The sequence below is a fragment of the Microcebus murinus genome, chromosome 5 (assembly GCF_040939455.1).
Source record: "Microcebus murinus isolate Inina chromosome 5, M.murinus_Inina_mat1.0, whole genome shotgun sequence".
Lineage (NCBI taxonomy): Eukaryota > Metazoa > Chordata > Mammalia > Primates > Cheirogaleidae > Microcebus > Microcebus murinus.
Window position 1 is genome coordinate 112,354,800 of NC_134108.1, and position 60,948 is coordinate 112,415,747.

Consider the following 60,948-nt stretch of genomic DNA (forward strand, 5'->3'; position numbering starts at 1 on the left):
GTCGGGCCCCCATCTCAGCATCGACAGGACTGTGTGCTGGAGTCACCTTCACTGCCCCTGCGAGAGACAACCATGGTGACCACTGAACCTGACCTTGGATTTTGCCTTTCCAGATGTAGCATTACTGCCCACACCTCCCCGTCCCACTGTCCCCTCTGTGCCTCCCTCTGCTCCCCACTGTCTGCTCGGACTACCCTGTATGAGCACTTGCCTCCCCTCCCCCAGGACCCCCACTTCCTCTCCCTCCCTGACCCCCTCACCTGTGCCCACATGTGGCTCAACAGCGGAGTCTGTGATAAGGGGCAGAAGCTGCCCTGTCAAGGGGTGACGAAGCTGCCGCCCATGCAGATGCTGAAGGAAGGAGAGGGTCAGGGAGAGACATGTGTGGGCCGGAAAAGTCAGGGCTGGCCCGTGAGAGCCCGCAACCAGAGGGCGGAAACCAAGAGGCAAACGGCTGCTGGAAGGCAGCAAGCTTTCTCTGAAGGGGCCAGAGTGTAAGCATGTTAGGGTTTTGGGCATAGAGGCAAAGTCCGTCTGCACACGAGTGCTCCACTCTGCCACCAGCACATCAACAGCAGCCACAGGCAGTACGGAAGTGAATGTGCGTGGCTCATACCCAAGTAAGCAACAGGCTAGATTTAGTCCCTGGGCCAGTATATCAACCTCTCAGCTGAGAAAAATGTGTAGCATCAAGAAAAGGGAGTAAAATCAGAGCCACAGCAGAGCTGGGGTGAGAAAAGTAGCCTCAGGAAAAGGAAGAAGCAGGAGAGAAAGAGCTATCATCTTAAAAGGCAGGGAAGAGAAGGCCGTCGGGCGGGAGGGCCAGGATGCGGGGTGCGCTGCCCATTACTGTGTAGCGGGAGTCGTCCGGATGAACAGCCACAGCCACGTCTCCAGGTAGCGTCTCTGGCCTCGTGGTTCCCACCACGACCTCTGCATCTAAAGACGAACAGGCAAGCACTTCTATTAATAGGGCTCGTCACAGCCCTCACCACTTACTCCTACAGCTAAAGGCTGTAGAACTGGAAAGCGGGAGGGGCAGGGGGCAGCCAAGGTGGAACAGTCCCCCCGAAGTAACTTGAGAAGATCAGAAGCATTTATAGGAGCCCAGGGTTTCCCACAAGCTGGTGACCAGAGGTGTGAGAGGCTGTTTGGTGCTAAGTAATTCCTTGATAGCATGCATGGGGAAGCATTAATAAAACAACTGGAGTCCTTGCTGGGTATGCAGAGGACACTGGGGAGTCTCATAGTCCTAGTCACAAATGCTGTGCATTCCTCAGGGCTAGCACCAGCCTCTCCTACAAGAAGCTTCCTCTTCCATTTCATCTATCTTCCCCTTCTCTGAATTCTTTGGAACGCTTATTGAACAAAGCACACTTTAGAACTGATCTTTTGTCTCTTTCCTGGGTTAGAACAGACTTCTGCAGAAGTACACCAGGCTCCTGAAGGCAGTGACCACATCCCCGGAATAGCCAGGTAACTACCACAACCATGCAAACACTACCAGGTTCACAGGGGACACAGACTGATGGCTTCCTAGAAGCCCAATGTGGGCTTGAGAAAACAGGGGAAACAGAGGTAAGCAGGCAGCCCTTCAGAGGACTACTCTCACCAGGCTCTCCATCCACGGGGAAGGCAACAGAAACCAGGAGGCCGAAACACACAGAGATGGGGCAGCCGGGCAGTCGAAGCTCCGTGCGGCCAGGCAGGGGCCTACTCTCCACCTGGTGAGGTGCGGAGGAGGCTGGGTCAGAGAGTAACCCTTCTGCAAAGCTCACACCCAAGCTTTCTGCAGCCACTCACCCTCCAGCCCACCCTCCCTACAATCCATCTGAAAGCCATTTGGAGGGTTCAGAAGCCACCTCCGCCCCCTCACCCAATGTTTGTGCAGTCACAGCACTAGTAAGTATCACCGAGCACTCCAGACTGGGCCAGGCATTGTGCTGAGCACCTACATGAATTCTCCTTTAATTTTTACAACACCCCCATGACGCAGGCGTTCCATCACCTCTAATTTACAGATTGAGGGGCTGAGGCTTAAAGGGGCTAAACTGCCTGATAAAAGTCACCCAGCTTTCAGAGGCGAGTCTCAGATTTAAATCCAGACACTCTGGCCCCAGAGTCTGAGCTCTTACCACTTAACCACCCTCCCTCAGAGCTCTCCCAAACCTGCTTCTCCTTGTGTACCTCACCTCAATGTCCGAGATGGCTGATCTTAAAGCACATGACCAGTTGACAAGCTGACGGTTCCGGTACAACAACCCCGCCTCGTAGAGTCGCACAAAAGCTTCGGTGACGGCCGCTGAGGAGCCCTAGAATGACCCGAGTGTCCACATCTAACAGCTGCTTCTCAGCCTCTCAGGGACCCAAACATCCCACCTCACTGCCTCAACGTGCCAAACAACCCCTGCCTGGCACAGATCTCCGAACACAGCCCCCAACACCCACAGGGACCAAGGCACAGAATGCTCACAGCATCCATGGTGAAACACTCTCGGTCCCAGTCCAGGGAGGCACCCAGAGCTCGCAGCTGCTCACAGATCTCTCCACCTTTCCTGTGTCCACAGAGACAGAGATCGTTTTCAGCAAACACATCCCAAGCACCTCCCATGTACCAGGCCCAGTAACGCCCCAGCAATGCCAGGTGCCGGAGGAAAATGAAAAGTGAGTATGCCATCCATTTAGCCTCTAGAAGCTAATGGAGACAGATCACAAACTCAGTAAGGGGCTTTCTATGGCATTAAAAGAGGCAAAAAGTTCTATAGGAACAGAGGAAGAGCAGCTGAATTGTGGGAAATCCTAAGAAGTTTCACAGAAAAGATGGCATGTGATAACAGACCTGGAAGAATGAGGGTAATTTCATGGGAATTAGAAGTTGGGACTGGGCAAGTGGAAGAGAGGTGATAAATTCTAGGCAAGTAAAAACAAGGTAGAGAGAAAAAATACACATATATGTAATATATATACACACAAATGTATACATTTAAACGTACCTATAGTGTACACACACACACACACACACACACACACACAGCCTAGAAACTCCACCAAACTCTAAGGGGCAAAAGAGTTTTCATCTCTGAGAAACTGGGGTCATGCTGGGAAGAGCCAAAGATCACAAGTTAGGAGACAAAAGTGATGGGAAGCAAAGACCCAAACCCGCCATCTGGGCCCCTCCAGCCATGCCAATCACACTCACGCCTCCTTCCACTGCCACACCTCCCTAAGGAAGTCTTCCCGGCTCAGCTCATGTCTCCTCACTCCCCGCTCCTTCCATAGCTGTTTCTCCACCACAGCCTGCAGTTGGAATGGGGGCAAATGAGCAGAGAGTCAGGATGCTTTGGGAGAAGTCACTTTTATCCAAGGAAAGGAAAACATAACAGAAGACATACTTGTGTAGCAATCCCTGCATGATCTGAGCCAGGGACCCACAGCACTCGGTCCCCACGCATCCGGTGCCTACAACAGAAATGCCCTCATGAGAGCCCACGGCTTACATGTTTATCCTCACTCATTCCCGCCCTTTCTACTGGCCCTCCAAGAACTCAAACAAGCGCTGTTCCTCTCTCACCAGCGCACAAGGGCATCCTGTATAGCCACTGTGAGTGCATGGCCAATGTGCAGGGAGCCAGTGACATTGGGAGGTGGGATACACATGGAAAACGTCTCCCCTGTGGCCTGCGGCAGCTGGGCCTAGAAAGGAGAAAAGTGAAAGGGCAAGAATGGACTGGATGTTACCTAAGGGAAGAGCACCCTCTGGTGTCTCCAAGATGAAAGAACTGCAGAGATCTGTCCCGCAAATAACAGGAAAGCAGAGGAAGAAAAGGAATCTGCCAGGGGAACCTGGCGAGAGAGACTTTCGGAGACATGAAGTCCAGAAAGAAAACAAGTCTGTAACGCAAGCTTGACTCAGAGGCATTGGTTGTGTTCAAGGACCACTCAGGGCCGGGCGCGGTGGTTCACATCTGTAATCCTAGCACTCTGGGAGGCCAAGGCGGGCAGACTGCTCGAGGTCAGGAGTTCAAAACCAGCCTGAGCAAGAGTGAAACCCCGTCTCTACTATAAATAGAAAAAAATCAATTGGCCAACTAATATATAGAAAAAATTAGCCGGGCTTGGTGGCGCCTGCCTGTAGTCTCAGCTACTCGGGAAGCTGAGGCAGGAGGATTGCTTGAGCCCAGGAGTTTGAGGTTGCTGTGAGCTAGGCTGATGCCACGGCACTCACTCTAGCTTGGGCAACAAAGCAAGACTTTGTCTCAAAAAAAAAAAAACAAAAACAAAGGACCACTCAGTCCTGAGGATCATTCGGCACCCCTTCCTGCCAGGTACTAACCTGATATTCTGGTTTGAAGAAGCCCTCTTGCACCCACCACTGGTACCAGGCAGCCTCAACATATCGGGGGCTGTAGGCAGGAGGCAGGCACCCAGAGACATCTGTGCAAGCAGAGGAGAGCTCCACTAACTACCAAGCTTTGTTCCCAGGCTGCGTTTCTGCAGACCAAATGGGCAACAAAAAAATGAGAGAAAAGGCCTTTAAGTGCCCTAGTTACCTTTCTTTTCACCGGGTTTCGTGGGGATTTCATACAATACTACCTCCTTAGGACTCCAAGCCTTATTGAACTCTGTGGGTGACTGGAAAGAGGAAGCAAAGGAAGTGGTATGTAATTCCCAGGATACCCCAGCCGCCTGGATCCCAGCCCAAGTCTCCTCCACCCCCCTTCCAAGTCTCAGGGACCCAAGAACAAGTTGTCTGACCCCCAACCTTGCTCTTCCCAGCTATCCCAGCCTGCAGCGCCGCCTGCTTCTCCCGCAGGCGCTTCTTTTTGGCTTCACGATTCCTCCGAGAGATGGGAAATCCATGTGGCTCTGACTGTGTAGAAAGGGGATGGGACCTGGGGAGGCCCCGTGAGGGCCTCAGCCCCCAAAGTGGCGGTCGAAAAGACGCTAGAGGCAAATGAGGCATCAGGAGTGGTTGGAAAGGGACCAAGATCTGCTTGGGATAGACAGAGAGCACATTAGGCAGACCGGGGCGGAGGGTCACACTTCCCAAAGCCACTCCCCTTATTCCTTACTTCCTGTCTCCGACTAGCACTGGTCTATATATCTATGGCCTCCCACACCACCCTCCTCCTAAAGGACTAGAATACAAGGTGTCGACAGGGCCAACATCAGCTGAAACAGGGTCGGAGTTCTGGGCCCGAAATCTATGCATCTACGACTTGAGGGGGGACCGCTGACGCAGGGAGAGGAAGAGGACCCGGAGATTCAGGGAGATGATGGAATCAGCACGCCTAATAGCCGGCAAGGTGTCCCTTCAGGGTCACGATCATCTCTGCCGGCCCACGAGGCGCCCGCAGAGCCCACAGCCCCGCGCAGCCCGACCTTTCCACCCATCCCACCGCATGGACAAAGGACCGCAGCGCCTCCCACCTCCAGGCCTCCCCGGCGCGCGCTCACCCTGCGACCCGCCGCTATCCCAGGGCGCCCCGCGGTGGCAGGGGCTGGGGTCACCAGCGCACCGGAACTTGGAACGCGGCCCGCCCCTCTCGCGGTGCATGGGGCGGAGCCCCGCCCTGCGCATGCGCGGCGGTTGGCCTCGGCCCCGCCCCGCCGGCCCAATGGTCGCCGACGCGGAGAGGGAGCCGGGCCGCGAGCGTCGGGGACGCGTAGCTCACTTCTCAAAGCTTTATTAGACAAGCAAAGTCCCGACGTGTAAATAAAATACACCTGAGTTCTGCGGCCGGCTCAGCCAGCCCGCCCCACCCGGGCCCGCCCGCCCAGGTCGGGGTCTGGGTCCTGCACTCTCAGAGGCTGTGTTTTTGCCGCTTCCAGAAACGCTTGACGTCGCTGTGCCCGGCCGGGGTCACCACCATGAGCCGCTTGGCCGAGTTCTCGAACACTAGCACGCCCAGCTCCCGCGCGTGCGCCAGCAGCAGCTCAAAGTCCACTTGGGACAGGAACTGGTTGTACAGGACGCCTAGGGTAGGCAACGCGGGGAGAGATGGTGAGAATGTGAGGCTCCGAGTGACCCAGAGTCCCAGGCTCTACGTGGCGGCAGCAGGAGGTGATCTGGGCTTGCCCCCACCGCAGTGTTTAAAACTAATTCTCTACGCTTGTCTGCCGAGGGGCTCATCTTAACAAGAGTGTGATCCAGCCATATTCAGAAAGGCAATGTAATACAGTAAGAAAATCCATTAATGTTCACCAAAACCAGAGAAATTACTGTGAATTATTCTCTCTCCTAGCTAAATCCAAATTGCACTGATTTGGGACATTTGCTACTGATTCATCCCAAAATAAAGTGTCCTGCCAGCTTTTCTCTCCCAGTCCATGCAGTAAGCAAAAGATAAAATGCATGAAAAGCTTTCTCAGCCCAGTCAAGAGTGAATTGTCTGCTCTCTCCTCCCCCTTCCTCTCCCTTTCTCCTTCCCCATATTAAAGAAAAAAAAAAAAGACTGAATTGTCTACCAATTGTCTACCAAGACTCAGCCACCAGAACCCACTCACCCTCGGTGAACCGAAGTCTGTCCCTTTCCAGCTCCCACAGCCGAATCTGGTCTGTGATGGTGGGAGGCAGGACAGGTGTCTGCAGGGCAAGGGCTGGCTTCAGGGACTCAGGTATAACGCCGTAGACAACCGGCCCTCCACTCATTCCCAATTTGGATGTCCCCTTTTTTTCCCCCATCATCTCAAAACTAGGTGTCAGGGGCTGCCAGCCTCTGACATCTTGTTACCTGTCTGTACCTGTTTGAGCATCACTGGGTGGGCCCTTGTCCTTAGGAAATGGATTATCTAGGAAAACACAAGAATAGCATGAGGGGTTGAGAAAGAATGCAGAAAAGTCATCTGAGCTGTCACCTGCTGTCACTGGAACATCAACTTACATTGTTTAAAAACTCACAGCCCTGGCCAGGCGCGGTGGCTCACGCCTGTAATCCTAGCACTCTGGGAGGCCAAGGCGGGCGGATTGCTCGAGGTCAGGAGTTCAAAACCAGCCTGAGCAAGAGCAAGACCCCATCTCTACTATAAATAGAAATTAATTGGCCAACTAATATATATAGAAAAAATTAGCCGGGCATGGTGGCGCATGCCTGCAGTCCCAGCCACTTGGGGAGGCTGAAGCAGGAGGATTGCTTGAGCCCACGAGTTTGAGGTTGCTGTGATACCACGACACTCACTCTAGTCTGGGCAACAAAGTGAGACTCTGTCTCCAAAAAAAAAACTCACAGCCCCTGTCATCAATTCAACCCATCCCTGTTCAGCTGTTACCCCAAGTTGCTGTTCCCACTGGGCATGTCTGCTATTCCTTCTCTGGCACATTTGCCCTTTCCAGTCTTGTTTTGTTTTTCTTTCTTTAAAATAGCAGCAGCTACTATTTTTTGAGCACTTACTGCATGGCAGGCTCTGAGCTAAATGCTTTACCTCTAGTCTCCCATTGAATTTTCCCAATAACCCTGTGAAGTTACCAGCTAAGGAAACTGAGGCTCACAGAGGTGAAGCCACTAGGCCCAGTTTACACAGCTAGGAAGTAGTGGTGCTGAGACACAAATTCAGGGCTATACCTCCTCCCCCCATGCTTTTCCCCCCCTCAAGCATCTGCCTATCCCCACATCTGAAGCCTAGATTTCTCATTTGCCTGGTGCTCAAACACAGACAACTCACCCCCCCCCATTATAATAGACCCAGTGCTAGCCTTCCCTAATGTGACCACCCTGTACTCCACAGTCCAAGTACAGCCCAACTTCCCGCCCCCCCCCCACCCAAGGGGGATACCTGTTGGGCTGTGATGCCACTGGCGATGGCCTGCTGCACACTCTCTCGGGTCACCTGCGCTACCACCATGTTGGGGAAGCGATAGAGCATCTCAGAGAAGAGAGCAATGAGGGCAATCTGCAGCTCCGACTCTGAGCCCGGGATAGGAGAGAATGAGGAGACTACCCCCAAACCCAGATACCCTCAAGCCCTTCCTGTGTGTTAAGAAATGTCAGAGTTATGCACACTGCCAGATAAACATGCACTGTCATTCCCTCCTGCTTCCCACCCACAACTTCCTCTCCCAAGAGACCACTGTCTAGCCTCACCCGTGTAGGCATACAGTCGGTAATTGGTTTCCACAACAATGAAGCCTGGCTGATGCACAGTGCCCCCAGCTCCAGAGACACCTGATGAGAGATTGATGGCCAGTCGTGTGGGGTAGTAACGCCGAGATTTCCTCTGGGAAGGACAGAAGGGAAAGGCAAATGGCCTCTGTAAAGGATCACTGTGCCTGAGACATCAGATCCCTCCCAGGACACAGGCCCTCAACCCTCAACTTCTCTCCCCATAGGGACCCAGGTATTCAGTCCTGGTAACTGCTTCCTGCTACTGCCCCAAGACCCCACCCCTTTTTAAAGGCCAAGGCAACACACCTTGGGTCTTCTTCCCTAGGAGCCTCTACTGCCTAGAAATATCTAGGTGTTCATACCTTCCTCTGGAAAACAAGACCAAACTCCCGCAGATGTTGCAGAAAGTTCAGCAGAGAATCACTCATACCTTCCACAGAGTAATCCTAGGAAAGAGAGGTGGCTAGCTAGGGTCCAAAACACATCCTGGCCTCCCTCCCCTAACCCCATACACTCATTCCCTCTTTCCCCATCTCTGCTCATTCCATGTTCATTCTTCTCACCCTACTGCCTCTCCAGCCTGCTCTCTCCTTTACACCTCCCTACCCTCCAGCCCCCACTTACCTTGCCCAGAGTAGAGAAGCTGAGCTGGAAGAGGAAGGAGAGAATCTCCACTAGGTCCATGCCCCGGCTCTAGAGAGAATGGGGCAGAGACAAAGGAGAGATGGGAGGGAGACAATGGAGAGAGCCAGGAAAGAAAAAATCAGGGAACAGAGTTCTGTAGGCAGTAGTCTTTCAGTGCGACCTGAGACGAGTAGAACATAGTAGCAAGTGGCCCCTGGGCTCCTCACCTGGGCAGTCTGCAGATACTGCAACATAAAGTACCAGAGCTGGGCCGGGGTGTCCAGCAATAGGAACTGGAAGCCAGCAGAAGTAATGCAGGGCGGCTCTCCAGGTTCAGTACTGGAGACAGAGAGGGACAATGATGGAGCTATGCAGAGAAAGGCGACTATCCCTGTCCTCACGTTGTTTCTTGCTATCTCTGGCTATACTCTACTCAGTTCACCTTTTCCAGTCAACTCGCTCTGATCCTGACTTGCCCCAGATACTGTTCATCAGGGACCCAAGTAGACGGCACAGCAGGAAGCTGTTGGACCTGTGGCTTCCTCACCTCTTCATGAGCCCAGCCTGGCTGAGGAGCTGAGCCAAGTCCTGGCTGACAGCTGCGCTGGGGGAGCCCACCATGAAGTGCAAGACCACCTGAGGACAGAAGAGAACAGGAGACCAAGCCTCTAAGGGCTTGTCATGGGAGGCAGAAGCACAAGAGGAGACACACACAGAGTTCCAAGTCCTCACCTCCCATCGCTCCTCGGCGTACTTGTCAAGTGAGGGAACATCCCGAGCGTGCTTGTCTGGTCCCAGCTGACTTGTGTCATCAGACCAGGCCTTTCCCCTGTGGCCAAGATGGGTCAAGAGTAAGGAACCCTGTCTGTGTTCCTTGCTGCCTTCTTTCCACCCTATCCCCAGGGCCATGAGTGGGGGACATTTTCTGCACCATGCAGTTATATCTGGCCCAACTTATTCCTTGTGAAGCCCACAAGGTTCCAAGGAAGCCCCTTAGGAGCTCCAGCAGTTTAATCACCAGTTTAATTACCAGTTCCCCTGGCCTAGCTTAGGAAGAGATGGAAGTGACATACCCACCCAGAAGGGCAATGCGGAGGTTCTGGCGGAAGACTGGGTTGAGGATGAGGCCCTGGAGCCCACCTGGGAGCAGCTGGGTGTGCCAGATACGGAGGCCACTCAGCAGCCCTGTACTTTCCTCCTGAGCCCTGGAACAAAGCAGAGAGGTGAGCGAGATGTCTGGAGCACAAAAAGAAAAGAGGCCCACAATGGTGTCCATTTCTACCTTTTCTGAACTGGTGACCCCTGGAATACTGTTCCACGGAGTGAAATCAGTGTCTTCTTGAGACAAATGTCCTTACTGCACCACCCATCAGAGCCTTGTTATAGACATTATAACTCTCTAAGAAGGGAAAATACAGTATGCAGAGTTTCCCAAACATATTTAATTTCAGTGGTGTAACTACTGAACCTGGAAGTGTTCAAGGAACAGCAGTTTGGGAAACCTAGCTGTTGAGAAATATATATCTGGCTGAGAATGCAGTAGAGACTCACTTGCTGAATTCTTTCTTTACCCACAGGGCTACAGCAGCTTGTGGCAATGGCTGCTCCAGAAAGAGCATCCGCATCACCCAGTTCTTAGCCAATGATGGCAGCTCCCTGTAGGGAAGTAGAGGTCAAATGTTAATATCAAAAGCCGTTTTATATCTGCATCTCTGCCCTCAACTGCCTGTCAAACATCTCATCTCACCCAACCACACCTTTATTAGCCCTGCAGTCCCCACAAACTCCATCTGTTTTGGCCTGCCTGCTTTGGAGTAATCTCTAACCCCACCCCCATCCCCCAGGCTGCTTGCTTTCTACTGTGATAACTTATTCCAGTCTGCAAGTCTCATTACATTTCCCCACCATGGTCCCTACCATGAAAGCGACTCCTCACCTGAAGACAGCTAGACAAGTGGCAGGGTGCCCATACAATCGGTCCAATACCCCAGGGCTCAGGCCTCCTAAGAATTCCTGCAGATTCCTGCATTGTAGGTGTACTCGGTTCAGACCACCCCTTGAGGGGGTGCTCTCCATCACCTGAGAGATGCACATGTTAGAAGTGTATCCCCATGATCCGTGCCAGTGTCACCCCTGGCCTTTCTCATTCTGATTCCAGATCCATGACCCTTATAATAACCGCATCTTTTCTGTGGTTCCCTTTCCCATGTCATTCATCTCTGATTTCTCCCAAACCTAACCAACCACCCTGTGTTTCCTCCTTCCTCACTCCACTTCTGCTCTCAACTCCAGTTTTCTCTCAATTTCCAAGTGATGGAATTATTAATTGTCGTATACTTGCAAAATCATTTTGTATTTCAATGACTTGTCTCATCTTAAGCTAAGCAGAAACAGAGAAACTTGTTTGAGACCAGTCCTCTCTCTTCCACCCCTCCAGGTCAGATCAGTCCATAAACTCCAAATATGTTAGTCTTTCCCTTCTTATATGTCTTAGCTCACTTCTGCTATGCATGGCGATAACTTCTCCCCTCTTTCTCCTTCCCCCCAAGTCTACTTCACCCTATTCACCGTGACCCACAACGTCCGATCTCCTAACTTCTCCCCTACTTTCCTCCCACACCTCGCGGCTCACTCAACTCTCTCTCACACACCTCCTTCACCCCCGCCCTCCTGGGTTCCCTCACCACTCTGTGTCGATCCTCCTCGCACACCCCGAGTCTCGAGCTGTCCCTTAATCAGAACCAATGTCTCGCATTGGCTCCCAGAAACAGGGGGAAAGATGGTGGGGAAAATGTGAGAAAAAGATGGGGAAAGTGTCGAAGGAAGTCACAGAAAAGATCCCGGAGTGGACAATTCAGAGAAGCCAGGGAAGGGAAGGAATGGGAAAGTGAGGAGGAAGAGAATAGGTGCAGCACTTGCCCGCGGCGGGGCATACTGGGAATTAGAGTCTTATTCTTGCTCGTCTAGGAGCGGGCTGACGACGTCTGACTACAAATCCCGAAAGGCATCGCGGGAAGCCGCGGGGCGAGAAGCTGGCTGTTAATTGAGAGAGCCGGGAACATCAGAAGCCCGGCCACTTGGTTCCGTGGCGCTCTCCATCCGTGGTGCTCTCCATGCGTGGTGCTAACGGCGCGTCTAACCGGCCTGGGCGGAAGCGGGACTCTGAGAGAAGTACTTGGAGGCCTTCCTGGCGGAGGCGCGCAGGGACGGCCCAGTGAGGCGCTTAGCCTCTGGATTCCTCGAGTTCAGTTGCTCCCCGTAAAATGGGGATAATGTACTCCAGAACGTTTTTTGCGAGTTAATGATCCAGTGTACCCTACTCGGCTGGTAAGTACTCAATAAATGTTAATTTCTGCCTCCACCATGCTTCCAACCCGTTTAGTTAGAAGACCCTAATAAAAACAGTTTTTTAAAAGAAACCAATTGTTTGCTCTGATTTGATTTATGAACCTACTGCAGAGAAAGGCAAGGGAAGTCTTGGGGTTTTTTTGAGACAGAGTCTCGCTCTGTTGCCCGGGTTATAGTGCCGTGGCGTCAGCCTAGCTCACAGCAACCTCAAAACTCCTGGGTTCAAGCAGTTCTTCTGCCCCAGCCTCCGAGTAGCTGGGACTACAGGCATGTACCACCATACCCGGCTAGTGGCAGGCGCCACCACGCTCAGCTACTTTTTTCTATTTTCAGTAGAGATGGGATCTTGCTCTTGCTCAGGCTAGTCTTGAACTCCTGCCCTCAAGTGATCCTCCCACCTCGGCCTCCCAGAATGCTAGGATTACAAGTGTGAGCCACTGCACCCGGCCCAGAGGAAGTCTTTAACCAAGGCCAGAACTACATGTTTTTCCAAATCCCTATATGCAGATATTATTCCCATTTTGCAGACTAGAAGACCAGAGCTCCGAGAGGTTAAGAAATTTGTATATGATCAGACAGCTGGAAAGGGCCCAAGCTGGAATTTGAAGCACATTTGCAAGAGGCAACAGGCCAAAATGGCAAGGACTGTGAAAGACTTTGTTGTGCTTTGTAACTCACCCATGTTTGTTCTGTTGTTCTGCGTTTCTTCAGCAGTGTTTGAAATGCTCAAAGAACACCACAAAACTGACAAAGCTTCTTTATGACAAACGTTAAGTAAGGTTAAAAGACAATTTATAGTCCGGGAAGAAATGGTTGATGAAATAGACAAAATACTAAAAGCTCTTACAAAGTAATAAGAAAAAGAAATAGAGATAGACAATAAACAAAAGAAATACAATGCCTTATAAAGAGAAAAAAACTGTTAACTACACTAGTAATTAAGGAAAAGTAATTTAAAGAAACAAAATATCAGAGATTAAAGCAACAATAAAAGATTAGCAAAAACGAAAAAGAAAATTAAGGCTTGACAACTTTAATGTGGCCAGTATGTAGGAGCACATTCATATACAATTGTTGAAGGTTGACATAACCATACCTTTTTTAAGTCAATTTGGCAGTATCTACCAACAAGTTTAGTGTAACTACCCCCTTTGACGCAGCAACTCCACTCTTAGGAATGTAATGAAATTCTCCCACTTTAGTAGAGATATGCATGCAAAGATGTTTATTGAAATGCATTTGTTATTGTATTATAAAAACAATGAAGCCGGTATGGTGGCTCACACTGTCATCCCAGTTATTTAAGGCAGGAGTTCAAGACCAGCCTTGGCATCATAGCAGGACCCTGTCTCTCCAAAATTTGTAAATCAGCCAGGCATGGTGGCGCACACCTGTACTCCTAGCTACGGGGGAGGTTGAGGTGAGGGGATCATTTGAGCCCACAAGTTCCAGGTTGCAGTGAGTTATAATTATGCCTGGCTGAAAGAGTGAGATCCTGTCAAAGAAAAGAGGGAGGAAAGAAGGGGAGGGGAGGAGGAGGGAGGGAAGGGAGAAAGGAAGAAGGAAGGAATTGAAGGAAGCAGCCCAAATGTCCATCACTGGGGGTTGGTTAGATAAAATGTGGGTTATTGCAACAAAGCAGACTACTAGACAACTCTTAAAAGAGGAAGTCACTGTATGCATACTGACCTGGAACTATGTACAATACAACTTTGAGGGAAGAAAAGCAAATTACAAAATGGCATACATAGTCCAATGCCATCTTTGTAAGAAGCTTTTATGCGTGTGTAAAACTGGAGGAAGCTGTCTGCTTCATTTTGAAGGGAGCAGGCAAGGGGAGATAGGTCGACTGTGTCACAGTTTCCTATGCTATAAAGCTATGCTGTCCAGTATGGTAGCAGCTAGCCACCCGGGGCTATTTAAATTTAAATTAACTAAAGTAAAATTTAAATTTCAGTTTCTCAGCCACACTAGCCCTATTTCAAGTGCTCAATGGCTACAGGTGGCTAGTGGGTACCTGCTAGACACCATAGGTGTAGACCGTTTCCATCATTGCAGAGTTCTCTTGGAGACCAGTTCTTAAGGGATGCCGTGGATGAGGGCAGGATGTCCAATGGCAGGAACTGAGCACAGGCTGAGTTCCTGGAACTGACGTAAGGAAGAAAATCAGCCTGATGAGCCAGCTGGACTTAAGAAGTGGGCCTAGGAGCGGAAGCTATGGCAAGACTTCTTTTCACAACCCTTTCAAACACAGAGTTTCCAGCCTGTACTTAAATTCCTGTGATAGATAGCTCACGACCCTTCCTCTCAGGCCGCATCCTAGAGAAGAGAACAAGGAGCCAGGAGCCAACAGGCCCACTTCCCACGAGCTTCACAGTTTACTGACTGTGCACCTTGGGCAGGTTGCCTAACCTAAGTTTTCTTCTCTGTGAAATGGCAATAATTTTAACTGCTTCATATATTGTTGTATTAAGATATATATATATATATATATATATTTTTTTTTTTTTTTTTTTTTTTTTTTCTTGAGACAGAGTCTCATTGTGTTGCCCCAGCTAGAGTGCTGTGGCATCAGGTTAGCTCACAGAGCAACCTCAAACTCCTGGGCTCAAGCAATTCTCCTGCCTCAGCCTCCCAAGTAGCTGGGACTACAGGCATGCACCACCATGCCCAGCTAATTTTTTCTGTATATTTTTAGTTGTCTAGCTAATTTCTTTCTATTTTTAGTAGAGATGGGGTCTCACCCTTGCTCAGGCTGATCTCAAACTCCTGAGCTCAAACGATCTGCCCGCCTCGGCTTCCCAGAGTGCTAGGATTACAGGTGTGAGCCACCGCGCCCAGCCTTGTATTAAGATATAATATGTAATTAGTATAATATCTGGTATGTAGTGGGTGGGTGCTCAGTAAAATATTATTGTCTGTAAGTTTCACTTATTAATCCTAGTTCTCTAACTACAGAAAATCCATTTTGTTAGCCCTTCAGGTATTTGATACCAATCTTTCTTTCAACCAATATTTATTGAGCCCTGTGTTCCAGGAGTTTGCTCCTGCGCAGCTTATGGTCTAGTGGGAGAGGCAAGTATTTAAAAAATGCATGCACAAGTATACGTAAAATTGCATGTATAGTAAGTACTGCAAAAAAGAGATTTGTGTGCTCTGAGGCATCAATAGGGGGTTTGACCTTGTTGGAGAAGTCAGAGAAGATAGCTGAAGGGCAAGAGGGAGTTAACAAGGCAGAGACAGCAGGGAAGGTTGTTCCAGGTGAGGAAACAGCATGCTACAGAGACCAAGCAGTTGGAAGGCCTGTGGCCCACTGGGGGAAAGTGAAAGAAGGCCGGTGGTACACAGGAGAGAGACAGGGAGGATACTGGAGCAGCACATGGGGGCCAAAACAGACCAGGAAGAGTTTGTTCTTTAATATCAGTGAGAAGCCACTAAAGGGTTTGAAATAAAGGGTTGGAGTTGGATTTATGCAGGGAGTGTGAGCAGATCTGGGTGATCAGCTAGACCTCTGGTCCAGGCAAGATAGAGAAAGCGTGTGCCAGGAGGACAATGGAGACAGAGATAATGACCCCAAGGGAGATTTTAGAGGCAAATTAGCAGGGCTTTGTGCTGGACTGGTCATGTGCAGTGAGGGTAAGGGGAAAGGGATGTCAGGGATGACACCTTAGGCTTGGTGAGGTGGCTTATGCCTGTAATCCTAGCAGTCTGGGAGGTTGAGGTGGGAGGATCATTTGAGGTCAGGAGTTGGAGACCAGCAAGAGCAAGACCCTGTCTCTACTAAAAATAGAATAAATTAGACTGGCATGGGGGCGCATGCCTGTAGTGTCAGCTCCTTGGGAGGCTGAGGTAGGAGGATGGCTTGAGCCCAGGAGTTTGAGGTTGCTGTGAGCTAGGCTGACGCCATGGGCAACAGAGTGAGACTCTGTCTCAAGGAAAAAAAGGATGACACCTTGGGAAGTTTGTGCATCTAAGTGGGTGATGCTGCCACTCTACCAAGTCAGGAGACTGTGGAAGAGGAGCAGGTTTGGACATAGCGAGACTGACATTTAAATGAACTCCAGGTGGTCTAGGGCTTAAAGACAAAGTTCTGGGCTCGGAGATTTGGGCATCATCAGGCTCACTATTCTGGGTTCTGGCCTCCAAACGCTAACCTGAGTGCCTGACCTAAATCATGGTACACAGTGGTCTGGCCTGTGTAGGTTTTAGCAGGACTATTAGATCTGTGACCTGGGCCCTGAGGGCCTATTAATTCAGCCTCAGATTAAATTGTCTGTATTGTTATCATCATCCCGTTGCTTCACTTTGGAAACATCATCAACCAAAACCCCAAGGTCTTTATTCCACATGAACTGCCTTTAAGACAGGACTGCTTTATCCAATACTTGCAACCGATTTTTTCCCCTTTGCAACCAAATTTGAACTCTGCTAAATGCTCTCTTGGCAGCTGTGGCTCATCCTTCCAAGCCTCTGAGATAATTTAGATTCTTGGTTCTGGCTCCCATCCCAGCATCTCGTACCCATTGGGCCATTTGCACACTCGACCAGCCTAATCCAGGGATTGTCCACCTTGGACTCCCAGACCTCAGAGGGTCCTAGAATTGGGGCAAGAAAAAGAAATTACACCTTCACTTTTACTAACCTCTAACTGAAAATGAGCATTTCCTTCAATTATGAATATGGGCCAAACCCCCACATATTAATAGTATTAGCAGTAACCTGTGACTTATCACTAATAGACAACTATGTTTATATCCCACTACAGTTGTAAAAATCTCAAAGTATTGTTTATTCTCATTGCTATTTAGAAAATATAAGTAGTTATGATGCTTGTTGCTAGATCTTATTAAATGTATCAACAAGAAGCACGTATATTACTATATCATAATTTCTTAACATTTTGGTAAACTGTATCAATTGGTTTCCTTTGTAATCCTACACATTTTATTTTATGGGTTTTAAAACAATTCTGAGAAGGAATCAGATCTCTCCAGACGGCCAAAGGGGTCCAGGGCACAAAACAAGATTCCGAAGCACAGGCCTGACTGACCCGCTGCAGCCCTGGCAAGGGGCTGGGTCATGCAGAAACAGAACACGATACTGGGCAAGACAGGTGGTGGCCAATGGAATGGGGAGAGGAAGGAAAAAGAGAAGGAAGACAAGAAATGGGCCAGGAGAGAGGGGCAGGAGAAAGATTTTATTAAAAACCCTAGAAAACACACAGCTATGAAAAACTCAACCTTTATTATTACCTGCCTAATGCAGGGGATTAAAATTGCCTCAAGCTAGGTCCATATATTAGTGTAAAAATCTGTGTCTCTCCCCCAAAAAATGTACAAACCCCATGTGATTATAGAAAAACCAATATGGCAGCTACAATAGAGATGTCCAACACCAGGGCCACAGGCCACTGCTCCCTCTTTCCCCCTAATCTCAATATTTACTCACAGAAATGGACAGGCTTAGAGAGTTCTAGCTACAACGTGAAAGGTGGGAAGCTGGGGTGACTGAAGGCTGGGCAGGGGCCACCCCAGGTCCAGTGCTCCAGGTGGTGGAGGAGGAAGAACCCAAAGCCGAGGACAGTTGCGGGAGCAAGCACAGGGAGCAGCTTTCTCCCCTCTTGTCTTCCTCCCTCCCCCAGATTCTCAGCTAGTGGGGTCCAGTGTGTGACAGGAAGAGAGGCTGGGGGCACAGCCACCTCTCCAGGAACCAGTGTTGTCCAGTGGGGCCCAGGAGCTCCGAGAGTCCATGTCCAGTGTCTGCCCTGTATTTGCCCCACCCTTCCCCAAGAGCGGCTAGAGGGGTCAGGAGGTCCGATCCACAGGGCCAGCTGGAGGGCGGCGGGGACTTCTAGGAAGGAGGAACAGGAAGGAGACATAGAGCGTGTCCAGGCAGGCCCAGCCCACCTGCAGTCACACTGCCTCTCTCAGAGGTGACGGGCAGTCAGGAGGGGAGTGAGGTGGGGGTGTCGCTGGCTCCTCTTGTTTCAGTGTCACTGGCAGCTGATGCTGATTCACGCTGTGTTGAGCGCGTCCTCTGCCAGGAACCGATGCAGCTGGGAAAAGGGTGGTCGCTGCTCAGGCTCCCGGCTCCAGCACCCAAGCATCAGCTCATACAGGCCCTGTGGGCAGGCAGGTGGCCTGGACAGGTACACCTGCATTGTCACCATGTAAAGGAGGGGCAGGGGACCAGTGCTCTTTAGTCTCCAGATGTCCACGTCATGCTCTGCCTACCCCCACCCCCAACCTCACACCCATCCCCCACTCCACTCTGACCTGCCGGCCCTGGTCCCGGAAGAATTCGCCCGCGTTCTCGATGACTTGCTCGTCAGTGAGCTGCCCAAAAGGCTGGGCCCTGCAGAGCATCAGCACCTCCCACAAGGTCACCCCAAAGGCCCACACGTCACTGGCAGTTGTGAACTTCCCCTGGCACACGGAGAGGGCGACAAAGGCAGAGCAGGGCATCAGGCAGCACAGACTCTGCTCCCCTGCCGCCCCTCTGGCTCTGCCTTCTCTCCACGGTCCCCCTCCTGGGTCCTGGCCCATCTCCTCCCACCCACCCCATTTTCTGGTCCTGACCCTATCTCTCCACCCAACCCCTTCGGTCTCCAGCTTCTTCCTGCCCCTTATCTCTAAGCTCTGTGCCACCCTGACTCCATGCCGCCGGTACCCACTCCTGGCCCCTGGCCCCTTCCCATCATACCACAGCACCCTGCTTTCTCCAGTCCCTTGGGCCAGGGGGAAGCGCAGCCCAGAGAAGGCGACTGGCTGGGGACACCAGAGCTGTTAGTGGCAGCCGGTGCTCCCCTCGCTGTCCTGGTCCTGCTGGCCTGTCTCCAGGTTGCTCACCATGAGGATGCACTCCCAGGCCATCCACCGGATGGGCAGCACTGCCCGGCCCTGCACACGGTAATAGTCCCCGGCGTAGAGGTTCCGGCTCATGCCAAAATCTGCGATTTTGATGGTGAAATTCTCCCCAACCAGGCAGTTCCGCGTGGCCAGGTCCCGATGTACAAAGTTGAGTGTGGCCAGATAGCGCATGCCTGAGGCGATCTGGGCCGCCACATGCAACAGCATCGGGTAGCTGAGAACGGGAGGCCACAACCGAGGGTCATGGGGGACAGCTTCACAGATTCCTGTCCAGAAGATGAAGGGGACCCCTCTCCCCAGGGCAGGTCACTCCTGCTCCCCAAGCTGAGAAGGAATGCCCACGCAAGGCCGCGTGGCTTCCACTCAACCTCTCTGGGCCACCAACCCTAGGGAGCTCTTCTTGGACTGTGCTCCCCAATCTGGACATGGGGGGAGGAGGGCGAGAGAGGGCAGAAGGGCAGTCACGGCAGGGCTCAAGTTCCTCCCCACCCTCACACCGTCATCTCCAGCCTTTCTGTCCATGGTCTTGGACTAACATGTCACATGTTCCTCATGCCAGTGCCTCCTGGAACCCCTCCCAACCTCCCCGCCCCACGCTGCACTCTTTCCCTCCAGGCTGCAGTGAGGGGAGAGGAGACCCCTTGGGGAGCTGGTTGGGGGGGTGGGTACCTGATGGTGGGCCCCTGGGCAGCCTCCCCATCCCCAGGGGCACCCTCGGCCGCCTTGTCCTCCAGCTGGTGGGCACTGAGGAACTGGTTCAGGTCGCCGTTCTCCATGTAGTCAGTGATCATGCAGAGGGGGTCGTCCTGCACACACACGCCCAGGAGCCGGATAATGTTGGGGTCCTTGAGCCTCGACATGATCTTCACCTCCTTCAGGAAGTCATTCCTGGAGAGGCAGGGGGAAGGTGGGAGGAGCGCCCAGGGGGCAGCCTGCACCTGCCCTTCTGCTCTGGTGGACCAGGCACCCCTACCCGCAGCACAAACGCAAACCCCTCTCCAAGACAGCACCCCGGTCGGTCTCCGTCATAGCTCTCGCTAGGTTGCTCCCCACCCTCCACAGCTTCCAGACGCCATCCCTGGTCCTCACCTGGCATTCTTGGTGGCATCTGGCCGTAGGATCTTGACAGCTACCAGCAAGGGTTGTCCCTTGCACACGTTAAGGGGGAAATCAAGACTGACCAGATCTTGAGGGCTCTCTACCTCACACAAGTGCACCTGGAAAAAGATCTTTTGCTAGGGGGACACAACAAGGCTCACTGAGGTCCCAGGGTCAAATGGGGCAACACAGTCACAGATGACTAAGGCTCCTGGCTGGGGGGGACATGCAGGCATGGCCCCAGCACCCCCAGTTGGGCCAGACCCTACTGATGGCCGTGCAGGCATCCTCCTTACCTCCCCAAACTGGCCCTCGCCAAGCTTCTCCTTGAAGCGGAGCCTTGACCGGGGGAAATCCACTCTGGGGGGCCCGTCCCCAACCGCCCCTGGGGGCAGTGCAGGCACAGCATAGGTGTTGCCCCCGGTGACGCCCTGCAGGGTGACAATGTCAGCCTCGGCATAATGGGGGACGCTGTTCTGGGGAGGCGGGGGCAGAAGCGGAGCACCTGGCTTCTCGGGCTCCATATAGTCCCCACTGCAGGCTGGAGGGGTTAGGGGAAGAAGACAGGACAAGGCATCAGGGACAGCGCCTGAGAGCGGAGTTCTCCACACCCCAGACTCCCAGAAGCCCCAGTCTCCAGTCAGGTGAGAGACTAGGTCTGCCCTGTGTCTTCCCTGCTCTTCCACCCACCAACTTGGATGAGAGTTAGCTATTCCAGAGGTTTTCAAGGCAACGGAAACAGTTGAGCAAAACTGCCATAATCTTACTCTCTAGGCATCTCCCAACACAGCTCAAGAGACCCTGAACTAAGTCCCGGCTGGAAGAGAATTCCTCTACCCACCTTGAAAGAAGGATGGTCCCAGCATCCAGTCACCCTTCCCTTTCCAAACTCTTGGCCTGTTCTTACAGGCTCCCTCCCCGCCACTACTCTCCCTACTTTCAGCCTGGCTCCACCCTACCCAGCACCCAGACCCTCCCACCCAACACACCAAGCTCAAAGACAAGCAGAGACGGGCACACAGAGAGGGAGAGGGTGACAGTTCCTCACAGCCCAACACAGGAAAGGAAGCGTACACACAGGAGTGGAAGCACCTGTCCCCTCTTAGCCCCGAGGAAGGGGCCACAGTGAGAAGGCAACACCGAGGGGGGGAGGAGCAGACAGAAGGATGGGGGTGAGAGCCTTCACCTCTGGGACTGCAGAGAGAAGACACATGTGGGAGACAGGGCAAGCGCCCAGGGTGAGGCCCTCCTCCTGCAGCTCTAGAGAGGGAACAGAGGAGGAGTCTCAGGAGAGCCTGGGGCCACCGCAGCAACCTCCTGCCTAGCTCTGGAGAGCGGAAGAGATGGTGGGGCAGAGCTGAGGACCAGTAAGCTTTCTACTCCCCAGTTCAAGGGGGAGTCCCTAAGAAGGAGAAGCAGCAGCAGAGGTGAGCTGAGGGCACAAGAGCTTCCTCCCTGGGAGCTCAGGAGAGCAGAAGAGGCCACGGTGGGGCGAGGAGGGATTGCAAGGTGTGAGGGCTTTTCCCTGCCCCAGCAGAAGTGCAGGGAGGCTGGCGGAGCCCAGGGCAGAGGGGCTTACCCTGGGTGTTGGTGGGTTTGGCCCAGGCAGGTGTGGGGGGGCTGGGGCCTCGAGGGGGACGGGCGTAAGTGGCCAGAAGGAGGCGGTAGGCTGGATTGGAGAGCAGCAACGCTGTCGGGAGAAGGAGGGGGGAGACACAGGGAAGGGAATGAGACTCGAGGCTGGACAGACAGGGAAACCCAGAATAGGCCAAGACCAGGGCTGATGGGAATGACTGTACTAAGAGACAGAGATGGGACAGAACAAGGACCTGGGGAGTGACAGATAGCTGGAGAGATGGTGAATTGGTGGACAGACAGATTGAGGATGGTGGGAAAGACGAATGGATGATGGATGGATGATAAACAGATATTTGAATAGTTGTATAGATGGACAAATGGGTATGTGAATGTAGACAGATGGATTGATGAATATGGATGGATGGATGGATGGACGTTAGATGAATGGAGGGCAGATGGATGGATGGACAGTAGGATGGATGTTAGATGAAAAGAGGATGGATGGATGGATGGACGGACGGACAGGCAAATGAATGTATAAATATAGATAGAAGGATGGACAGAAGGAAGAAACATGGTGAATCTAGGAAAAAGAAGAGGGGCACGGGAGACACAATGAGAGGGCACAACAAAGAAGACAGAGAGATGAATGCAGATACAGAGACGGGATGAGAGCACAGGGCAGTATGCATAATACATGGGAAATTTGGGGTGGAGATTATATGGTAGGGCCATGGAGTGACATGGACAGTACCCAGGGGCACAGAAATAAGAAAATGAGTTGAGAATGGGGAAGACAGGAAAAGAGGAGAATGGGAAAGGAGAGGGGAAGGGATACGATAAGAAAACAGGCAGAGAGGACGGAGCTGGGCCTGGAACCAGGTAGGTCTTACCAGAGCCGCTGGGGACACAGGGAGCAGAGTGGGGCGGATTCCCATGAGGCCGGGGCTCCTGGTAAGGGGGTGGCTCCCGAGGACCTGAGCGGTTGTTGATGAGTAAGGTGTCCCCAGGGACAGAAAGATGGACTGTCAGCTCCTCTTCCAATACCCGCCGCTCGGCCTGGTCACGGGAGCGGGAAGGGTTAGCTGCGGCCGCTGCTCGGCATATGCGGCACTGTCTCTGGCGCTATGCCTACTTCTCCCCTCACAAGCGCCTGCGTCTGCAGCTACGTTAGCTCCATCTCACGTAAAGAAAGGGGCCTGTAATCCTAGCTCTCTGGGAGGCGGAGGCGGGCGGATTGCTCGAGGTCAGGAGTTTGAGACCAGCCTGAGCAAGAGCGAGACCCCGTCTCTACTATAAATAGAAATAAATGAATTGGCCAACTAATATATATATACAAAAAATGAGCCAGGCATGGTGGCGCATGCCTGTAGTCCCAGCTACTCGGGAGGCTGAGGCAGGAGGATCGCTTGAGCCCAGGAGTTTGAGGTTGCTGTGAGCTAGGCTGACGCCACGGCACTCACTCTAGCCTGGGCAACAAAGCGAGACTCTGTCTCAAAAAAAAAAAAAAAGAAAGAAAGGGAAGTTCAGGAGCATCTAAGTAAATGCCTTGACGTCCCACGATGGGATTCCAACCCAATTCTGACCCGTCCACGATTAGCAACCTCAGCGCGATCACCCCCACTGGGGTGTGCCAGGCCTCTCGCGGCCGCCAGCTCTGCTCTCCACCTGCTTCCGCCCCCAGAGGCTGACCAGCTTAGACTGTCCCCACAGCCCGGGTCTGGGCTGGCCAGAGAGGCGCCCCTGCAGGAGTCTGGCGGGGGCAGAAAGCGAGGCCCTCCTCCGCCCCTGTCAAGGCGCCCTCTCCAGACTCGCTCCTCCGGGTCCGGGGGACTCCCCCACACCGGCCCGCCCCTTTGGAAGTGATCTCTTTACTGCGCCCTACTCTGGTGAAGTGATGCTAGGAGACTGCGCCCTGCAGCCCCCTGCAGCCTGCAGCCCCCGCCGGCCCGCGCTCGCGCCCGCGCCCCGCGCACGCGCCCGCGCCCCGCGCACCCGCCCCGCGCACCCGCCCCGCGCACCCGCCCCGCGCACGCGCGGCCCACCTTGCTGAGGAGCCTGCGCCAGTGCAGCCGCCATAGCATGAGGGCGATGATGAGCAGCAGCAGCAGGATAATGGCCACCAGGCAGCCGATGAGGATGGCGGTCGGGCTGCCCTCGGCCTTGGCCACGGGCTGCTGGCCCCTGGGCTCCAGCTCTGGCAGAGGCAGAGGGTCAGCACGCAGAAGGGGAGGCTCCCACCCGACCAGAGGGAGGCCCTGGGAGGGACAGCGCGCAGGGTCCACACGCCCAAGGGGGCCCCGGGCGCTCACCCAAGCTGCTGACATTGGTGGGAGGCGGGCCAGGCGGCCACCAGGGGGCTGGTGGGAATGTGCCCCCCAGAGCCAGAGAGGAGTCGTTCACCACATCTGGGGAGAAGCAAGAGGAGAAAGGAGGGAGTCAGAGGAGGGAAGCGCTGAGCTGCCAGTAAAGGGCAAGAGCAGGGGTGACTCTCAGTCACAGCTGGAAGGTGCCAGCTGGGGCAGACGTTAACCCTTTAGTTGCTGGATGGTGGGGACATGGAGGCCTCCTAGGGGGGAGCCCAGTATGAGGGTCCTGGGTGTCCACCAGGTTTGGAGAAGAGGCCACTTCTCAAGTAGTACAGAAGTATCTCCGTGCTTTAACAGCAGTACCTCACACAGGCTCAACATCAGCACAAAGGAAAGACAGAGACATGCAGGGAACCAGGCGCAGAAGGGGCACTCCTGGCTGAGAAGCCTCACAGGTGACAGATAGGGTGCCAGGAGCGGGTATGCTAGGCGTACTGCAGGGTTAGGAACCAAGTCAGCTGGCAATCCAGGGCTTACCAGAGATGAAGGAGATCTCACTGAAGAGTAACCAGGGCCCCGCAAAGAAGAAGCGGCACTGCAGAAAGCGGCCCACGCGGCCGCCCAGGGGCACCAAGACAGCCCGGGCTCTGGGGTCCCCCAGGCTGCCCCCTAGGTTGTGGCGCATGGGCTCCCCCTCCCAGGCCATGGCAGGGCCCCGCTTGAAGTGACATTCTACCCCACCAGGCAGGCGGGCTCCCAACGTGTGCATGTTGTTACAGTGGACCTGGGGGAAGGGAGGAGGGACAGAGAGTCAAGGCCAGGAGAGCCCTGGAGATGCCCCAGCAGCACATAGCCTGGCTCAAAGCCCTCCCCGAGAGCTGGACTCACTCACCTTCATGGCCTGGAAGGCCCTCAGCCGGTCAAACTCAAACTCCATCTCCACACAGCCGCTGGGGAAGCTGTGGTTGCTCCATCCCACATAGTCATAGCCTGGCCAGACCCGCAGCTCCTGGCTCTCCCTAAAGTCATCCAGCCCCACCACACCGTCTGCCAGCTGGCCTAGACCGCCATACTGCAGCCTGGACAGGAGGGGACCAGGAAGAGGAGAAGGGAAGAGGGTCTTGACGTCCAGGCACTATGTCCTCAACCCCCAGTGCCTGGCCCGCATGCACTCGTCCCCCCCACCCCAGTGCAGCTCACTCCTCCCTTCTCGCCACCCTATCACGGGCACTTTGCAGGTCACACCCTGCACAGAGGCACCGCCTGAAAGAGGCGCCATTTGATCTATGATATATTTATTGTGACAATTTCCAACAGATGTGTGTTAGCAAAGGGGTGCCTTTTCTTAATTTGCACAAAGTGTCATATGGGCTGGTGGCCACCCTGCTGTCCTTCATTCCCAGTCCTGTCCCTTGAGGCCCCACCTAACAGATACCTCCCCCCAGTTCTTCCATCTCACTGCCCATCAGCCCCCGCACTCTGTCCTCCCTCCCACCCCAGGCCCATGTCCTGTAGGGCCCATTCCCCTCACCCGCCAACGGTATGTCCATCATAGGTGGAGTCGTTGAGGTACACAGCCTCTGACAGGTACATCGTCTGCCCCACAGGGGTGGTGTAAGACAGGAGTCCATCTGGGCAGGGCAGGAGAGGGGTGTCAGGCACAAAGCCTCCATCCTGGCCCTGCATCAGGCCAGGCAGGTTTCAGATCCCTTTCTTTTATCCCTCCTCTTGCCCACTGGTGCTGAGACGCTTCCTTACAGGAGGAGGAGAATCCTGGATACCCAGCTCCACGTTCCCCACCCCACCAGGCCAGGAAACTGTCTGCAGGGGCTGCAGTACTCACCCCTCCACAGGCAGCCATAGAGCTCCACCCGCAGACAGACGCTCATGACTCGGTCAGCCCGGGGATAGAAGCGAACCAGTTGGGCGACCATGGGGGGCCCAAGGTCCTTGAGCACCACTCCCTCAGGGTCCTCATTACCTGAGATCACCTAGGGGCCAGGAAGCAGGGGTGGACAGGTGGGTAGGGCTCCATGTCAGAGCTCCCTTCCCAGCCACCAGCGGCTCCCTGCTCCAGCCCACAGTGGCCACTGAGAGATCAGTGAGGGGCGGCACCGAGCACACAGCACTCGGGATGCAGCCAGGCATTTGGAGCAGAGACTCTGACCCTCTCTCGGCCCTGACAGTCTGTCCTCAGACTCCAGGCTCAGCTCCCCACTCTTTGCTGGCTCCATCCATTCATCTCCAGGACACACATCCCACTGTGCCCAGATTCTACCCAGTCCTCACAGCCCTGCACCCCTGCCTCAGCTTCCCCTCCTGCTCCATCCCTCTGTTCACTTAGCAGCAGTCGGCTGAGAGCCCACTCTGTGCCAAGCCTGTTCCCAGTGGTGAACGTCAGTCCCTGCCTTCGTGGACTGAGAGTCCAGCTGGGGAAACAACTGTGAAGAACGGGGGCAGGGGGCAGGGACAGACCAGTGAGATACGGGGTTCCCTGTGACACCCTTCCCCTCTGGGCTGGAGGGCAGCGATGAGGTTTCTCCTACTTGGAATCTCAGTCCTGCAGGGGCAGAAAAGGCTCCGTGGGGACACCTCGGGGAGAACTGAATGGGGTGTGGGAGAGTGCATGCATATGTGGAGCTTCCCAGGCAGAGAACAGCCGGTGGAAGTGTCCTGAAGCAGCGGGAAGGGGCCCTGGCTTGTTCCAGCAGGAGCAGTGTGGCCAAGGAGGAGCAAGAAGCAGGAGCTGCAGGCAAGAGCCAGGCCAGGCCGGGCTTGCTGCACCAGTGAGGGGCCCAGCTTTTGCTCTGGCAGAGTGGAAGACAGTGGAGGGGTGGGAGTCAGCTGCACTGTTTCTGATTTACGTGTTCTAGGGTCCCTAGACGTAGCCTAGGTGGAGGTTTGACTCCAGGCAGAAACAAGGAGAACAGTTTAGTGTCTACTGCATTCATCTAAGGCTAGGGCAGTGGAGCTGGAGTGGTGAGGAGAGATAGAATTCAGGAATGGCCATGGAGGTAGAACACATGGCCCTGCTTATGATTTAGAAGAAGGAAGTGAGAGAAGCAGAGGGATTGGGGATATCACCTTAGCTTACAGCCTGGGCAACTGGGCAATGGTGGCACCATTTCCTATGCTGGAAAATGAGGGAGGAGAAGCGGGTTCAGGGTGGGAGTGGGAGTCAAGTTCAGCTTAGGAAGTTAATGGTAAGTCTGAGACACCCATTAGACAACTAGATGGAGAGGTCCAGAGGTGGTCAGGTTTGCAGTACTGGATGGAGCTCAGGGGCGAGGCTTTGCTGGAGATGACATGAACTAGAGTGTCATCAGTGTACAGGTGGTGTTTAAAGTGTAGCTAGAAGAGAGGAGAGCCAACTTCCCCTGGGCACTGCCCGTCTGCCTCACCTCCTGACCCCAGCGGTCTCTCCAGTCCATCCAGCGGTGGCCGTCCCGGGAGTAACGCAGCCGGTAGCTCCGGGAGAACTCCTTGCCCAGACCCCCAGCATGCCGCCCCTGGGTGCCCACCAGAGCCACCAGGTGCAGCCGCTGTAGATCCACCTGCAGGTACTCCTCCTCCTTGGGAAACACCGACCCTGCAGGGCACCATGCCCCGTCCCCGTCACTGCTCTCCAGCCTGGGAAGGGGAGGGAGGTCACAGGGAACATGTGGCCCTTGGTCTGTCTCTGTCTCTAGTATTTAAACCCCCACCCCAGACTTCAGGGCTTTTATTGGCATGGGCCTTCTTGAAGCCTCTTGGCTTGGGCAGAGGAGTTAGAAGAGCAAGTAGAGGTCCCAGGAGCCCCCCTTGGGGCAGCCCCAGGTGTGCCACTCACCTGCTGTGGCGGGCAGCCGTGGAGTCTGACCAGGAGCTGGAGGCAGAGATGTCACTGTCCGGGATGGTCCGGTCCTGCATGCCCAGGGCATAGCGGCACTTGGCTGGGTGAAAACAGGCAAGTGACTGGTCAAGGCCCTCGACTCTCTGCCTCTCAAGCCCCACTCTTCAGGGACCCGTGATTCAGTCTCCTCACCAGGGTCAAAATGTCCCTTCATGTCAGCATCTCCAGTTGCCACCAAGAACAGCAGCAGTAGAAAAGAGAGGGCCCCTGGCCCCATAGCTCTTGATCCCTCCGGCCTAAGGGGGTGGGGACAGCATCTCTGCAGGGGACGAAATGGGTAGTGGGTAAGTTAATCAGAGGGACCGAGTCACAGCCAAGAGCAACAGACAGAGACAGAATGGGCCGCTTTGGGGACAGCAGTAAAATGACAACAACAGGAATTGTTTAACGGTATCAAGTATATTTTTAGAATGTTTTCCATGTGCCAGACACTAGGCTAAACCCTTAAACAGAATCCATAATTTTATCTTCAGTCCCTTCTTAAGGTAGATACTATTACTGTCCACATTTAACACATGAAGAAACTGGGGCAGAGATCAGTTTAACAACTTGCCTAAAAAAGCCCCATTCTCCCAATCAATAAAGAGCAAAACACCCCATAAACAATGGCTCTGAACAAACATCTGTAAAAAATGCTTATAACATATATGGTAAAAAGGGTTACTAATTATAATAAACTAAAGCCTCTTACTAATTGACAAGAAAAAAACCATATAAACAACCCAAGAGATATAGCCAAAGCATCTGAACAGTCATTTCATAGAAAAGCAAAGCCAAATTGGCAACATACATTTTTTTAGTCAAACTCACTAGCATCAGAGAAATACAAATCAGATTGACAAAATATTTTTTTTTCTTTTTTGAGACAGAGTCTCACTTTGTTGCCCAGGCTAGAGTGAGTGCCGTGGTGTCAGCCTAGCTCACAGCAACCTCAAACTCCTGGGCTTAAGCGATCCTCCTGCCTCAGCCTCCCAAGTAGCTGGGACTACAGGGATGTGCCACCATGCCTGGCTAATTTTTTCTATATATATATTAGCTGGCCAATTAGTTTCTTTCTATTTATAGTAGAGACGGGTCTCGCTCTTGCTCAGGCTGGTTTCAAACTCCTGACCTCAAGCAATCCACCCGCCTCGGCCTCCCAGAGTGCTAGGATTAGAGGCGTAAGCCACTGTGCCCGGCCACTTAAAAAATATTTTTTAAGTGGAGAGTGATGAAACGGAAGCCACCGTGTACAATGGTGGAAATGTAACACTATCAGCCATTTGGAAAGCAATCTAGCAATATCTATTATAATTAAAAATGCACGTCCTTTTCAACCGAGCATTCCCCCTTCCAATGATCTAGCCAGACGGAGGGGGAGAAGCACTAGGAAGAACAAATGTCCAAAGATATTTGTTATGGCACCTTTTGTAAGAGCCCAAATCTGTAAGCCATGTGAATGCTTGCAAAGGATGGGCTGGGGAAAAAAATAAAGGTTCATGGACTACTATGCAGCTATGAAAAGTAGCAAACTAGCAATAAATCTGACAGTTCAATTTCCTATGTGACTGTTGAATATAAAAAGCAAGATGCAGGGGTGGAGAGAGGGCAAAATAAATAAATAAATAAATAAATAAATAAGAGAGAGAGAGAGAGAGAGAGAGAGCGAACGCAAGATACAGAAGTATGAAGAATTAGCCCACCTTTTGAAAACAATGAATAAAGAAACCTCCATGTTTGTATATACACCCATATGTATGCCTAGAGAGAGGTGACATAATAGACTATAACAATAAAACATAACATGAGTTAACATGAATGAGGAAAGAGAAGAAAAAGCAAACAAAAAGGGTAAAGACAAGCTGATTGTACTATTTTTCTAAATCCTATAACATAGGGTAACATTGATGCATTCATGTAAAATCACATGATATGTAAAAAAGTTTAAAGAATATCAAAATTATTTTGATTTTTAAAAAATAAAGTGTCCCAGAAAAAGGCTGGGCAATTCCTTGTGAAGGATATGATAGAATTAAACATTGGATAAGCCTGGGCCAGTGGACCCTGGTCCCTCCAGCTAGAAGCCCAGAATTCTAAGGGGGGGAGTCCAGCGCCTCTAATCTTACTGTCCTCTACAGCCCTGCGGCTCAGCAGCATGGGCAGCACCCGGAATCTTGGCTGCCCTGGACCTGCTGAACTGGAATCTGCACAATCCCTGGTGATCTGTGCCCATTAAAGTTGGAGAATCCCCACTCTGTTCCGCCCAGGCCCAGGCAGCTCACTCCACCTAAGACCATTCCAGCAGGCATCTCCTTGCAAACCCAAGCAGCTCCTCCCCTTGCCCCAGCTGAAGGAAAAGTTATTGTAACAAGTGCTGGTCCCAGAGCCCTGCACTGATTCTCCAGGCCCTGGAATCCTGAGGGACTTCTGCTCACAGCCCTACCCCACCCTGCCATCAGCTCCAAAGCATCCCGTCCCCAGCTCTCCCTGCTCTGCCTTCCCCTCCTGAGACCCAGACATCCCGTCCCCAGTCCCCTCTTTCAGAAGGTGGCTGCCTCTGAAGGAAGAGCCCAGGGCTGACAAAAAAGCTGAGTTGCCTTGGAGATGAGGGTGGGTCTGAAAACCAGGAAGCCAGGTCACCCTAGGAGGTAGGAGGAGTGGGGGATACTTCCCCATCCCTTTGTCCTCCTCCAGCTGCTCCCACAATGCTCTAGGGCAGGACTGTAAGAGGCAGCTGGGACCCCAGAGCTCTGGAGCAGCAGCTGAGGGGGATGCCTGAGTTGTAGGGGACACTTGGTCATCAAAGGAGAGGCTAGAACCAGAAGACATCATGCCTGGTCCCTTGGGGTCCAGCGCCATGGTGCAGGGGAGCAGGCTGCTGGAGTCCCAGGAGACTGGCCTGGAATTCCTGGGTGCCACTCTCCACCCCCCCTCTCTCGGGAACAGCAGGACTCTTGTTCCCCTGAGTAACCTTCATGCCTATCCCAGATGAGTCATCAGAGCCAGGCAGAGCCAAGAGGAGCCGGGGGCAGAGACACAAAGACAGGCAGGCAGAGGATGGAGGCGGGGAAGACAGAGCGAGGCGGCTAGAGCAGCCTCAGAAACACAGACGGGCACAGAGACATCTGGGGCAACCCGTTTCCCAACATCTCCAGTCACCCCATCTCTCTCCACTGCATCTTGACCCCACCATCACACACGTGGACAGGCCCAGAAACCAACCCAATCCCACCCCACCCTGCTCCATTACAAAAAATTACAAGCCAGGGCCAGGCCAGCCTGCCACAGGCCCTTCACGCTCCCTGCCCACCTCCACCTCCCACCCAGACAGCACCACCCTCCAGCTCTGTACACACACACACCACACACGGTAAGACACGCGGACTTACAGAGCTGGCTGTAAACACTGGGGCTAAACGCAGCACACACAGCCCTCAGTACCTCAGACAACCCCTCAGACAGACTTCTGGAGACAGGACAAGCACGGCCACCAGTCCACACACAGCTCCATCCACGCCCTGGCATTCTTTAAAGTCCAACCCCGTCACCTAGTGAATAGCCACCTTCAGACACCTGTGAACATGAAATGACAGACACCACATCCTCCTGTGACCAGAAGACAGTGTGAGACACATGCGCACAGGCCCTTGGGCACATGATCCCCAGAGAACTGGGGCCCACCCCCTAACACACAAGGGTGACCAAGCCAGAAGGAAGTCAAGGGTGCAGGGAACAGGTGGGCAGGAAGAGTGACAATAGGATCAAGAGCCATTTCTCTGGTTCATTTCCCTATACATTCTGCTTTCACCTGTCTCTGCTGCATCACTCAATTCTGGAACCATCTACACCCCTTAGCAACAGTGAGCCAGAGCCCAGACCCTGGCAGGGGTGGAGGTGCTGGAAAGGAATGTCCAGCCAGCAGGGGACCTGTGCTGGGTGGGGGTCCTGGGTGCTGAGACCCTGAGGGCGGTGCTCCCTGGCAGCGACATTATCACTGACCATGGGGCATGGAAGAGCGGTGTCACTGGTAGGTTAGAGTGTCAGTTCCTCTCCGCTGGGCTGTGGCCAGGCTGTCCAACTGGGAGTTGGCTGGTGGAGGCTTAACAGCAGAAGCCTGTGGGACCGCCAGGTGGAGGGCAGGCCCTTTCTCCAGGGGGCAGATGAATGACTCCGTGGGGCTATATGGGAGCACCTGTCCTCCAGGCCTCAGTTCCTCCATGCTGAGTAGAGGGGGCCCGGGTCTTCCCAGTCTGCAGACAGTGAGCCAGCGCACTGGGGAGGCGGGCAGGGTCCGACTGAGAAGAGCTGGGCAACCAAGTACAGCCCGGGACGCCCCGCCTCGCTGCAGGCCCACCGCGCCCTCCGACGGTCCCTCTGGCCGCCGCGCCTCCCCAGCCCCAGGCCTCAGCCCGGGGGCCGCCGCCGCTGTCCCTACCTCTCATCGCACTTCCCGGCAGACCCCAGCGTCCGAGCCCGGAGCGGGGCCTCCTCGGCGGCCTGGCGAGCGGGGGCGCGGAGGGAGCCAGGGCCGGGAGCGGGAGGCGCCGGCGGGGCTCGGTGTCGGGAGGCGGCTCCCGCGAGCAGCTGTCGGGGGCCTGTTCCGGGGAGAGGAGCCAGGGCTGGGGCGGCTCGGGCCAGGCGCCGCCTCCCCCTCGCCTCGGCTCCCTCCCCTCCTCCCCGCTCCTCGCTCCCTCCCCTCGGCCTTCGCGCGCCAGATTCGGCTCGCAGCCCCCCACCGAGTCGTCCCCACGGCTCCCACGCCCGGCGCCGCCCGCCACTCCCGCCCGGCGAGGCCCGCGCGCCCGGCCTCCCCCAGGTAACCAGCCCCGGCCCCTCCCCGGCGCGGCAGCAGCCCGGCTCAGGGCCTCCCACACACGCAGGCCCCGCGAGGGCATGGCGCCCCTCCTTCCTCGCTCGGTTCCCGGAGAAAAGCGCAGGGAGCAGCCCCGGGGCACAGGCAGGAGCAGGTTCCCACCGGCCCGGCGCCCCGCCCCGCTGCGGGAGGGAGCAGGGAGGGAGCAGCGCTCACCTGTGCGGCCAGGCCCCAGGCCGCTCTTTCCACCCCGCCACCTTAGCTCGCCCCCGCACCCTCGGGCCCTCTTCCTCCAGGGCCCCGAGCCTGCGGCCGGTCCGCTCTCTTCTAGCCCCTTCCTCTCTCCCCTCCTTCGGTTCCTCTGCCCAGCTCCGCAGGGCACTCCCCAATCTTCTCAGGGACCCAGGCGCTGGCTCCCCTGGGCGCCCTGCCCTCCACAGCGCCAGCCTCCCTTAGGCCCGGTCCGCTCCGGCCCCGGTGGGAGCCCGAGGTCTGATCACCTGCCAAGAGAGGCCAGAAGCGGAGCCAGGGCAAGTGGGTGTGAGTTGAGGAGGATAGAGGCGCAGTGAGATCAGGCGCAGCCAGACGGAAGGGGAAAGAGACACCAGAAGCGCGCAAGGGGACAGGGCAGGCGGCCGCACGGCAGAGAGCTGCGGGGCGGGCGCGGGCTCACAGAAGAGCCCGTGGTGGAAGGCGCTCCGTCCGGCTCAGAGCCACGTCGGGCCCACCTCTCTCCACACCCCACACCTGCCAACCGCCTAGACCACCGCGCGGTCGCGGGAAGGTCTCTGTTGCGGATGCCCGCCCCATCGCACCTCACAGTACATAAAAACTCACACCCTGTGTGCAGTCCCATACAACAGCCCCAAAAAAGAAACGCCAAGTCCCAACCAGACAAGTACACAAAAGCACTGCCAGGAAGAGGCTGGCCTGTGGGAGAGGCCGAGGCACATAAGGGCACAAGTTCACACACCCTAGGACGCCCCAACTGCTGAGGGACCTGCTAACAGACAGCCCCACGGTCACTCGGAGAAATGCCTCTTCCCGCCTTCCCCTCCGTCAAGCCCCCAGGGCGTCCTGGGGAGCACCTACCCCTCGGGAGACGGCGCGGGGGATCTGGGCCGGAGCGGCCGGGCCGGGGTGGGGCCGCGCTGGGGGCGGGGCCAAGGCTTCCCCGGGACTCACCTGGGCGGCCGGCAGCCCCGCCCTCCGGGGGCTGAGCTCCCGGGAAACGCAGGGCGGGCGGGCCGGCGGAGCCGCAGCCCCTCACACCCTGCTGGGACATTCCACACCCCAGGCCCGCGCAGGCCCGGGTCAGGCGGCACGGCCATGCCAGACGGAGGGGAGAGTAGGGGAAGCCAGGGAGTCTTGACACCTTTGTCCACTCTTCTCACTCCCTCGGGGGCAAGTTCTAGTTGGAGGTGCCCACCTTGCTCCAGCTCGGGGCTGGAGGAGTGGGGGTGATGCGGGACTGGGGCCAGCGGAGCCAAGTGACAAGAGATAGGGGCTGGAGCCGGCTGGAATGCGGGGCGGAGCTGAGATTCCCAGGGGCCAGAGAGGGAAATCCCAGCCATCCAGCGCCCGCCGGGGCCCGCCGGGGAGAGCAGCGCCAAAGACTGCCTGCTCACCCATCGCTGGGCCCCAAGCCCATCCCACATCTCCGCATCACTCCCAACCCCAGAAGGCCTCCGGTGTCCTCCAGAACCCCCAGAATACCCTCTACCCCTCCCCATCCATGCCCTCCCATGGAGCTGCCCTCCCCTTCAGGCTGGTGGCCTCCTGCTGCCCAGGAAGGAGAGGAGGGGAAACAGCTGAAAACATGTGAGAAGAGGAATGTAGGAGAGAGGTAGGAGCAGCGTCAGGCTCGCACCAGCGAGAGTGGGAATGGACCAGATGGGCCCCACACTAGCTGCAGCTCCCTTCCTGCAGAGGCAGCTGCCTCTGGGGGAGCAGGCTGGGTATGCAGCTGGGGAGGGTGAGAAGCAACTAGTGGGGGGCAGGGCAAGGGGGTGGACAAGGCCCTGGGCATGAGTCAAGCCACCAAGTACAAATGGGAAACTGAGGGCCAGGAGCAAATGGGAAGGAAGAAATGACGTAGCTCTGGGAGAAAGATGAACCAGAGCTCAGCTGTGGAGAGCCTGGGGAGTGGAGAAAGAAGGGCAGAGGACCAGAGGAAGGAGGCCACCAATGGTCAGATACAGACAGTGGTGAGGGGACAGAAGACTCAGGCGGAGACTGGGGGTCAGAGAGCAGGAAGGTGGAGGCGAGGGCATGCACAGTAGTGGGAAGACCCGGGGACTCAGAGGAGGAAACTGAAGTTTGGGGAGAAAAGGGTGGACCACATAAGGGAACTGGAGAGGCCACAGAGGGGAAAGGGGGCAACAAACACCTCAGAGAGGAGGGAAGTGAGCAGCCTGAGAAGCAGGCAGACAGACCAAGATAACGAGGATGAAGAGAGAGAGAAAAAGGGTTGGAGTGAAACTGAGAGGTGGAGGAAGAAGAGGGAGACTGAAACAGGGCTGGAAACTAAGGGACACTGGGAGATGGGGCAGGTACAAGGCTGAGAAAGGAAGGGCACCTGTGGGACAGACCAGGGATCAAGCCTGTCTCTGGATGGCAGGACACCCAGGCCCAGCCCTCCCCTTGGGGACATCCTAGGCCCTCAGCCCACTTGTTGGCACCATGTCCCCCAGCTCTATTCCCCGTCGTCCTTCCTCTCCCCCCACCACACCTCCGGGGAGGGCCCAGCTCCAGTGCCCACTCCTGCCCTCCCAGTTCAGCTTCCTCCTTCTCACCTCCAGCTCGAGGTTCTCCTGGGTCCCAGTCCCCGCCAGTTTCAGACCCTTGGGGTTCCAGGTCTGTAGTTGCTGAGGCCGCCTGGCTTTGTCCCAGCATCCAGGCCCAGGCCCTGGAGCAGCTGCCTGGGCCAGCTGCGGCTGGCGGCTTCCACGTGACCATGGCAACCTAGTCCGGCTCCCCTCTCAGAGCCTCTCAGCCCCCGCAGAGAGGGAGGGAGCAGCCTGGCCCCAGAGAAAGGGAGGGGAGGCTGGGAACTGGAACTGAACCAAAGAGAGACCCCAGACAAAGAAACCCCAGACAAAGGGAGGTGCTGGGAGGCAGAGCTGGCAGAAAGCGGCACTGGCTAGCTGTGGCCAGAGCTTGGGCCTTGCTGGGGGAAAATCCATGAAAGAAAATACAAGGGGAGTAGGGAGGGAGCGGCACTGACTTGAGGTAGAGGAGAGAGATCAGAGTTGACTGGCAGTGGTCCTTTGGAGACCTCCTTCTGGATCCTGACAATTCACCTCCTTCTCCCAGGTCTTTGTACCCTGGGGAGAACCAGAATCCCAGTTTCTCAGTTGGCTGCCCCCAAAGTATTATATGCCCCCAATTACCCCAATGGCCAAAGGAAGTACCTGAGGCCAAAGCACCCTCAGTTTTCACAAAACCCCAATTTCAAACATTAAGAGGTCAATTTCTGACCTCTTAAATACAAATGGCATTGTCAGACCATATACTCCAGTTCTTGGTTTGGAAACTCTGATCCCAAAGCTGAAGGTGACTGATTACGCTAGGGAGGGTGGAGTAGGGAGGGAGGGAGTGATGCTGCAGCTCCCAGATCCCGAGGAAGAGGGGCGAAAGCAGGCTTTGCCTCTGAGGGGGGGACCGAAACTGCCACTGCCACTGCAGCATCCCAGTTCCCTCGCTAGTGAAATGGAGTCTGTTTAGATGACAATGAGATAGCAACCCTAAAGTACCGGCCCACTTGATGGAAGCAACCATCATAACCCCATTAACATGATCTTCCTTTGTAGCTTTCTGATGTGTCACCTGGGATCTCTGAGTTCCACCTCCTAATTCATTCCACAGAAGTAATTTAAGAGATTACCTAGGGCAGGGCTCTGACCCAGAGAGGCATTTACAGTCTGGAAAGGTGTAAGCAGGTATAGGTAAGTCTGTACTGCAGAAGAAAGGCCCCCCTCCCGTGCTGTAGCAGAGCTGGAGGGGCCGTGGCAATCCTGGGGAGGGACAGGCCAGGTCCTCCGGAGGGGGCCGGAGGCGACACTGAGGAAGACCTCATGGAGGAGCTGGGCTAGAACTGGCCTGGGGTCAGGTTGAGACTGAGGCGAGACAGCCAGGGCTGTTCCCGCTGAGGAAGCAGAGGCAGGCACCAGAGCAGAGCCAGGAAGGCAGATTTCGTAGTTTGGCTTATTCTGAAGGTGAGGAGGAAGGGCCTTGGGTTTCGAGCTGGGAAATGAAATGATTAGATTCACGTTCTTTTTTTAAAATTTTTTAAAATTTTACTTGAACCCCCTTTCAAGTAAAGATTTATGTTCAAGTAGATTTATTTAGAAGTCTTGCGGGCACCTGTAGGTAGTCTCTGCTACTCTGGAGGCTGAGGCTGGGAGTTCGAGGCTGCAGTGAACTGTAAGTGTGGCCGCGTATGAATAGCCCCTGCAGTACAGCCTGCGCCGCACAGCGAGACTCTGTCTCTAAAACAAAATAAAAATGAAAAAAATTGTAAAGGCAGCAGCGTATTGGATGCACCGTTCAGAGCAATGGCCGAGGGAAGGGGGGCGTTCACCCCAGCTTCCTCCCGTCCCGCGCCCCTGGTGCTTCGCCCCGCCCTCAGCCCGGAGCGGCGCGGCGCGAGCCACGGCGAGGCGGGAGGAGGCGCGGCGCAGCTGGGCGCTTCCGCGCGTGCGCGCGGCTGTCTCCTCGGCGCCCTCGCGCGGCGCGGGCGGCGCTCTTCGCGTGCCGAAAACCGGTCGCCGAGAGGCCGTCATCTGCCTTAGACCTGGGCCAGGTTGCCGCTTCCCTCTGAGGATCTCTCCTAGATGCCTCCGCCTCACTCTTCCAAAAGGGGCAGGGTGGTGTAGAAGCCCCGCCGTGCGGGCTGAGCCGCGGCCCGCGTGGGCGGCCGCGCGGGTGGCCGACGCCAGCTGCGGGAAGTGGGAGGCGAAAGCCGGGCGGGCTGGGCAGCACCGGCTGGAAGATCCCCGCGGCGACGGCCCGAGACGGCGGCCGAGAGGCTGAGTGCAGCCCAGGCAGCCGCGCGGCGGATCGGGTGCACGCCTCAGAGGTACTGCCATTTACGGACAGAATCTTAGAATCTCGACTTTCTTCTGTTGTCCTTTGCTAAAAAGCCTGTGGCGTTCTCAGCAGCCTGTTGGGATCGTTACGAGCCTTGCAGTCGCCGGGCTCTGCTTTCAGCGCTCCTGAGCCATCTCATTTGGCCCTCACGGCAGCTCTGCGATGTGGCATTTTGAAATATGCCCACTTAACAGGGTAGAAACTGAGGACTAGAGAAGTTAAATAACTTGTCCCCTCCTTGCGCCCACCATGCACACACACACTCAGAGTAACTGCAGATCTGGAATTCAAATCTGAGTCTTTTTGACTCCAAAGCCAAAGCCAGCCTGAGGGGCTTGGCCACCATTGTTTCCCTCTAGTGGCCTATAATAAATTCTTCTCCCTTCTTTTCTAGTCCTTGAAAATCTTGGGATGTTGTCTTTAATTCCTCTAACTTCCTTCAACTTGCAAGAATACTGGTGACTGAAATCATTCTTGTTTCTTCACAAAGAATGTACAGAGATCCAAAAATGGCAAATAATTTGGTCAAGGTCACACTGGCAGTCAAGGTTAATGCTAAGATAGTGTTTCTCAAACTGAGATCTCTGGACTCCTGAGAACCCATAAATACCCTGTGAAAATTATTAAATTCCATGTTTTCGTTTCCTTGGTAATGTCTGAAAAGTATTATAAGCATAATTTTGGAGCATATGTAATTGATCCTGGACCTGCTTGTGAGTTGCCTGCATTTTGTGTTTGTGTTTACCTATTTATAGCTCTAATTGTCTTGGGTGCATTTGGACCAAGTAAAGGCCAGGAGACAAGAACTAACAAAGAATTTTTGGTAATTTGAATAGACATGAGAAGGGGAAGAACCGAATCATTACCGGGTGCACAGTGGAATATCTGTGCCAAATGTATAAGAATCTGCATGGGGCAGTACCTGTTCAGGTTGCCAGCAGCAACTTCATTTCAGGCAAACAACAGTCTTCATCATATTAAATCAATGTTAATTTCAAACTTGCCTTTCTACTTTTGTTTGTATTTATTGCTACTTTCTTTTGGTTTTATAACTGCTTAAGTTATAAGCATAAAGAATTCACAGTTAGCTGTGTTTGGGTGCATAATTTGCATATATTTAAATTTAAAAAGTAATTTAAGTCAAGTCCATGAAAATATTTTTCCTTCCAAAAAGATCCCTCTATTCATTATTCAAGTTCTAGCCCTCACAGCAGACCTAAACTAAACCTGGGCCTTTAGGAGTCTCCAATGAAAACCTGCAGTGATGGAATCCTGGTTAAGGCCAAGGCTCTCCGATCCTGAGAGATCCAGCGCAAGGAAGTTAGAACCTGGGGCACTCTGGGCTATATGAGTGGGGGAGGGGAGGAGTGATTCATTAAGGGAGGAGGCCATGGAGCAGACACCTAGGAGAAAATCCAAAGAAAATTTACATGATAAACTCAAGAATTGAAGTGAGAATGTTTAGAATTTTTCCCAAATAAATATACACAAATTGTTGAAGGAAATGGCAGTATCTATGAAAATATTAATTGTGGGCCAGGAGTGGTGGCTCACACCTGTAATCCTAGCACTCTGAGAGGCGGGCATTGTTTGAAACCAGCCTGAGCAAGAGTCAGGAGTTTGAAACCAGCCTGAGCAAGAGTGAGACCCTGTCTTTACTAAAAATAGAAAAGACATTAATTGGCCAAGTAAAAATATATAGGAAAAAATTAGCCTGGCATGGTGGTGCGTGCCTGTAGTCCCAGCTACTGGGGAGGCTGAGGCAGAAGAATTTCCTGAGCCAAGGAGTTTGACGTTGCTGTGAGCCAGGCTGACGCCATGGCACTCTAGCCCAGGCAACAAAGTGAGAGACTCTGTCTCAAAAAAAAAAAATGTTAATTGTGTATTTTCTTTTACCTAACAGTTCTACTAGTAGGAATTTATCTGACAGATTGATGTATTTGTACTGGTGTGCAAAGATGTGTACAACGATTTCTATTACCTTGTTTGAAATAGGAGAGAGAGAGAGACGGCTAGTTAAACTGAGACAAGGACTTGGATATAAGTAGTTTATTTGGGGTGGGGGAATCCCAGGAAGCACAAGTGAAGAGCTGGGAAGAGTGAGCCAGGGAAGGGAGAAGAGCCAATGAAGTATGTGCTAATGAGCAGGCTACTATTGGGGGCAATTGGGACTTAAAACTTTTGGAACCATCTAAGAAGCCATACAGAATGTTCCTCAAAACTTTCCCTTTCAGGGAATGGAGAAGTTGCATTGTTTGCCTACCAACTCTGTCCCTCATTGATAGGTGTGAGAGGAAACTTCCTCCCTGCCCCCACAAGGTTCGCTGAAAGATCAACTCACACTTAGGCAGATTACTAACAATAAGAGAAAGAGATTTATTTACCAGGTGCAGGGGGGAATCACAGCAATCACCCAATATTCCAGTGTGGTCCAGAAGTTTATATACCCTCATTTTAGTGGGGTGGGGAAGATGTGGAATATAGGTAATTCTGTTTAGGGGCAATAAATGGTTACTAGGGAGCATGAATAGGTACTTGGGAGAATGACTGGATGGGGGGGGGAACACATTGACTTCTAAATGATTCTCTTTGGAAAAATTAAATTTGCCTGAGATACAGGTATTATCTTTAAAATGAATTGGGCCAGGTCTGGTTGCACTTTTTTTTTTTCGAGACAGAGTTTTACTCTTGTCCAGGCACTAGAGTGCCATGGTGTCAGCCTAGCTCACAGCAACCTCAAACTCCTGGGCTCAAGCCATCCTCCTGCCTCAGCCTCCCAAGTAGCTGAGATTACAGGCATGTGCCACCATGTCCAGTGTTAGAGGCAAGGACCCTCAAAGACCCTCAACTCTCTTATGACTCGTCTTACGCACGGGCTTCGCCCTGGAAAATTCTAGCTATAGCTCTGAGAAGAATGCATTTCATGACGTGCTGACCACGGGATGCTCCAGGGAGTGCTGACTGCAATTGTTCCCGACCACCTGCCAGGTTGGAGATGAGTAATCAGTCACAAACAGGATACCGATAAGACGCTGCCCCACTCTATTTTTCTGTTTCTACTTCCTTGTTTCTGTATGCTTATAAACCTACAAAGAATCCAAGTAAAGTAGACCTTGACAACTCTTTGCTTGGTCTCGTTCCTTTCTCTTGCCCATCTCTTTCAGGCACGGTCCCCTTTGACCCCACAAGTAACAGAAGGTCCCGAGGGTCGGGACAAGTGGCGCCCAACGTGGGGCCCGAGGTACGGACTTTTGTCAGATGCACGCGGTTTACAGACAGTTCTCCGGAGAATCCCTAAAGAGACCTCCTTTCTGCCGCTCACAGAATCGACGGTCTGGTGAGTAGATTTTTTACATTGTCATCCCATCGAGATGGGCCATGGGCCATTCATTGTCTAAAGAGGCCTTTTTTTTTTTTTTTTTTTTTTTTTTTGAGACAGAGTCTCGCTTGTTGCCCAGGCTAGAGTGAGTGCCGTGGCGTCAGCCTAGCTCACAGCAACCTCAAACTCCTGGGCTCAAGCAATCCTGCTGCCTCAGCCTCCCGAGTAGCTGGGACTACAGGCATGCGCCACCATGCCCATCTAATTTTTTCTATATATATTAGTTGGCCAATTAATTTCTTTCTATTTATAGTAGAGACGGGGTCTTGCTCTTGCTCAGGCTGGTTTCGAACTCCTGACCTTGAGCAATCCGCCCGCCTCAGCCTCCCAAAGTGCTAGGATTACAGGCGTGAGCCACCACGCCCGGCTAAAGAGGCCATTTTTATCAAGGATCTCAAGGCCTCTCTCAGAGAGAGAGGAATTAGAGTTAAGAAAAAGGACCTAGTAAAGTTTTTTGTGTTCATTGATTGTGCTTGTCCTTGGTTTATTGTTAGTGGACCTGAAATTCACCCACGCAAATGGCAAAAGGTAGGCAGAGATCTAAACAATTTACTTCTAAATCAGGGCCCAGATGCCGTCCCTGTATCCGTTTTCTCGTACTGGGGACTAATCAGAGATGTTGTTGAGGGAGCAGATTCAGACCCCAATAAAAAGCAACTGCTCTCAGTAGCAAAATTCTGCCTCCGACCCGTGTCGCAGTCCGCTTCGAGAACGTCTTTACAGGCGACCGGAGGGTCGGCTTCCCCTAATGATCCTGAGAGACCAACATGCCCTTCCCCTTGCCCCTCAGTTTGTATTAATATGCCCCCTCAGGACCCCTCGGCTGAGCTCCAGACATCTAGAGACAAGCCCCTGATTAGTAGGCCAGACACCAAGACCCTCTATCCTCCCTTACCCGAGGGTACAGCCCCTCATGCATTCAATTACCCGGTGTTCAAGAAACAACCCCTCCAAGAGTCCCTCGACCCCGCAGAAGAGGCAACCCTCAGAGAGAAAGCAGCCCAATATCACGATCCCGAATGGCCTCCTCCTTACGCGCCCCAGATTTGCGCACCTTCGTTAATGCCTCCCCTTACAATGCCCTTACTTTTGCGTGCCAAAAAAGACTTAAGTCAAAGGGTTACACAATTAAAAGATGTCTTACAACTTCAAAAAGAATTTGCCCAGCTTTCCAAAGACTTGTCCTCCCTCCAAGATACGCTTAAAGATTCTGTCTTCATTAGCCACCCACGTTCATGAGACCGCCCAGTCATACGCCACCTTAAATAAAAAATCCTCAAAGTCCTCCCATAAAGCCCTAGCATTCCCGGTAGTTACCAGGTCTAATAGGCAAGGAGACCTTGCCGCCCCTTCTTCTAGCCAGTCCCCGCCCCAAGATTCAGATGACGAAAATACAAAAGAGAAAGAAAGGGAAAGTGAAAGTGATGACCCCCGGGAGGAGACAGTCCCGGAGCCCACTGCAGAGCCCACTGAATTTCGCAGACTAAAGTTTAAAACCTTAAAAGAACTGAATTCTGCCATTAGGGCGTATGGGCCCAATGCACCCTTTACCTACTCCCTTCTAGAGGCAGCCTCAGGGGCGGCTACCTGCTTCCTGGAGAATGGGTCAAACTAGTACAGGCGGTCCTTTCTCGCAGGTAGTTCCTCTCTTGGAAGGCCGACTTTCTCGACCGCTGTCAGACCACGGCTGCTAATAATTTAAAAAACCCCAATTCTGCATCTTAGACCCTTGAAAAGCTTAGCGGACAGGAGAAATTTGCTACTGAACAGCGCCAAAGGAGAATCCCAATTGGACTTTTGTCCCAGACCGCCGCAGCCGCCTTCAGCGCTTGGCGAACACTTCCCTCTACGGGATCTGTTCTTACTCCCCTGACAAAAATCACCCAGGGAGCTCAAGAGGGTTTTAGTAAATTTATGGGCAGGCTTTTAGAGTCTGCTAAACGAACCCTCAGACACGAAGATGAGAATAATAGGCTTATTAAACAATTGGCCTATGAAAATGCCAACAGCACTTGCAGGGCTATCCTCAGGGGTAAACTCAAAAATAAAGACCTTAATGACATGATTAGAATGTGTAATGATGTTGACCCCTTCGCCCATAAGGTATCGCAGGCCGTGCAGCTTGCGGTTGGGGCCGCCATCCAAGGGACCGAGGCACAGAGGGACTACTTTAAATGCGGTCAACCAGGGCACTTTGCGAGGCAGTGCCCCCTAGCCGTCTCCTCTGCTGCCCCTAACCTCAGTGAGCCGCCAGGCAGGCCTGCCCAGCCCCCCTCCCTCTGTCCTCGCTGTAAGAGGGGAAAGCATTGGGCCAGTCAATGCCGCTCCAAGACTGATGTCTTTAGAAACCCCTTGCCCCCCTCTCGGGAAACGGCCTGAGGGGCCAGCCCCGGGCCCCCGTCCTATTCAATTTCAGTTGGCCTCGGAGAACAGCCGACAAGAGAGCCCCCAGACTCTAGACTCCTCCGAGCAACCACAGGGAGCGCAGGAGTGGACTTGTGTGCCTCCTCCGAAACAATATTAAGACCTGAGGATGGGTTCAGATTTTGCCCACTGGCTCCTTTGGGACCCCCCCCCCGGCTAATATGTTCTTTTTTATTCTGGGCCGAGCCTCCTCCACTCTTGCAGGGCTCATAGTCCACCCCTCCATAGTAGATAATGACTTTACCAGAAAAATTAACATCTTAGCCAGTGCGCTTACCGGCCCTGTGTATGTCTCTAAGGGACAGCGCTTAGCTCAGGCATTACCCTTGCCCCTTAATACATCCTTCCCAGCCATTGCCGCTAACGAGGTGCTTCCTGCCCTGGCTCTTCTAATCTCTATTGGGTCCAAGCTATCACCAAAGAGCGGCCCACCCTGCAGCTAAAATTAGATGGTAAACTTTTTAAAGGCCTTCTTGATCCAGGTGCCGATTCCACGGTTATTGCCCAAGACGCCTGGCCCAATTCATGGCCACTGCAGCCCTCCCTTAGGCACTTACAAGGTATAGGACAGTCTAGAGATACTCTCCAGAGCTCAAAAATTTTGATATGGGAAGACTCTGAGGGAAATAGAGGCACCACTCAACCCTTTATAGTCCCGATCCTACCTGTTAACTTATGGGGACGTGATATCCTTGCACAAATGAATGTCATTATGTGCAGCCAGCCAAATGCTTAAACAGAGATTCCTCCCAGGACAGGGTTTAGGCAAAGAGGGTCAGGGACTAAGAGCACCCTTAACCACCCTCCCTAAGTCAGACAAATCAGGACTAGGGTTCAAAGACCATTTTTCGTAAGGGCCATTGATCCCCCTGCACTTCAGGCAGATAAAATCACTTAGAAAAGTGACTCACCTGTCTAGATCGATCAGTGGCCCCTCCCGTCTAACAAGCCAGCCGCAGCTACAGCGTTGGTGCAGGAACAATTAGCTGCCGGACACATAGAGCCCTCTACTTCACCATAGAACACCCCCATTTTCGTCATTCAAAAAAAGACTGGAAAGTGGCGGCTGCTACAAGACTTACGGGCTGTTAACCAAACAATGATTCCCATGGGGGCACTCCAGCCTGGTTTGCCTTCGCCCGTAGCTATCCCCAAAGGCTACTATAAAATAGTCATTGACCTGAAAGACTGCTTTTTCTCCATACCATTGCACCCAGATGACTGCAAGCGCTTTGCTTTCAGTCTCCTGGTAATAAACTGTATAGGACCCTCTCCGCATTTCCAATGGCAAGTATTACCTCAAGGCATGGCCAACAGCCCCACCCTTTGCCAAAAATATGTGGCTCAGACAATTGATTCTTTTAAAATTCAACATCCTCAGCTATATATAATTCATTATATAGATGACATTTCTTCTCGCCGGAGCCGACGAGGCAACCTTACTTCAAGTTACCATGCAGGTTGTCTCGGCCTTACAAGCTCGAGGCCTCCCCCTGTCCCCTAAAAAGATTCAGGTTTGCCCCCCTCACCTGTTCCTAGGCTTTAAATTGCTCCCCAATAAAGTCCTCTCTCAAAAGGTGCAAATCAGAAAAGACTCTCTTCAATGCCTTAATGATTTTCAGTGCCTTCTAGGCGACATTAATTGGCTTCGCCCATATTTAAAACTCACTATAAGACAGTTAAAACCCCTATTTGACATCCTGCAGGGAGATGCCCATCCAACCTCTCCATGCTCCCTAACTAAAGAAGGGCAGCAAGCGCTTAAGTTGGTCGAGCAGGCCATAAATGCCCAGGCCATTGGCTACTTCTCCCCAGATTCCCCTTGTACTTTATTGTCCTCCCTACCCCCTTTTCGCCCACGGGACTCTTTTGGCAGGGCAAGCCTCTCTTTTGGGTTCACCTGTCGGCTTCCCCCCCTAAAGTCCTTCCCACTACCCTTACTTAGTAGCTAAGATTATTCGCTTGGGGCAAGAAAACTCCTTTAAGCTCTTTAGAAAGGATCCAGATATCATAATACTCCCTTACAATGCTTCTCAAATTCGGTGGCTAATACAAAATGATGATGATTGGGCAGTTAACTGTACGTCTTTCCAGGGCAAACTAAATAATCATTACCCCCCTAATAAACTAATTCAGTTCCTCTATCAGACACCTATAATATTTCCCAAAAAAACAAGAGTCTCCCCCATTCCAGGATTATTTACTAACGACACCAGCAAACTCAGATGGGGCCTAGAGACCCCTGATGGCCTGACACTCAGCCAAATCACAGGCCTAGACCTTTGCCTTCTTAGCCCAAGAATGCTTCCCCCCCCCCCCGCACCCTTAAAAAAAATATGCAATCAGTCAATTACTGTCGACTCCACCTTTCAGTATATTCAGGCATCTAACACCTCTTATTTTGCTTGTTCTTCCAGCCTTACCCCGTATGTAGTCACTGCAATGTTTCTTGAGCATAGAGAATATTGTGTGTTAGTCATGCTCTTCCCCAGACTCACTGTACATCCTGCTGACAAATTGCTCAAATTTTGGGAGCATGGCACCACAATGCCCCAAAAAAAGAGAGAGCCCATCACGGCCATAACACTCGCAGTTGTTCTAGGCCTTGGCGCCACAGGGGCTGGAACAGGCATAGCCTCTCTAGTCACCTCCAACCAGCAATACCTGCAGCTCTCTGCTGCCATCGATAATAATCTCCAAGAGCTACAGCAGGGCCTAAAATATCTCAAAGAATCCCTCGCTTCACTTTCTGAGGTAGTATTACAAAATAAAAGAGGCCTAGACTTAGTGTTCCTCCAAGAGAGAGGTTTGTGCGCAGCACTTAAAGAAAAATTTTGCTTCTATGCAGACAAAACAGGTCTGGTAAAAGATAGCATTGAGAGAGTTAGACAGAGCCTAGAAGATAGAAAAAAACGGAGAGAACAGAGTGAAGCATGGCATCAAAATTGGTTTTCCACATCCCCCTGGCTATCCACATTGCTTCCCAGTGTCTTAGGGCCGCTTGTAGGTTTTCTGTTGCTCCTCACCTTTAGGCCTTGGGCATTCAAAAAACTAACTAATTTTGTCAAGTCACAGGTAGACGCAGCTACACAAAAATCGGTCTCCGTGTTTTACCAACGGCTAGAACAAAGAGGCCCCAGAGAAGACCTCCGTGGAGAGTCTCCCAACACACCCACTGAAGGTCTAAATTTCTCAGACCTTGCCTCAGACATAGAACGCAGTTGGTTCCAAAGGCTGTGAAGACGCCCATGATGAGATTATTGCGATGCCGTGTACCAGATGCACACCCCGCCGACGGTGAGGTGACTCCATGACGGAAATATTGTAGGTCCATGCCCGGGGGCACACTTCATAATCAAAAGTGCCAGAGCTAGATGCCACCTACATAGCCTAAGACAGAGGCCTCACCTTCAGGTTAATTGCCCAATCTTATATTTGGGGTGCTGGTCACAAAAGCCCATCGCGTAGCCTAAAACAGGCTCTCCAACCACCTATATAAATCTCCCTCATATTAATAAAGAGAGGGGGAGATGTTAGAGGCAAGGACCCTCAAAGACCCTCAACTCCCCTATGACTCGTCCTACGCATGGGCTTCGCCCTGGAAAATTCCAGCTATAGCTCCGAGAAGAATGCATTCCATGACATGCTGACCACGGGATGCTCCAGGGAGTGCTGACTGCAATTGTTCCCGACCACCTGCCAGGTTGGAGATGAGTAACCAGTCACAAACAGGATACCGATAAGACGCTGATTGGGTCTGATTAACCCAGACCCAAGTCCCATCGTCGCCCCACTCTATTTTTCTGTTTCTACTTCTTTGTTTCTGTATGCTTATAAACCTACAAAGAATCCAAGTAAAGTAGACCTTGACAACTCTTTGCTTGGTCTTGTTCCTTTCTCTTGCCCATCTCTTTCAGGCACAGTCCCCCTTGACCCCACAAGTAACAAAAGGTCCTGCGGGTCGGGACAGTCCAGCTAAATATATATATATATATATATATATATATATATATATATATATATATATATATATATATAGAGAGAGAGAGAGAGAGAGAGAGAGAGAGAGATTTTTAGTTGTCTGGTTAATTTCTTTCTATTTTTAGTAGAGACGGGGTCTTGCTCTTGCTCAGGCTGGTCTTGAACTCCTAACCTCAAGCAATCCTCCTGCCTCAGCCTCCCAGAGTGGTAAGATTACAGGCGTTGTGAGGGGTCGAGACATTGCATACCTGCAAGGCCCACACCCCCAGTGAAGCCGGAACCAACATCCAGCTTCTGGAAACTGTTGCTTGCTTGCTTGTTTGCGCCAACTTTGCATTGTTCGAACCCCTGTATAGTGGGGCTACCAGCCAACCAATCATGTTAAAGGTCAATGCATGATCCACACGTGATCAGCCACTGCATAGCGTATGCACCATAGGGATAAAAGGCACGCTGCAACCCCAGTCGGGGTCCTTGCCTGCGAGAGTGGCCACTGCGTTGGTGCTCTGGGGCTTGGACCCTGGCTAGCCAGAAAACAAACCTCCTCTTGCGTAATTACATCCTCGATGTCTCTGTTTTTCTGTCCGGTGGGGTTGTGGAAGGTCGGTCCCTAACAGCGTGAGCTACCGCGCCTGGCCATGGTCGCATTCTTGATCTTCTTTCCTGCAACATATTAGGATAACAGGGAGGCAAAAGAAAGGCAATTGTTACTTTCGATGGGTCTGCTGGTTTTATGCAGATAGAGGGAAAGCCCCTTCCAATGCCTGTTGATCTTTAAGGGCCTTTAATTCAAAATACTTTTTAAGCTTTGTAGGGGACTGACACATATTTTCCTAGTTTAAGAATTAAAGTTAGTATCTTACGTGTTCTGCCCAGAGTATTTGAAAGCAATGTGTTCTGGACAGGCTCCCTGTAATAAAGCTGCTGCCTAGAGGCATAACAAAGGACCTGAATTGCAAGTAAGCAAGAGCTGCTCCGCCCCACACCATTGGGGGTCTGGAGGCCACACGATAAACACCACATAAAATGGCTCGTTAGTCAATGACGGGTAAGACCCCTCAAAGGAGGGGCAACCTAAGCCAGCACAGCCGCTGGGGGTTCAGCTGAAGATCTTAGGGGTCACCCTAAGAAAAGCTGGGGATGAGAAATGCCCCCTGTGGCTTGCCTTGCCCATCCTTGCTAATCTCGGTCCGTGATCTATGCCTGGCGCCTAGAGCAACGACCTGGAAACCTTGAGCCAGGGGATATCTGCTTCCCTAAGGCTACGTATTCCGGAATTATGGCCATTGCTGAAATGCCTGGGTGGTTACATACAAGGAACTAACTTTAATGTTTTAGAGTATAAAAATAAAACTGACCCGGTGTATTACTACTTGAGTCAACCGTCTGTATGTGTGTCCGCATTTTTCTTTGTGTTCTGCGTCTGTGTTCTGTGTTTATCCTCCGTCCTGTAAACAGGCCACAACAAAGCTTTGTGCAGTAGCAGTATCATAGCCAGTGAGGTTTATCCGAAGCATGATTATTGCTAATTGAAAACTTTTCCCAATACTCCACCATGATGACTATTAAAATAAAAAGAAAGGAAGAGAAAAAAAAAACCTCTTTATACCAAGGAGTTGAAGTAGGTGAAATCCCCTAAACTCCTTCACTGATGAGTTGCCCTTGGAGGTGTAGAGGAGGAAAAAGGGGAGGAAAACCTTTTTCCTCTACTCTCTTAAGTCCAATAAATGAGGCCATGTGAATTAAACTGACAAAAGACATTATCAGGAGGAAGATAAAACAGATTTAATTATATATGTACACACAGAAGTTCACAAAAACAATGTGACTCAAGGATTTGGGGCTTATATACCATTTTAACACATTTTGAACCACATAGAAATCTCTAAGACATATGCCAGGGACCGCACTTTTTTGGGCAAACTGCACGTTATTTAAATCATCATAACTACAGATCATAATGCACTGCAGGTGTTGTTTTTCAATAATTATAACATTTTTATTTATAAAAACAAACAAACAACTAATTTAACAATTAAAGTTCCTAATTTTTTTTAATGTATGGTACTGCGTAAAACATTTTCCTCTATGAAGAGGGACCAAACAAAATTTACATAAGTATCTAGATTCGCTCCTTTTTCCATGGGTGGCACAAACTCTGCAGGCTCTCGTAGGAAATTTTTTCTTTCCACTCGGTGGAATACATGTAGGTTCATGCTGCTTCATATCACCTGACAACCTTTTGGGTGATCTTTATGAGGTGCTCTCCTTGCACCCCAGGGGAAGGGCTGGACAGATTTTTCTGGTTCTGGACAGCCTTCATTATTGTCATCCATTATCCAGTCTCTCGCCACCGATAGCAAAACCTATTTATACTTCATTTCTGCTTGTGGATTTGAGGACATTGTACACCCTAAATGAATTGAAAAGTCCACAGTTTATAAGGTACAGCACTACTTTTTTTGTCCATTTCATTGTTTTCCTTGGAATGCAAGAACACAAAAGGAATTGATCCACACAGTCAATGCCTTTCATGTGGGCGTTGTATTCCTTGATGCAGGCAGATTTATAACATTCTCTCCTGGTTTTCTATTTTTTTTTTCTTGTTGTCTAGACAGAACTGTCGTGGATTGTTGATATTATTCAGATAACCCATTAGTCTTTCCATGCTAGGAGAAGAATGTCACCTTTTCTGGAAAATATTATGTCACCTTTCTCCATTCTTGATGTTTTCATTTGCAAATTTGGTGGTAAACCTCTACTCTCACTAATGGACAAGATGGTGTGTTGACATCTAAGGTTCTTAACAGATGGCACTTGAGACAAGAGAAAACTTGTGAGCTGTAGAAAGGTGTTAACAAATTGTGATAAAGTGTGAAGAAGATAATCTCTTCTTCTAGTTGACAAATGAAAAGGGGTTTGGGTCTCTGGGGGGTAATTTATGGGAAAGTGACTAGAAAATGTTTGGTAAATAAGGGTTGTTTAGTAAGATTTGTCACACAGATAAGAGCCTTTCATGTGATAAGACTTGCCTCTGGAGTGCTCTTCCTCATATGGGAAGGGGAGTCATCTTTACAGGTGGAAATTTATGAAATTTATGTTACCTTTACAAAGAGAAATTTATATCCTTGTTTTAGAAAGGCAGAGGGAAGAAAGCTATTAGGTTAGTGTAAAAGTAATTGCAGTTTCAGCATTGTTGAAATTTGCCATTTGATATTGGAATACATTCTTAAACAAATGTAGTTATGTTATACATCATTTTAATGCACATTTTTTGCTTTATTTTTTTTTTGCTAATGACTTATTACTTCCTGTTTATTTTATATTTATTTCAGACTATGGAAATGATGTTAGACAAAAAACAAATTCCAGTGATTTTCTTATTCCAGTTCAAAATGGGTCGTAAAGCAGTGGAGAAAACTCGCAACATCAACAACACATTTGGCTCAGGAACTGCTAACGAACATACAGTGTGGTGGTGGGTCAAGAATTTTTGCAAAGGAGACGAGGACCTTGAGATGAGGATGCAGTGGCCGGCCATCGGAAGTTGACAACGACCGACTGAGAGCGATCATTGAAGCTGATCCCCTTACAACCACACGAGAAGTTGCCAAAGAACTCAACGTCGACCATTCTACAGTCCATTTGGCATTTAAAGCAAATTGGAAAGGTGAAAAAGCTCGATAAGTGGGTGCCTCATGAGCTGACTGAATATTAAGGAAAATTATCATTTTAAGTGTGGTCTTCTCTTCTTTTACTCAGCAACAACAAACCATTTCTCTATCGGATTGTGACCTGCAACGAAAAGTGGATTTTGTAAAACCACTGATTACCAGCTCAGCAGCTCAGTGGTTGGACCAAGAAGAAGCTCCAAAGCACTTCCCAAAGCCAAATTTGCACCAAAAAAAGGTCATGGCCACTGTTTGGTGGTCTCCTGCCGGTCTGATCCACTACAGCTTTCTGAATCCTGGCGAAACCACTGCAGATGAGAAGTGTGCTCAGCAGATCAATGACATGCACCGAAAACTGCAACACCTGCAGCCGGCATTGGTCAACAGAAAGGGCCCAGTTCTCCAGAACAACGCCCGACCGCACGTTGTGCGACCAATATTTCAAAAGTTGAATGAACTGGACAACGAAGTTTTGCCTCATCTGCCATACTCACCTGATCTCTCGCCAACTGACTGCCACTTCTTGGAGCATCTTGAAAACTTTTTGCAGGGAAAATGCTTCCACAACTAGCAGGACGCAGAAAATGCTTTTCAAAAGTTCTGCTAATCCTGAAGCACAGATTTTTATGCTACAGGAATAAACATACTTATTTCTCGGCAAAAATATGTTGATTGTAATGGCTCCTATTTTAATTAATAAAGATGCGTTTGAGCCTGGTTATAATGATTTAAAATTCATGGTCCAAAACCACAATTACTTTTGCACCAACCTAATAATTGTCTTCAGCTCAAAGCAATCCTTATGCCAAGATGGCACACTTTGGAATGGCATACCCTGATACCCTTCAGAGACATTCATTCCCTGGCACTTTGGGGCTGCCCTCAATGTCTGGCAAGTTCTCATGGCACTAGAGAAAGCCACCAGAGAAGAGAGACGGGGGCACTGGAGATGTGTGTGTGTGCCCACCCGTGCATATGCGCGCGTGTGCACACACAGGCACATGTCAGTGAGTGGACCAGGGTGGGTGGTCCATAGAGCCGCATTTGGAGGGAATCACAGAGGTCTAGGAATGTGCTAGAGGCTGCTCTGCCACCTGGGTCCTGGTGTGAGATGACATGCACAGAGCCATAGCTAACCTGCAATGGACACATATATAGTATGAGCAAAAATAAATCTTGGATGTTGTGAACATCTTAAGATTTTCAAGATTTTTTTTGCCATAGCAAAGTCTACCTTTCTTGACTGATATATAATCACAGAGATACAAACCTCACATTATTTGACATTGTAACTGGCTCCGTGAAAAAACAAAATGACACCCACCCATCCATGTATGTTTTCCCTGCAGCTTTCGTACACTTTGGATTCCCAGGCCTGTAGGGCTTGGTGAGCAGAACTTTATAATCTTCCTGTTTAGCTAACCATTTTACCTTTTGAATTGTCTCCCAGAAATGGCAGATTCTTCTCAGGATAACAACACCAAGACTCACTGTCTATCACTAATCTGTGACTTCTGAATGAGACCTCCTGTGTGTTGCTTTTCAACACAACCTGCTTTAATACACGTAGCCACCTTCCTGAACCCCTTATAAAAAACCTCTGCCCTCAGTTGGTCAGGGAGATGGATTTGAGGCAGTTCTCTATTGTGGCCCGTTTACAGGACGGAGGATGAACACAGAACATAAAACACAAATGCAGAACACAAAGAAAAACGGCTGACTTGAGTAATAATACACCGGGTCCGTTTTATTTTTATACTCTAAAAAATTAAAGTTAGTTCCTTGTACGTAACCTCCCAGGCATTGCAGCAATGGCCATAATTCCGAAATACATAGCCTTAGGGAAGCAGATATCCCCTGACTCAAGGTTTCCAGGTGGTTGCTCTAGGCACTAGGCATAGATCACAGACCGAGATTGGCAAGGATGGGCAAGGCAGCCACAGGGGGCATTTCTCATCCCCAGCTTCTCTTAGGGTGACCCCTAAGATCTTTGGCTGAACCCCGGTGGCTGTGCTGGCTTAGGTCGCCCCTCCCTTGAGGGGTCTTACCCGTTATTGACTAACCTGTCATCCTATGGGGTGTACACAGCAATCACAGGAACAATATGTTTATCGTGTGGGCTCCAGACCCCCAATGCCATGGAGTGGGGCTGCTCTTACTAGTTGCAGCTCAGGTCCTTTGTTATGCCTCTAGGCAACAGCCTTGTTTATCGCAGGGAGTCTGTCTGGAACACATTACTCTCAAACACTTTGGGCAGGGCCAGGCGAGGTGGCTCACGCCTGTAATCCTAGCACTCTGGGAGGCCGAGGCGGGCGGATTGCTCCAGGTCAGGAGTTCGAAACCAGCCTGAGCAAGAGCGAGACCCCGTCTCTACTATAAATAGAAAGAAATTAATTGGCCAACTAATACATATATAGAAAAAATTAGCTGGGCATGGTGGCACATGCCTGTAGTCTCAGCTACTTGGGAGGCTGAGGCAGTAGGATCACTTGAGCCCAGGAATTTGAGGTTGCTGTGAGCTAGGCTGACGCCACGGCACTCACTCTAGCCTGGGCAACAAAGTGAGACTCTGTGTCAAAAAAAAAAAACACTTTGGGCAGAACACGTACATTACTCACTAACTTTAATTCTTAAAATAGGAAAATATATGTCAGTCCCCTATAGTTCTCCATCTCCCAGATGATCTCATCCATAATAAATTCCCCTTCTTCCTTGGCAATCCTCATTTTCTCAGTACTCGGCCTTCTGTGTAGCAAGCAACCAGACCTAGGCTGGAGCTCCTCTGTGGGTTTGGCAACAGTATTGCTTACTTTGACTTTCATAAAACTCCATGACATATGGAGGCCAGTTGATGGTATTTCTGTATCAAAGACTAGCTAAACCTTTGTGTTCTTCCCTGTTACCAATTGAAATTAAATAAGTAAATTAATAATCAGCCTAAAGCATGATTTGCCCATGTAAGAAGCCGCTGGACAGTAAACAGTCTCATGTTGCCCATCACTTTGATTTGCTCTGGCGTATGACTGCCAATTTTGTAGCAGAGTGAAAGGTCTGAAAAGGGCAATAAAATGTTTTATGAGTTGTCTCTTTAAAATTCCCCCACCCCTTTTTCGGAATTAAAACTTGCATTCCTGCCAGGTGCGGTGGCTCACGCCTATAATCCTAGCACTCTGGGAGGCCGAGGCGGGTGGATTGCTCAAGGTCAGAAGTTCGAAACCAGCCTGAGCAAGAGCTGAGACCCCGTCTCTACTAGAAATAGAAAGAAATTAATTGGCCAACTAATATATATAGAAAAAATTAGCTGGGCATGGTGGCGCGTGCCTGTAGTCCCAGCTACTCGGGAGGCTGAGGCAGCAGGATTGCTTGAGCCCAGGAGTTTGAGGTTGCTGTGAGCTAGGCTGACGCCACGGCACTCACTCTAGCCTGGGCAACAGAGTGAGACTCTGTCTCAAAAAAAAAACAAAAACAGCTGGGCGCGGTGGCTCACGCCTGTAATCCTAGCTCTCTGGGAGGCCGAGGCGGGCGGATTGCTCAAGGTCAGGAGTTCAAAACCAGCCTGAGCAAGAGCGAGACCCCATCTCTACTATAAATAGAAAGAAATTAATTGGCCAACTGATATGTATATAAAAAATTAGACTGCCCTCTCCCTTCTTGACCCCTAACCCTTCCTCCCTTCTTCCTTTCCTTCCCTCCCTAAAAAAAAAAAAAAAAAAAAAAAAAATTAGCCGGGCATGGTGGCGCATGCCTGTAGTCCCAGCTACTCGGGAGGCTGAGGCAGAAGGATCACTCGAGCCCAGGAGTTTGAGGTTGCTGTGAGCTAGGCTGACGCCACGGCACTCACTCTAGCCTGGACAACAAAGCCAGACTCTGTCTCAAAAAAAACAACAACAACAAAAAAAAACAAAAACAAAAACAAAAATAAACTCTTGCATTCCATCCTGAGGCCAGTGATCAAAGGAGCAGAAAAATGTTCTTTGCTGTTTGTTCTCTATTATCTTAAAACAGAATTGTCTGGACAAAGATCACAAGGTCATGGTCACTGGAGATAAGGTCACAATGACCCAAGACTGAAAACACTGGTTATAGTTAAGCAGCAATAGCCCAAAGCTGTGACAGGTGACACTGGTCAAGTAGGCCGGTGCCCTACCACCAAAACCTCCCTGTACAAGCCCTGTTTTTCTGCTTAAAGGCAGAATGCTGGTCTTTTGAGATGCCAACAAATTAATAAACTTCTCTTTCCTTTTCCTCAAACCTCTCGTCCTCATTCTCACCAATTTGGCCTTGGGGACAAGTATCAAACTTTTGGTAACAATTTCTTTGAGGTGACACCACAGAACCACTAAATTAGATACATTGTGTCCCACATAGCATATATTTTTACATCATTCTTTGTCAAAAAAAGCCCTTCAAATTTGGTGAAAATCCAATGTATTTGTTATCTGTGGCTACACAACAAATTACTCAAAAGTGAGTAGCTTAAAACAGTACAAAACATTTATTCTTTCTCTCTCTTACACACACAGCGTTAATTGTTGTTGTTGAAGTTTTTTTTTTTTTTTTTTTTTTTTTTGAGACAGAGTCTCACTCTGTTGCCCAGGCTAGAGTGAGTGCCATGGCGTCAGCCTAGCTCACAGTAACCTCAAACTCCTGGGCTCAAGCGATCCTCCTGCCTCAGCCTCCCGAGTAGCTGGGACTACAGGCATGAGCCACCATGCCCGGCTAATTTTTTCTATATATATTAGTTGGCCAATTAGTTTCTTTCTATTTATAGTAGAGACGGGGTCTTGCTCTTGCTCAGGCTGGTTTCGAACTCCCGACCTCGAACAATCCGCCCGCCTCCGCCTCCCAGAGAGCTAGGATTACAGGCGCGAGCCACCGCGCCCGGCCTGTTGTTGAAGTTTTAAAAATGAGTTGTATGTCAAAAACAAACCAACTTCCTCTTCTTGCCAGCCAAACCAAAGAAGCCGTCTCTGTAACAGGAAAGTGCCGGGTGAAGCCACAGGGGCTGACGCAGAAGCTGCAGCAAGTTATCAGAAGAGCTAGCTAGGACACTTGATAATGATGGCTACACTAAATAACAGATTATCCATGTAGACAGATTAGCCTTATATTGAAAGAAGATGCCATGTAGGATTTTCATAACTAGAGAGAAGAAAGCAACTCCTAGCTTCAAAGCTTCAAAGGATAGACTGACTCTTGTTAGAGGCTAAGACTGCTGGTGACTTTAAGCTGAAGCCAGTGCTCATTAGCCATTCCCTCAAATCCTGGGGCCCTTAAGAACTATGCTAAATCTACTCTGGCTGTGGTCTATAAATGGAACAACAAAGCCTGGATGATAGCACATCTGTTTACAGCATGCCTTCCTGAATATTTTAAGCCCAATTTTGAGTCCTACTGCTCAGAAAAAAAGGATTGCTTTCAAAATATTACTGCTCATTGACAATGCATCTAGTCACCTAAGAACTTTGATGAAGACGTACAAGGAAATGAATGTTGTTTTTATGCTGCTACCACAACATCCATTCTGCAGCCCTCAGATCAAGGAGTCATTTTGACTTTCAAGTCTCATTATTTAAGAAATACATTTTGTAAGGCTACCGCTGTCATAAGTAGTGATTCCTCTGTTGGACCTGAGCAAAGTCCATTGCAAACCTTCTGGAAAGGATTCACCATTCTAGATGTCATTAAGAGCATTTGTAGTTATCCATCCAGTGGTTATCCATCACCTGCCTGTTCTGGTGTCCTAGTATGTGTATGATTTAGAATTAGAAGCACATAAAAAATGGCCTTATTATTGGCACTTCTGCCTCTAATCTCACTTTCCCTTCATATCATCCTTTATAGCATTATGCAAATCTTATCATGGCCAGGTTCAATTTTTGTAAAAGGCTTCCCAGAGCCTACTGGATTTTTTTTTTTTTTTTTAAGTCAGAGTCTCACTCTGTTGCCTGGGCTAAAGTGTGGTGGTGTAGCCTAGTTCATAGCAACCTCAAACTCCTGGGCTCAAGTGACCCTTCTGCCTCAGCCACCCGAGTAGCTGGGACTACAGGCATGTGCCACCATGCCCGGCTAATTTTTTCTATATATTTTTAGTTGGCCAATTAATTTCTTTCTATTTTTAGTAGAGACGGTGTCTCACTCTTGCTCAGGCTGGTTTTGAACTCCTGACCTTGAGCGATCCTCCCACCTTGGGCTCCCAGAGTGCTAGGATTACAGGCGTGAGCCACCGCGCCCGGCCGTAAACAGAACTTTTATATGCACTTGGAAACAAAAGAAATTTGTATGACTTGATGTATTGCAATATTTCCTTGATTGTAGTGGTCTGGAACTGAACTTGCAGTATGTCCAGGGTGTGTCTGCATATGCAAAAGCAGAACCAAAACAACAACTAAAATTTGTGAAAGCTTTGCAAGCAAGGAAGTAGAGGATGGCTGCTTTGTGGGCACTAAAACTATCTTCTGCAAAAAACTTTCCTGGGATCAGACAGGCTCTCTTCAAGGCACTTCTCTGCCTTGCCAAGGGGTTTGGGTCATAAGATCCAGTAGGGTCTGGGCTGGGTGTGGTGGCTCATGCCTGTAATCCTAACACTCTGGGAGGCAAAGGTGGGAAGATCGCTCAAGGTCAAGAGTTAGAAACCAGCCTGAGCAGGAGTGGGACACCGTCTCTACTAAAAATAGAAAGAAATTAATTGGCCAACTAAAAATATATAGAAAAAATTAGCCGGGCATGGTGGCACATGCCTGTAGTCCCAGCTACTCGGGTGGCTGAGGCAGAAGGGTCACTTGAGCCCAGGAGATTGAGGTTGCTGTGAGCTAGGCTGATGCCACAGCACTCTAGCCCAGTCAACACAGTGAGACTCTGTGTCAAAAACACACACACACACACACACACACACAAAAAAAAAAATCCAGTAGGCTCTGGGAAGCCTTTTACAAAAATTGAACCTGGCCATGATCAGATTTGCATAATGCTATAAAGGATGACATGAAGGGAAAGTGAGATTAGAGGCAGAAGTGCCAATAATAAGACCATTTTTTATGTGCTTCTAATTCTAAATCATACACATACTAGGACACCAGAATAGGCAGTGATGGATAACCACTGGACTGCGGGAGTGGCGAAGCCGCCCCTTGGAGACCCTCCACGGTAAACCTCACAGCTGTTCAGCTGGGGGTGGAGCTAATCCAAGGCAAGCTGGAGATTTTAGTGCCTGACTGGGATCCAGAGCCACCAAGGGTGGGCTGGTGGGCTGAAGGTTCGGAGGTGGGGCGGGCGTGGCTGGCAACGTGTTAATCAAAAGAGGCTCACACAAGTGTTCTATTCAAGGCACCTAAAGTGACAACCTGACATTCCTATATGCCTGATTCTGTCTGTGACACTTTCATCCGGAGGAGAGGGGGGACTTGCCCAAGGGACTCTCATGCACCTCTCTCCTAGACTCCAGGAAAGCTATCGGCAAGGACCTCAAAATGACCTGCCCCCACCTTAGGGCCATGGTGACATGCTGACAAAGTGGCCCTTATCATCCTCTGTACTGCCAGAGTCCCTCTGTTCATCACAGAATGGTCTGCAGCACTACATAACCATGGTCACCAGCCGAAGCTTGAAGCCCACACCTCTGGAGAACAGCCTTCAGACTGCTCCACCTGGGAGGTCACCCACGGCGCTCGCCCATGTCCCTGCCAGGGGCCGGGAACGCCGTCAGCCTCCCGCTCAGAGGCATTCCTCCAGGCTTAGCAGGAAGCCCACCTGAGCGCAGTTGGGCCCACCTGCTCCTTGAAGCGCCTGGACTGAGGACTGGGGAGGGAGGGTGGGAGGGGAGGGAGGGGTGGGAGAGGAGAGCACACCTGTGCAGAGATCTACCCTTCCCACAGTGGGGTCGGCCTTTTAAAATTGTTAAACTGACTTTATAACATCAATTCCAGGACTTCCTACTGGCAAAAAGAGTGAAACTATTTGAATTATTAAGGACTCTCTCACTTGATAAAAGAATCACATGGTCCCATTAACTAGCATTTTCTCTTACTGCTTACGGCTTTCATGTGTGTGTTTTCAGATTGATCGACACTTAGCAGAGGGAAGGACAGAAAGGTCCTGTGTTCCAAGTCACAGACCAACCGGAAAGTGAGCAAATATAAAAGGAAATCTGAAATTTTCTTTCTTATATAAAAGGAATCTAACAGTAAACAAATTAACAATTGATGTGTCTGGTTTTCGCTAGACAGGAAGCTAAAATTCCAGGCAGACGCTTAATCCTGGATGGCTGTCAGAGGGCCGAGGCCTCTGCCAGCAGCCCTGGGCACAGGCCCCTCGCCTTTGGCTCAGGTGTGTCCTCACTCCGGCAGCGGGGTGCAGGGCAGCCAGGGCTCAGCCCCACTGTCTGTTCACCACGATGTTTTCCATGAGATTCGTTCCCTAGCTGCAGCCCCACCAAGAAAGGCCAGAACACGTTTCCTCTGGTGCCATTTGGGAGTGGGGGAGACTTTTCACACTCATAGAAAACCCCAGGGAAGGCTGGTACTCAGGATTTTCAAGTCCAAAACACAGTGTCTGGAGACAGGCCAGGCTGGGGGGCTGTCTGTGTGACTCCCTGAACCATCAGACCCTCCAGGACAGCCTCGGGCTCCTCCCCACTCCTCCTTCAGCCCTGGCCTCTCCCTGCTCCCACCTCCCCATGTCCCTGCGTGGACCGCCCCTCCCCACGGGGGCAAGGCCCTGGCCTCCTCTTACATTTTGAAGTTATCCCTGCCACCTGGCCTGTCTCTTCACCAGCCGTTTTTGCTGCTGGGAATGGGGAGTTTGGAAACCATGGTGTGGAACGAGGAAAGAAGAAAGCTCTTCCAGAGACTCAGGTGGTGTTTTTTTTTGGTTGTCACTGAGGGCCGAAACAAACCAGACACCTTCCGCACAGCAAGGGTTCACAGGCGGCCTGGTGGGGCCTGCTTGCCGGAGAGCTGCAGGCTTCCACAGAACTCACCCAAGCAGAAGCAGCAGCCAGGCATGATAAACTTGACCCAATAACAAAGTGTTGGACATTAAATCATAACTGCTTTTTAAAATTTGTGTGTGTGTTGTTTTTTGGTCTTGCACCAGACTGTAAACCCCACAGCACAGAGACCAAGTTTATCTTATTCACTATGTGGCTGGTGCGGAAGAGGAATTCAGGAATTTGTTGAATAGCAGAGTAAGTGGATGTCTCGTTTGTCACCACAGCTAGTCCAGTCCCGCCTCTGCCCATGCAAATGCCGGTGCCGCGTGGGCGCTGCGGCTGCACAGCTCTGCCAGACCCTGGAGCCCACAGGCACCACTCGGCGGGCGCAAAGACAGGAACAGGCCTCCCCCCACCCCAGTGCAGAGCTGATGCCTCAAGGGCTCCAGGTCACCGGCGACGCCCAGCAGGAGATGGAGACAGAGTTGCAGTCTACCTGGGTGGCTGGATTTAAGAGCACGCGTGAAATTTCCCGCATAACCCCAGAAACACAAGGACGGAGAAGGGGGCTCTGCAGGGGTTGAGGAAAGATGCTGAAATTTTGTTATGACTGTAGAGACCCAGGGACACCCAGGTTGGACACAATCTTGAAACTCTATTGTCAACCTAAAAGGAAGAGGCTAAGGCACAAAATACAATGTAAAGAGTTTACTTCAGCCCAAGTGAGGACAGTGCTCAGAAGCTCTGACAGGAGTAACCTCGGATGGGAGCTCCACTGGGCCTTTGTTACAAGCAGATTTTTAAGGGCAAAAGACAGCGCGGGGAGTGGGCTTACAGGAAGTTGTTTTTCATGAATTCTCA

At 51.5% G+C, this 60,948-nt stretch overlaps 3 protein-coding genes, 1 long non-coding RNA gene and 1 pseudogene across 19 annotated transcripts in view; 2 read left to right on the forward strand and 3 right to left on the reverse strand.

Annotated features, from left to right (window-relative positions):
- Positions 1-5,549, reverse strand: part of VARS2 (valyl-tRNA synthetase 2, mitochondrial) — a 12,237-nt gene extending 6,688 nt beyond the window's left edge. For 3 of the 7 annotated variants that reach the window (XM_076003536.1, XM_076003534.1, XM_076003539.1), the window contains exons 1-13: positions 5,458-5,549; positions 4,763-4,990; positions 4,551-4,632; positions 4,334-4,434; positions 3,572-3,693; positions 3,393-3,459; positions 3,200-3,297; positions 2,474-2,555; positions 2,193-2,312; positions 1,613-1,724; positions 851-939; positions 261-351; positions 1-57 (exon numbers count right to left, since the gene is read on the reverse strand). The exon at positions 1-57 is cut by the window's left edge and continues 71 nt beyond it. In XM_076003536.1, the coding sequence (XP_075859651.1) occupies positions 1-57; positions 261-351; positions 851-939; positions 1,613-1,724; positions 2,193-2,312; positions 2,474-2,555; positions 3,200-3,297; positions 3,393-3,459; positions 3,572-3,693; positions 4,334-4,434; positions 4,551-4,632; positions 4,763-4,963 (1,222 nt within the window). In that variant the 5' untranslated portion in view covers positions 4,964-4,990; positions 5,458-5,549. The other 4 variants (XM_076003537.1, XM_076003535.1, XM_076003540.1 and 1 more) reach the window with 4 other exon arrangements.
- Positions 5,550-5,671: 122 nt separating this feature from the next.
- GTF2H4 (general transcription factor IIH subunit 4) lies at positions 5,672-11,672 on the reverse strand. Of its 2 annotated transcripts, XM_012736380.2 has the most exons (14): positions 11,411-11,672; positions 10,663-10,805; positions 10,278-10,382; positions 9,800-9,931; positions 9,459-9,555; positions 9,274-9,362; positions 8,954-9,065; positions 8,727-8,795; positions 8,465-8,548; positions 8,082-8,214; positions 7,774-7,904; positions 6,745-6,792; positions 6,508-6,586; positions 5,672-5,977 (listed from the first exon to the last, which is right to left on the reverse strand). In XM_012736380.2, the coding sequence occupies exons 2-14, from the start codon at positions 10,800-10,802 to the stop codon at positions 5,805-5,807; spliced, it is 1,392 nt and encodes a 463-aa protein (XP_012591834.1). In that variant the 5' UTR covers positions 10,803-10,805; positions 11,411-11,672; the 3' UTR covers positions 5,672-5,804. The 2 variants fall into 2 exon arrangements, with proteins under 2 accessions (XP_012591834.1, XP_012591833.1); XM_012736379.2 differs by lacking the exon at positions 11,411-11,672 and having other exon boundaries at positions 10,663-10,822.
- A 5,627-nt stretch (positions 11,673-17,299) lies between these two features.
- Positions 17,300-35,491, reverse strand: DDR1 (discoidin domain receptor tyrosine kinase 1). Of its 7 annotated transcripts, XM_012736358.2 has the most exons (20): positions 33,705-33,752; positions 32,235-32,394; positions 31,241-31,372; positions 27,953-28,079; positions 27,758-27,860; positions 27,330-27,558; positions 25,772-25,919; positions 25,460-25,559; positions 24,821-25,007; positions 24,466-24,712; positions 23,932-24,027; positions 23,665-23,816; positions 22,513-22,678; positions 21,621-21,731; positions 20,338-20,582; positions 20,033-20,160; positions 19,613-19,831; positions 18,923-19,157; positions 18,350-18,499; positions 17,300-18,228 (listed from the first exon to the last, which is right to left on the reverse strand). In XM_012736358.2, the coding sequence occupies exons 3-20, from the start codon at positions 31,322-31,324 to the stop codon at positions 18,088-18,090; spliced, it is 2,868 nt and encodes a 955-aa protein (XP_012591812.1). In that variant the 5' UTR covers positions 31,325-31,372; positions 32,235-32,394; positions 33,705-33,752; the 3' UTR covers positions 17,300-18,087. The 7 variants fall into 7 exon arrangements, with proteins under 7 accessions (XP_012591812.1, XP_075859656.1, XP_012591818.1 ...); XM_076003541.1 differs by lacking the exon at positions 31,241-31,372; XM_012736364.3 differs by lacking the exon at positions 21,621-21,731.
- A 1,802-nt stretch (positions 35,492-37,293) lies between these two features.
- Positions 37,294-51,876, forward strand: LOC105855406 (uncharacterized). Of its 3 annotated transcripts, none has more exons than XR_012919356.1 (4): positions 37,294-37,692; positions 40,868-41,040; positions 46,576-46,803; positions 50,823-51,876. It is a non-coding gene; the product is annotated as an uncharacterized LOC105855406 (long non-coding RNA). The 3 variants fall into 3 exon arrangements; XR_012919355.1 differs by having other exon boundaries at positions 46,582-46,803; XR_012919357.1 differs by lacking the exon at positions 46,576-46,803 and having other exon boundaries at positions 37,295-37,692.
- Positions 48,956-49,061, forward strand: LOC142871175 (uncharacterized; annotated as a pseudogene).
- Positions 51,877-60,948: the final 9,072 nt, after the last annotated feature.

Excerpts from the sequence above, each read along its gene's own strand:
- GTF2H4 (XM_012736379.2), bottom strand. The coding sequence starts at position 10,820 with ATGTGCATCTCTCAGGTGATGGAGAGCACCCCCTCAAGGGGTGGTCTG. Across the intron at positions 8,215-8,464 it reads GTCTTGTTTTCCAGAGGAAG|AGGAAATCTCGGCGTTACTA; the intron begins GTATGAACACCT and ends TGTCCTTCCCAG. Across the intron at positions 6,793-7,773 it reads GTGGCATCACAGCCCAACAG|ATAATCCATTTCCTAAGGAC; the intron begins GTATCCCCCTTG and ends GTGTTTTCCTAG.
- DDR1 (XM_012736358.2), bottom strand. The coding sequence starts at position 31,324 with ATGCCAGGGCGTGGATGGAGCTGTGTGTGGACTGGTGGCCGTGCTTGT. Across the intron at positions 25,920-27,329 it reads GAGACCGCTGGGGTCAGGAG|GTGATCTCAGGTAATGAGGA; the intron begins GTGAGGCAGACG and ends CCTGGCCCCTAG. Across the intron at positions 24,028-24,465 it reads TGAGATCTCCTTCATCTCTG|ATGTGGTGAACGACTCCTCT; the intron begins GTAAGCCCTGGA and ends GCTTCTCCCCAG.